This window comes from Halichoeres trimaculatus, unplaced genomic scaffold (assembly GCF_033239565.1).
Source record: "Halichoeres trimaculatus isolate MK-OKI-2021-1 unplaced genomic scaffold, fHalTri1.1 fHalTri1_scaffold_14, whole genome shotgun sequence".
Lineage (NCBI taxonomy): Eukaryota > Metazoa > Chordata > Actinopteri > Labriformes > Labridae > Halichoeres > Halichoeres trimaculatus.
Genome location: NW_027437192.1, coordinates 31,668,348 through 31,735,296, shown reverse-complemented (window position 1 = coordinate 31,735,296; position 66,949 = coordinate 31,668,348). Strand labels below are relative to the sequence as shown.

Genomic DNA, 66,949 nt, shown 5'->3' with positions numbered 1-66,949 from the left:
TATGAACGCAAGGACGACCTGCCATTCACTTTGAATAAAGCGTGAATGCAGACTGATATCAGATTTTTTCGGTGGGAGTCCGTTTATTTGTGTTTTTGGTCATGTAAAATATGGCCCCGTCTGAGTGCAGAGGAAAGCGGCAGACCGGAGTATCACTTTAAGAAAGTTGGCCCCAAACACAACATGTTTTTAAGTGTGGTGTCTTTGGACATTATTATCTTTCAGCACTGCCACACTCGGTGCAGCGCAAACACTTTGGTTTGGTTTTTGGACTTTGGGGTACATTAAATAAATACTTTCCAGTCCACGCAGAAGTAAACTGATAATTATCCTTGCTAATTTTTTTTGTTTTAGGGTAGAAAGACATGCTATTTTCTCACCTGTGTAGAACTGCTGATGTTACCTTTTCAAACACACCTGCTCAATGACACAATGCATGGTGGGTTAGCTGCTAGGTTATGATAGGATATGCAGTCAATATTTGTAATAATGTTGGAATTTTTGAAAGAACTTGTCAGTGTTAGTAAAAGATGTTTTTCTCATCAGACCTGAATCCCAATCACTTGGCAGCTACTAACTGAATAACACTCGATTAGAGTCTTTTTGACACCACAGAAACGCTTTGGCTTGGCTTCGATCATATCTTTTGGATCAACATCAGTTTGTTCATGTGAACAATGTATATTCTTTGCACACCAGGGTGCAGTGTGGAGTTCCTCAAGGTTCAGTGCTCTGATTCTTTTCTTTTTGTATTTGCTTCCTTTTGGCACTATAATGAGGAAACACTCCATAAACTATCATTGCTATGCAGATGACACTCAGCTTTACATGTCAGTGAAGCCAGAAGAAACCAAATTGTTATCTAAACTTGAAGCATGCCTCAAAGTCGTACAGTCCTGGATGAGCAGAAACTTCTTACTGCTGAACTCAGAGAAAACTGAAGTCATTGTTCTTGGACCTAAACATCTCAGAGAGACTTTCTTGAACAACATTGTCACCTTGGACAACATCAGCTTGGCTTCCAGCACCACTGTCGGGTACCTGGGAGTTCTTTTTGGTCAGGATCTGTCCTCTAACTCTCACATCCAACAGGTCTCAAGGATGGCATTCTTACATCTTTGTAATGTCAGGAAGCCTGATCCTGTTTTTGTACACACAGCCAACCATGCCCCGTTTTGGTAGGTGGTGTGTAAGTCGGATGCAAATAGCCATGTCAGTTCCATGATGGAGTGACACCAAAGCAGTGCGACACAGTGTACACCGCTAATACATACAATGAGGAAGAAAATTGTGACACGGTAGAGAAAGTGCAACTATGGATGACATCCAGCAAATTGCTTCCTTTGTGTTTGGCATGTGGCAGGAGGAATGTTGAAATGCCGCTGTCGCACAGGAAGTGACAATTCTTTCAACCAATCAACAGTCTGCAGTGTTGTAGCTCCACCTTCAAAGATCAGATCGGTTTAGTCTGGCACCTCTACAGAAGGGTCCCCAAAAGTGGGACCGTTCATCTCGGTTATTTGGGGAACCGGCTCCCAGGATTAGTCAGTGCTGGGGAAAGATACATCCTCAGATGCGCTTGGACACATCATCAGTGGTATGCCCCAGATCATCAGATGTTTCGGGTCTTTCAACATCAGACGTCCTCCCTCAGGTGACCCAGCCAGGGTTGATCAGACCCTGGCTTGTGTCCCAGCAGCACTGGTCCACTGATCTCCCCACCTGACCCAAAGCCATCTGGAGGCTCTCTCTGCTGCCTCCATGGTTTTCTTTATGGCTCTCCTTTTTGCAGCCCCTGTGATGCCCAGCAGAGAGTAAACTTTGCACAGAGATTGACCAGTGAAGCCTCTGCACCTCACTTCAATGGGCTTGCATCGTGCTCTCCAGCCCCTTGCCTAGCACTGCTCCACCAGCTCCTGGTACTTGGAACGCTTTCTATGGTTCGCCTCCTCGATGCGGTCCTCCCAGGGCACTGTCTGCTCTATCAGTACGACTTTTCCTGAAGAGACCAATGAGAGCACGATGGCCTCAAGGATGTTGTCGTTATGTGGGCTGGGAACTTCAGCTGCTTGCCCAAGTCTACCATCAGGTCCCTGTCTGATGCTGACTGGAGGAGGCTGGTTGCTGCTTTGGGCTGTGGTTTGGGCTGCACTCCTGCCTTGACGAAGGTGATGCTCCTGTTGTTGTGGTGTTGGTTGGAGTTCAAGTGGGTTACTGAGGTGGAGATGGCTTCAGCAGCTGCCAGCATGCTGGCGAGTCGCTCTTGCCTCAGAAGTGGAGATTTGCAGGGCTGGGTAGGACGTTTTACACAGCCAGGACCTTGAACTCAATGTATTGGGGTTCTGCCTTCCAGATTTCTGCCTAGGACACTCTCCTCTCCAGTGTTAGCGTCTTAACACATGGTTACCTATAAAATCTAGAGTGGAGCTTAAAATTCTTCTTCTAACTTACAAAACTCTTAATGGCATCGGGTAATCCTATCTTAAAGAGTTCATTGTTCTGGATTATCCGTCTAGGTCACTGTGTTATATAGTACAGTCCATACACCTCTCTGGGAGGCTCTGAGTTTGTCTCAAAGGTTCCTCTAGATCGGTGATGTGGACGGCCTGCTACTGTGCTCCTGTCAGACTCCAGCTGGTACAGCTTTTTACAGTTTCATCATAATCACCACTACAATGCTGAACATGAACTATATCTATGCCTCTTTTTATGTGGGTCTTTCTCTCCGGCTACATCCCTCTTTCTCTTTTACTCTGTCAACATCTGCCTCTCTCCCTGTCCCTCCTTACAACCCCATCCCCTTTCTCTAACCAGATCCAAGTCCCCTCAGATGTCTGTCTAACATGAGTCTGGTTGTGTCTGAGGTTTCTGCCTGTTAAAGGGAAGTTGTTCCTCTCCATTGTAACTTGCTAAATGCTGCAAAGTCTTGTACTCATGGTGGGTTAAGATGATATCAGACCCCTTATCTTGTCTTTATGTTGGCTGTCTGTTAATGTCTTTGGAAAGTGTCTTGAGATATATATATATATATATATATATATATATATATATATATATATATATATATATATATATATATATATATATAATATTTTATGAGTTGGCGCTATATAAATATAGATAGATCAATTAACTAAAAATCAGACCACCCATGTCCACAACATTTCTGTGTGTCCTAAAGAATCTGCCTCCACTGGCACGGTCTTTACACTGGTGCCGTCACCTCAGGAGGTCTTCAACAGAGACATGTGAAAAACACATCAGACATGTTCTGTTTGCATGCAAAATAATCTCTGTTTCCATTCAGATTATACTACAGTGGATGGAATATGCAGCTGTAAGTCATTTTTCACAGAGAAAGGCATTTGGCCACCCCCCACTTTGCGTGCCGTTGCCTTACGGGACCCCAGAATCAGCTTATCTCATTCCTGTACTGACACACTGCTGACCAACAGCAAGAGCACTTTGGGTTTTAGTGTCTTGTCACTTCAGGATGGAACTGCAGCAGGAGACGACCGACCACCACTGAGCAACAGCCCCCCTCTCGTGCTGCTCAACAAAAATAAATCTTGAATAAAACTCAGCAGCAGTTTGCTCAGCTCAGCTCAGCTGCAAAGTATTTCACATTTACCAAGAATTGAATTTTTACATTCAGACACCTTTGGTAAATAAACTTGTTTTAAAGGGTGTTTACTTTGTACTTTGTTTTCGATCTTTGACTTTCTGAATCTTAATCTTAAATTGAGTGTCAACATGTCTTTATTGTCAAAGGATCTTAAAGTTCAGTAAAAAACTATTGAAACAAGGACAAATGGTTAAACTGACCAATGGCTAAGTCCCACCCTCAGGCCTGATCAGCCAATCACAGTGTGTGGAGCCATTCCCATACACTCTGCATCACAGAAAGGCAGTTTTTGTCTAAAATTTTCAGTTTAAAAATGGTCGAACTGTGTTCATGGAGTACATGCGACTCTGACTCAAAGTATCCAGAGAGTCTGGGTGATGGGGTGTATTTTAACCGTTTCCTCAGACACATCTGAACGGAGAAAAGTTTCTTCTTTGGATAAAGTTGAGCAGTAGACCAACATCAGCTCTGTGTGGATCAAATGATGATGTCTCCATCTGCTCTAAGGTCAGCTGACATCGTATCTGAGGCAGCAGATTGTGACTTTCCTGTAAATAAATATAAAGTTATCTTTAACACTAGAACCACTACTGCAGTCTAACAGACACTCTGGGATTTTCTCTAACGTTAGCTAAAGTTAGCCTAATGTTAGCTCCTAGCTGTGTTGTTCATCATGTCTTTTTGTTTGTTGGGAGTTCATTGGCCTGTTTTGTTCTAGTTTTTGTTCTTTGGTGATTGTACATCACTGTTAGCTGTTGTCCAAAGGGCTCTAATTTCATCAAAACCAACCTTTTCTTTTATTCGGTTGCTAGGCGCTACCCGGGTAGCTGCCTGTTGCAGCAGCTCTCTCGTCTTTGTCCGTTTCTTGTGTTTTTTTTCGTCTCTTTTTCTTCGTCTTTGTGTTTGGAGTGGATCATCACTTTGTATGGTTCATTGTTGGTCATGGACACCAAACTTTTTGTGGCTTCGGCGATATTTTTTACTACTTTTCTCCTGTGTTTGTCTGGAGATCCTACATGTAACCATGGCTGCATTGTTTACATGCGAAATTAGCTGTTAGCAGCCTGTAGCATGTCAATGCTAACTAGTGTAAGGCTTGATGATTTCCCTCGAGCTGAGGAGGAGGAGGTGAGGACGACGTGCTGGTTCTCGGATGTGAGCTGGGAGGTGACGACGTGGACCTGTCCTTCCATTCATCGTTGTTGGGAACGTGGGATCTCGCTCCGGGGGATGGACGAGCTAGCTGTGCTAACCCAGCGGCATCGTGCTGTTCACGGACGTGGCTGACGGAGCAGACATCGGACGCCGCGACACATCGGAGGAGCTTCACCTGCTGTGAGCAGACAGGATCCAGGAGACAGAGACTGAACAGACTGCTGGGGAGGCTCAGTCCTGGACCCTGTGGAGGTGGAGGCTGGCTGGACTGGAGAGTGGTGGACGGGATGTCGTCATCTAATTTCTTATGGACATTTTTGCACTTTCTATACTCTTTCTTACTTTTGTTTTCTTAAATGCTGCGGTGACTCCTGAATTTCCCCCCGGGGATAAATAAAGTATTTTCTATTTCTATTTCTATTTCTATTTCTTCTGTGATGTATTTCAACGGACGTCCTGGTAGAGAATATCCGAGTGTATTGGAAGGCAATAAGCACTGTGATTGGCTCATGGTGTTTGTGAGTGGGACTTAGCCATAGATCAATTGGCCTCCAGAGGGCTGGTCCATCAGAGAGAAGGGGGTTTGTGGAGCAGGGAATCTAAAAGACATAACAGCTGAAACTAGGGGGGAGCATTTCAAAATGACCTGTGCTAGTAATTTCATTTTAAAGTGTGGATTAGGATCAGGCATATATCTTGAAGAGAGACTTTTTCAAGATCACTTAAAGAGTCCTCTCAGCTTCATTTAACAACTTATTGATTAACCCATTTTCTGGATCATTTATCCTTTCTGCAGTCAGGTTAACTTTATCTATTTTTAAGAAAATCTCCTTTTTATCATTGTCAACCTAAAAGTGGAATTCCTATTTATTTTATCTCATATTCCAGCTCCTCTCATCAATGTATGATTGTGTGTCTATAGAACAGTAAGAGGACTTCCTGTAGTTTCTGTCCTGTAGCTTTCACAGGATGATGATGATGATGATGATGATGATGATGATGATGATGATGATGATGAGCCATTAACTGCTTCAAGTCGGGTCAGTACCCTTATCGAGGACAAAAGCCACACAGCTTCACTATACTTGCTTCCTGTTTGTCTATTGTCAAGAAATTAATGGACGCCCTGCAGCCAATCAGAACCAGCTATCCAACAAGACCCTGTCACACATCCTGTTAATGGCGTTAGTCGCCTGTTTTTATTGACATCAGGGTCAAAGGCCGCAGGGTCAGGCTGTGTGTGAGATGTGAGTGGGTCATGAAGCTTGAAGTTCCTCTCTCACCAGGCCAACATTAGTCCACCGCCATCGATCTGTAACGCCAAGATTCCCCTGACACTCTGTCACTGTCACTTAACAGCACAGAGAGCTGAAGCTGCACACAGTTTATTCTGGATTTGACTCTAAATGATGTAACTGTAGCTGTGCCAAATGGCAAAAAAAATAAAAATAAAAAAAATTGATTGAAAATACTAAGAAAGAACCATCAAATGAGGACAACACCGGTGCAAAGGATTATGAGAAATTAAACCAGAAAACATCTTTATTAGAAGTCCAAGATTGACAGTTAAATGAGAATTATTCACACACATTTTCACATTTGATTCCATCTCTGAATGCACATTTTCAAGATTTTTACACATAATTCAGGACTGAGCAAGTGTTTTTATTCTCAGGAGAGATGTCTTTTTAGACTGAACATGAGCCACGTGCAGATACTGAGAAACTACATCCAGAAATAACTAACTTTGGCACTGATGATGTATTTTTTTAATAAAAGACAATGAAAAGGCAAGTGTTTAAAGATGCTATGAGGTGGGTCTGCTTAAACTGGTCTGCATCGCCACCTTCTGGCCTGGAGTCTCACGCACACTGTCGCACAGGCAGGTGTTTGTTTTGGAACAAATTTTCTTTGTTCAAGCCAATTTTCTATTGGATACAACACAACAAGGTGAGGTATTTATCAGTTAGTTATAGATCTGTTGTTTAAAATGTGATGTCAAGAAAAGGCAAGTTCATACTGTAGGTTAGTAGCCAGCTATATGTAGTGCTGCCCGGTGCTCCGAGGTATCTCTAGCCTTACGTGACAACAAGTAAACACTGCCAGCTTGTATATAGTTCAGTGGCTGTATATATTTAGCACAGCTGGCAGCCCGGTGTGCTAAGACATGTCCGCAATATGTAAATAGTGAATCCTGGTTATGTCCTGCCAGTCATCTACCAATCAGAGCTAACATAACCTCACTCTTCATTTTATTGATAGACTCTCAAGTTTGAACAGACCACTGCAGAATAACTGCTCATCAACATTAGCACAAACAGATTAGCTCCTGTGTTAGCCTTTAGCTCGTACTCTAGCTATCTCCTGTTTAGCTATCTTTCCAATCTTGCTTGACCCAATCAGGATGCTAAGAAGCATTTTGAAATAACCTATTCTGGGGCTAATCTCATAATCTCATTTTAAAGTGGGATTAGGATTAGGTATATATCTAGAAGGGAGACTTTTTCAAGATCACTTTCAAACTCCTCACAGGGACTTCAATTAGGAAAGATTTGAACACCATATTAAAATCTAAAAGCTTAAAATGTTTAGTAAATCTAATTTTAAAGGACTATCTATGATGATTTATTTATTTATTTATTAAAATCAGGACATCACTGGAACATGATATTGGTAATCCTATCACCATCTAAATGGTAATACAGTACGCCAGTTGTTCAGTGTCTGCACAATGCAATGCATGTTTTTCAGGATGATTGCATTTTTCACAGTAATAGACATCAGTCAAGGACCCAGCAAAGCAGAGCCGGAAACAAATTCAATTGCTCAAAAGTGGAAAAAATGCCACTCATTATTTTCCCTCACTGGATCGTTGTTACATTGCATGTCGATGGTGATCTGTTGTCATAACCTTATTGAATAAAAAATAATAATGAACATCATATATTCCAAATATGGCTCTGTTCTTTGAGGTTTTTTTCCAGGTTTCTTTTTTTGTCTTTGAATATTTCTCAGGTGAATGTGGCTCATATTCAGTTTAATAAGACATTTAAAAATAAGAACCAAACACTTGCTGAGGGTTTTTGTTTATGCAGTGTACACAAGTCACTGACTCTTGGGAACAAACTAGAATTAATGTCTTTAAAAAACAGGAATGTACAACCTCCTGGTTATTTTTTTCTGTGTAAAACTAATTCTTTCTGACATTCTTTTCTCAAATAACGTAGGGTTTTAAAAACAACAGTAGCTATAGGTAACCTGTTCACTCAGCAGACTCAGCACTTGTTCAAAGCGAAGCATCAGTACAATATAAAGAGATATGCAAGAATGTCCCATGCTGCAGAAATGCAGATTTCTCACCGCACAGAGAAGAGTCAATGCATGTTTTCTTTACGCCTGCGTCTGCAGACAAATTGCTGAAAATGTGACCAGAGCACAAATCCATGTTGTATGTGTTCATACCTGCCAACATTAGACTTTGACAAAGCAGGAGATGCCCCTGAACCTAAAACCTTTCCCCCCTAAACATTTTCATACCGTTCATTTACAACTTGTGATCAGAATTCTTTTTTTTTTAAATGTATTTTTTCAAATGTAAACCCTTGATTTTACTCTTCGTTTATGAGTCTGGTTAGAAAACTGTTACTGCAGAGGGTGAAATGTTTTCTTGGACTTTCTAGTATCGTGATGTCAGACCCCTGACTCATGTGATGTGCAGTTTGGTGAAAATATGGCTCCTGGGTATGGTCTGTAGACATCATCATAGTTCAAGTTTTCCATATTGTCTGGTTTTTAAAAAAATGGAACTAAAAATAGCTAAAATCGGAAATATTGACGAGTAAAAAAACCCCACTTCAAATCAAATTGGCAGCTCGTTAACTGTAAAAATTCTTCTGCAAAAACTGGGAGAAAAGCATATCGCCCCAGCCCCACTGAGGCTTGTAATCCTCAAACATCAAATTACTCATCTTAACACTAACATGTTTGCATTTTCTACCATGAACAACCCACCTGGTCGGTTACAGCAGTGTTTCCCAACCCTGTCCTGGAGGACCCCTGCCCTGCATGTTTTAGATGTTACCTCACTCCAGCACACCTGATTCAAATAAATGGCTCATTATCAGGCTCGAGCAGAGCTTGATGACGAGCTGATGATTTGAATCAGGTGTTTTGGAGTCAGAACATAAACAACATGCAGGGCAGGGGTCCTCCAGGACCAGGATTGGGAAACACTGAGTTGCAGTATTATGTGAAAAGTCCAGAGAAAATAGAAGTTACAAATCGAGAGCTTAGCAGGAGAACAGGTTAACCCTCAATCTCATTGCCTCCAGGATTCATACCCATTTTTGACCTTTTACACACACACAATACATCCCAGTTGTCGTGAAATACTTTTAAAGGAGATAAAAGTATGGTGGCTCAAGGCGCTGCAACTAAAGAAAACACATGTAAAAACACAAGCAAATAAAGAAAACATCTTCATCAATTTGACAACACGTGTGCAGCAATTGGGAAAATACACTAGAAAAGACCACAACACAACACATTAGAAAAACACACTGCAAATACACTACTACACAAAATAAGTGTTTCCAGAGGACACTTTAAGTGATGCACATCTGTCGACACGTTTGTTGTTGCTGGGGATTTTCAGTCACAGCTAAATGTTTGTCGTCAAATCATCCAAAACGGTGCATTTTGTGGTTGCTGTGTGGTTAATTTTAATAGTTATGTTGATGTTTTTAAGTATGGCTTTGTTTTTTTAAGATTACGTGTGATCGTACATAATGTCCTTTTTAAGATGGAATGACAGCTCTTTCAGCCTTCTCCACACACTGTTGTGTGGTGTAGGAGAGATATAACATGCTGAATGGATGAATGAAAATGAATCTCTTGTGAGGAAGTTATGAACATTTATTTGTTCAGTGATGAAAGTTGATATTTTGCTGGAAAAACAACGTTGCATCGATGTATGCTAACTGCTAGCATATTTCAGATTTACGTTAGCATCAAGCTAGCGCCAAGTGCTCCATAGCGTTTTGGTAGATTAAGAGCTATTTAATATGTGAATGGATTAAAAATGAATCTCATGTGAGAGACTATTTGACTTGTCTGTGTTCAGTGATGAAACTTGATGTTTTGCTGGTGAAATGGCATTGTATTGATGTATGCTAACCGCTAGAATTTCAATGCAATTTCCAATGTACGTTAGCATCAAGCTAGTGTCAAGTGCTCTATAGCGTTTTGGTAGATTAAGAGCTATATAACATGTTTAATGTATATAATAGGAATCTTTTTTTGTATTAGGCCATTATGGGTCTTAAGGGAGATATCTAGTAGCCCCATTTCTACACTTGACTTTTAAAAAAGTACAAACACATTACGTGAGAGTTATTTACACATTATTTAACTTACTTTAAACTATGATTGACCTGAAATCAAGTCTTCTAGCTCAGGCAAGGTAGTATTAGAAAATTACCTTCAACGCTCTAAAGAAATATAAACACGTACATTTTAAAGCCAACGACTTCCTACATGGTGTTGTACTTGATACCTTTACAGTTCTCTGTATATCATTGTCAGACACTTTAGCTCAGTGTTTCCCAATCCTGGTCCTGGGGTACCCCAACCCTGTATGTTTTTTTATGTTCCCGACTCCAACACACCTGATTCAAATGATCAGCTCGTCATCAAGCTCTGCTTGAGCCTGATAACGAGCTGATCATTTGAATCAGGTGTGCTGGAGTGGGGTAAAACATGCAGGGCAGGGGGTCCTCCAGGAACAGGATTGGGAAACACTGCTTTAGGTAACTCCAGCAAACACCTTTTTTAAATTTATTTATTCATTTCTACCACCATAACACTGTCTACTGTCACTTTCTACTCCTTCTTTTGGTGACTGGTAATGCCGAAGCCACCTCGGGGTAATGCAGAGCCACCTGTGCATATACTGTAATACAATGTTAAATAAATCAAAAACAAGCACTTTTCACCTCATTTCCCAATACAACTGACAGAAAGATAGAAAAAATCCCCGGGAACAACAAGCATGTCGACAGATGTGCATCACTTTAAAGTGTCCTCTGGAAACACTTCCATTGTGTTGTAGTGTATTAACAGCTCGTTTTTCTAATGTGTAGTGTTGTGGTCTTTGCAGCCTGTTCTCTGAATGCTGCACACGTTGTCAAATTGATGAAGATGTTTTCTTTATTTGCTTATGTTTTGTGTTTTTATGTGTGCCTTCTTAAGTTGCAGCGCTGTAAGCTTTCAGGGCCACCATAGAAAAAAACTTAAGGAACAAATTGCAGTGTTTGAATTTGTCATGTGACCCTCTGGAGGTCAGGTAGAATCCCTATTTTTCTTTCTTGCAAGGACCAACTCAGCCCATACTCTCCAAGAAACTTTTCTACCAGGCCTTTGTCAGTCCAGAAAAAAATATGTTCAGATTAAAAGACAAATACATCTCTAATAGTTAGTTAGTCTATGGTTTTTTGGACCTCTCCAGTTTTCACCTGGATAAATTTGATGTTAATTTTAGTCAAGTTCAGACTCACACCGTCGGCTCATACCTTCCTCACATTTTTTCCCACAATGAAAAGTCTCTTGAAAGCCTCTGAAGTGAAGTATTTCGTTAAATAGTACATGTAAAGTTGGATAACACAAGTTTTGACTTCTTGACCCATTCGTTTCAATGGGATGTTCCTCAGCAGTACAGTGTCGCCTGCAGGCAACAATGAGACATGAAATCTTATTTTTTTTAAAAGTTGTTTTTATGGCATGCTTTGTAACTGTTGAGGCCATCAAGTTTTATCCATGTGTTTTGGGGGGGAAAAAAGTGTTAAAATATGAATAAAAAATTGCTTTTTTCATTGCTGATCATTATGGTCCAGTGTTAACCCAAGGCAACAAACCCTCAAAATAGCTATAAAAAATATTTTTTGAAATTTTCTTTCCACTATGTTTATTTGGTATATTTCAGGACAAAAAACTCTCAACATTTTTTTTCTTACTGTCATCACTGTGGGTACCATAGAGGGTTAAAAAAGAGGGAGGCTCCCTCAGAAAATCTGGAGTGTTGGCAGGTATGAGTCGTGGATTTTTGTAAATTCTCAAAAGTCATACAGAGCAATGTGATCAGCTGTTGAGATCTAGGACGTATAAAGACAGCGTAAAGAAGAGCAGGCACACCTTCAAGACTTTGTAGCCAAATTGTTAAAATGCAAAAGCTATATTATCTACAAATTCACATTTACTGATGTTTTTTCACCCCACATTTTCATGTTTTGATTTATGTAGCAGAGACTAGCTCAACAAACTGTACAGCTTACCCTTTATCCTTACACCCTCATCTTTAAATCAGACTCATCAAGTTCATCAAAACCCTCATTTTTTCAGCATTAATCAAAGCTACAGCGACAAGTCATCACATACAAAAGAGTATTTCCACATGAGGGTGAGTCCTGATTCCCTCCTCCATCATTACCTCCGGCACACTTCATCTGGTATTCAGAGCTGAAACGTTCATTAACGTCCCAGCATCCGTTGATTGATGTCCCCAATTTGATTGGTTTGATGATTTGTTGGAGTGAATAAATCACCCAGGACGAATTCGGCTTCTGAGTGTGTTTTAAAATGTGCGTGACTGAATCCACAGAAACAGATGGCGGACTCTCTGCTTGTTCAACATGCAGATCAATACTCTCCTCCGAGCAGTTTGTTGACATCAGGATGGACGTCTCCAGGCTGCACGGTAATGACGCCGCTCTTAGCCCCCTCTTCCCAAAATGTGTTTCACCTTATGTGTGTTTTGAACAGTGGAGCGATAAGGCGAGTGTTGTGGCTGCAGACAGTGGCAGGTTTATCTCTTTGTGATTCTGCTCAGAGGCCTTCTGCAGGCGTCACGCAACCCCATGAAAGTCAAGTGGGTGAGCAGAAAGACGTCTGTACGGAAAAACAGAAAATGCATTCTAGATTCTTCCATCTGGCACAAAAAAAAGGTTAATTAAGATTTTACAGATAAAGCCTTACACTCCACATTTCTTCCAACACCCCCGGCGAAGGCAAAAACAGAGGAATTCAATTCATTTGAGGTGAAACAGAGAAAGGTTAGATGAGTCATTCTGCTACATGAGTCTGACCTCGGTTTAAAAACCTGCGTCACAATTCATCATCCAGCTGTCGGTGGAGATAAGTCGTGGGACTCTGCTCTAAGAGGTTTGTATTGATACTGAAGGAAAAAGAAAGTCTCTGATGTTGATTTTATGTTGTCGTTCTGTACTTCAAAATAGCGAGCTCTCATTTGTTGCTCTGAATGTACCGGCAAGTTTGCTTTGAAGAAGTTCTGAGAGCCTGTTTCTTTTACACTTCTGTCCTTTTTTTCATGTTTTTTTTTTTTTTTTTCACCAGGATCTAAAGGTGTCTGAAGAACGCATTCTTCACTTGACAAGATGTTTCTTTGTCCGCTTGCATCATCAAAACGTCCAGAACTTTGTCTTCATACAGACAAAAAGATTCATGTTCCCTCCTTAAGCGTTTGATTCCTCTCTTGGGGCTTTCACTTCATCTACAGTCAGTCTTTTAAAAGGCGTCACATCAGAGTTAGATAAGAAGAAGAGTGAAACCCGTTCCTTTGAATGTCCCACACATCTGCAAATACTAAAGAGCTCTCATGACTCACATTACTCAAACTTTTCTCATGAAGAGCTTTCAAAACTCAGTTGTGGAGATCTGGGTAACCTCTGATTGCAGATCTTGCTGGATCCTCCTGGAGCGGGAGCCGTGGGGGACCCGGTCCATGCCTAGTCATGCTGGCTTCTTCCCAGCCTCCGACGGAGCGCAGATGGACACCGGTTCCCTTGTGGTGTTGCGGCCTCGAGACAGGGTGTGCTGCTCCACGCGGGTCCGACAGGGGAGGCAGAAATCCCTGAAGCACCTCTTGAAGTTTTCATCCAGGAAGGCGTAGAGGACGGGGTTGAGGCTGCTGTTGGTGTAGCCCAAGGCGATGCACAGGTGCCAGCTGGCGATCACAAAGGGGTTCCTGCTGTCGATCTCCACCATCGTCTTCACGATGATGAAGATGTGGATGGGGGTCCAGCAGATGATGAAAGCTGCGACCACCACCAGGACCATGCGGGTGATGCGGCGCATGTTGCGGTCTTTCTCCTTGGAGCCTGAGAGCAGGCGAACACTCCTGAGGCGCAGGATCATGAGGCCGTAACAGATGGTGATGACCAGCACGGGAACCACAAAGGCAAAGATGAAGACACAGATCTTGGTCACAGTGTCCCAGTACCAGTCAGGGTCAGGGAACTTCAGCATGCACACGGTTTTACCTGGAAAGAGGGCAGGTAGAAAAAAAAAAGTTTAGGTATTAGGCTTGAATGCAGATGCAGAGAAACAATTTACCTCACAAGAAAACAAATCTTACATAACAACCTTTGTTGCTCCTCTGCAAACTAAAAGCCTGTGTGTTTCAATGTTTCAATGTTCTCCTCTCCACAAAAAAGGTACTCAACAATCATTCTATGAAGATTAACATACAGGGCATCTGGAAAGTATTCAAAGCACTTGACTTTTTCCACATTTTGCCATTTTCAGATCACTCCAGAGATGTCGGATCAGATTCAAGTCTCGGCTCTGGCTGGGCCCCTCAAGGACCTTCACAGAGCCCACTCCTTTGATATCTTGGCTGTGGTCTTAGGGTCGTTGTCCTGTTAAAAGATGAACTGTCCTCCCAGTCTTACACTGAAAAAAATGTTTTGTTGAATTTACCTAATTTTATTAATTTTAGCAGTTGCACGCAATATCTTTATCTAGATCTAGAAAATGTATTTAATCTTAATGTACATGTTATCTTTAAGTTATTTCAAATTAATAACATTCGTTGTTGTAACTCAAATACACATAGTAGATTTTACTCAAATTTCTTAAGAGATCACAACTAAACCCATGTTCATCAAACTAAATTATATTGAGTTATTGTATTGACTCATTTCAAACCGTGAGTGAGGAGGGAGTGCAGTGGATATTAGACTCAGCTGTACAGTCTGATGTTAACCGGCCAAGGGAACTGGTTTTCCGTGCTCCACATGGCATGGATTTGCTATCTGTGCCCTGTGGCATGGACCGTCTACCTTGAAGCATGTTTAATATTTTATATGTTAATAAATGAGATGTGTTGATGGGCTAAAATTATGATCAGAAATGACAAACTGGGTTTTGTCTTCGGTTATGTTCAAATTACCATTACTGAGAGACTATTTTAATTGGAGCCCTCACTGTAGTGGAGCACAGAGGCCGTGCAGCCAGGACAAGCAGCCCATGTCATGGAGCACAGATGGCCAGGCAGCCAGGACAAGCAGCCTATGCGGTGGAGCACAGCCAGGTAGCCTTTGCCATGGGGCACAGCCAAGCAGCCTGTACTGTGGAGCACAGACAGCCAGCCAGACAGACAGCTAGCCAGCACAGTGGACCACAGACAGGCAGCTGGTCCATGCAATGGAGCACAGACACACTGTCCCTGCGTGGTATCTTAATGTGCATCAGGGTCTCATATCCACAGTGTTCCCTCCTCATCCATGGTTTTTCCTTTTGGGTTTCGCAGATTAATGAGTTGAATCAACTTAAAATTTTATGTTGGATTAATGCAAAATATTGATTTGAGAAGAATTAAAATATTTAGTTTATTTGACTTATTAAGTTGTGTTAATTGAACTTGTTAATTTCATTTCAAAGAGCTTAATTAATTTAGGTGTTACAGATTGAAGCAATTAATTTAAGTTGGTCCAACTACTTCTTTTTATTAGTTCACTATAAAAAATGTTTTGTTGAATTTACCCAATTTTATTAATTTTAGCAGTTGCACGCAATATCTTTATCTAGATCTAGATCATTTATTTAATCTTAATGTACATGTTATCTTTAAGTTATTTCAAATTAATAACATTCGTTGTTGTAACTCAAATACACATAGTAGATTTTACTCAAATTTCTTAAGAGATCACAACTAAACCCATGTTAAATTATTTAAGTTGGTCCAACTACTTCTTTTATTAGTTGTAGCAATACAGAATTTCATGTTGATATGGTCCACAAAAATACATTGGAAACCTTAACTTAAATATTGAGTTGGATTGATTTAAAAAATTACATCACTTCAACTGATTGACAGACTTTTTTACAGTGTTATCCTCTGGCTCTCCTCTCTGATGAATAAGGCCTATTGCACATTACTGCCACCTCCTGCTCTGGAGAGGTTTTGCAGATGGGATTCCTACTTAAACCAATTAGGTTGAGTTAACATAAAGTGATCTTGTTGTTTTAACAATTTTGCACATCATGCTGAAACAACATGATTTAATCATGTTTAACCACTGAACATGAAATAATCTAGTAGAAGCTACATGTTTTATTTATGCTGATTGAACAAACGCCAATGTTCCTTTTTTGAGTGTAGGTGAAAAGTTTTCTGTCAAAAGTCAAAAGTTCCTGCTTCTGAAAAACATCCCCACAGCATGATGCTGACACCACCATGCTTCACTGTAGGGATGGTATGGTCCAGGTGATGTCTTTGTGTCATCGTGCCTGGATTATTGCGACTTTCTATTTCTGTGTCCCAGCAAAAGCTCAATTGATTGGCCCTTAACTAAAACAGAAAATGACTATTATATTACTCCTGTAGAGGCACCCCAACGCTGGCTTCCGGTAAGCTACAGGCTCCAGCTTAAACTTTCATAGCTCTCTGAACTGCTTCAGGTGTGTTCTCCTGGCAGGAAACTCAGGTCTGTGGGTCACAACCTGCTAACACTTCCTCCCACAATACCAAGCCTTTAGCCCCACCAAGCAGTCTGATTTTGATCAGTACAGTTTGGTATGGATAGATAAAGCCTGATCCTGATACATAACACCATGACAGCATAGCAGCGCAATTCAGTGTGCCCTGCTTATAAATCGAACAAAGAAGAAAAAGGCAACACAGTAAACAAAGAGCAACGATGAAAGATACTAAGTTATCTTCACAAAGTCGACTGAGGATTTTAACATGGCAGCTATGTGTTGTTCTTTATTACAGCTGTTGCACATGAAGTGACGATCCTCTGGACCAATCAACAGACTGCAGGGTTTCTAGCTCCGCAGATGAACTGAACTGAACCACTTGGTGGAAACAGGCCTTAAAGGATCAGGAAGCCAGACTCAGTTGCACTGAAACACTCCTCTCCAGTCTTTGTGACCTCTACATCTGTCAAAGCATCTTAAAACCTATTTGTTCAGGCAAGTGTTCCACTAACCCTGTCACCTCACTTGCTTCTAATGTGTTTTTTTAAAACTGTTTGCTTGTTTGTATGCAATTATAACCACTGTTTTACTCCTGTAAAGCACTTTGTGAGCTTTCTCTGTCAAAGGTGCTATACAATTAAATGTTTCTTACTAACTTCTCTGTATGTTTAATGAAGCAATGTTTCGTGAATTTGTCAATTAAATAACTACATAAACTAATGATTATGACACCAGAGATGCAAAAAAATAAAAATAAAAAAATAAAAGACAAGGAAAGTGGAGGAAAGGAAGTGCAGCTCCTGAGAAAAGAATCACCTTGAACTCCAAATTAAAATGTAGATTACACAGTTAAGAAAATGTAAATTTACAAGATACGGTCAGTAATTTTCAAAAGATTTGTCCTGGTTTCTTATAAAACAACGAATTTCTAGTAGATTTACAGATATTTTCAGTAATTTTACACAGTCGAAAAATAAATTCACTGCAATTCACTGTTAAAAAAAAAAAAGAAAAAGAACTGTAAAAATCAGTAAAAACACTGTCAGCAAAGTTTCCAGACAAATACTGTAAAATTACAGTCAAACACTGTAAAAACATGGAACTAAATGAAATAACTGTAAAAAATATAGGATTCAGACAAAAATCTGTAAAAGAAAAAAAAAAAGTTTAAGCAGCAAAGTTTCCAGACACATACCATAAAATTACAGTCAAACCCTGTAACAAAAAACTATGTCAAAAAAAAAAAAAAAAAAAAAAAAAAAACTTAAAAAACAGGAATGTATTGTTTTTTAATTAGAGACAGATTTTAAAAACAAAAAACAAATAACCTCCAAACAGAACACACTGCCCTTCTCTTCAAAACATGCATCATTGGTCATTTTGTCCTCCATCAGTTTTTTGTTCTTATTTTACTATTATCCTTTAATTTCACAGCAAAGTCATTTTAATTGTGACAGTGCTTGTAACCATGAGTGAGGAGGACACACTGTGGATAAGAGACCCTGATATACAGGGGGCACAGCATGTTTGTGCTCCCCGGCACAAACCAGCTATCTGTGCTCCAAGGAGCAGATCAGCTGTTTGTGCTCCAGGGGGTCGGACTGGCTGTCTGTGCTCCATTGAGTGGACCCTGTGCGGAATGATGTTTTTAATAAATGAATAAATGAGATGTGTTGATGGTCTTTGCTATGTTGGTAAATTTTGAATAACAATGTTATTTGAATTACACAGCCGGTCCATGCTGTGTTGCACAAGCAGCATGTTCCTCTAATGTAATACTTGAATGTTCAGCAGAGTCTTATATCCTCTGTGTGCCCTCCTCACTCACGGTTACAAACACCATGACAACAAAAAGTATTTTGCTGTAAAATAACATTATTTTTCAGCAGAACTCTTTGCATTGTCACTATAATGAAGGTGTTTGACTGTGATCATTTTGGAAAAATGTGTTAAATAATGGTATTTTTCTGTAACATTAACACATTTACCTTAAAGAAATCTGGTTTGTATGTGTTTTGACTGAATTTATATGTTATTTTACACTATAATGGACAGTCATAAACGATGAAATATTGTTTTTTGATTGATTTTGACTGTAAAATCTAGTCCTGTGTTTTTACAGTTTTTTCATGTATTTCCATGTTTTACAGTGTCTGTAATTTTATGGTATTTGTCTGGAAACTTTGCTGCCAGTGCTTTTACCAATCTTTTCCAGATTTTCATTTTTACAGTGTATCAGCGGTTACAAAGAAGGGTTTTGGGATAAGTAGTCTAAGTGTTTCAAAGGCTTTCCCTCTCCTCTGTGGATCCACAATGGTTCACTTGGGAGATTGGGTGGGACTCAATTCATAACCATCGTCATTCTTGATTTTCCTTTATGTGCCCTGAAAACTCCGGAGGATTAAAAGCTTGGCATAATAGAGGCTAATTATGGAGATCAAAGCATGTTGAAGGCCTTTGCTACGAGGAAGTGGGTCATTCTAGTTCAACTCTTCCTGTCCTGGAAAAGCAACATGCTGTTGGACTGATATCAGAGGTTGTATGAAAGCTTTGTCTCACCACTTTCTGACACTTTGGTCACAGCCATGACCATGATGGGCACCCCGATGGCAGAGGACAGCACCCAGATCAGCACGTTGATCATCTTAGCCTTGACCGGCGTCCTGAACTCCAGCGCCCTGACCGGGTGGCACACGGCGATGTAGCGGTCCACGCTCATCATAGTGAGCGTGAAGATGCTTGTGAACATGTTGTAGTAGTCGATGGCGATAATGAGCTTGCACAGGATCTCCCCGAACGGCCAGGTGTTCATGAGGTACTTGGCGCTCTGAAACGGCAGTGTGCTGGTGGCCAGGGCGTCAGCCAGAGCCAGGTTGAAGATGTAGATGTTAGTGGCCGTCTTCATCTTGGTGTATCTGGAGGGGATCAGAGGGGAGAGTGTTAGCAATAAGCAGCAGCTGTAATGAGAGCAGCTGGTTATGGAAGTCTCTGCAGTGGGCTGATGGGACTTGGAAGTGTGTGCAGTGTGGTTTTATGGCTTACATAAAGAGTGGGGTCCCTGGTGCGTTTGGATGTACAGCATGGAGCAGGGAGTGTCTCATGCTAATTCCTCACAGCTTAGTCTTTTATAAATGGCTGATTTGAGATAATGGTTACAATTGGCTTGTTGGCCTCTGATCAAGCAGCCTACTTACACAGAAAGCACCAGAGACTTCTGGAGAGAAGATACTACTGCTATTAAACTGAGCTGCATATATTTTTCATGTGCTGGACTCGGCTTCTATCCTGAGATGGAGCTTTTCTCTGAATAAAAACAAGAATCAGCACTGATCTTTGTTTAATGTGGCACAATATTGACTTATTGGGGTCAGAATTTCTCCTCCAGGGCGTAAAGCTTGGTTTCTCTTATCAGGAGATGTTTTTTGTACTGCGTGGAAAACTCAGCTGCGTTAACTTAGAGATAATGTGAATTTGTGATCATTGGGCTCTCATACAAAGTGGACAGCCTGAAGGCACAAAGGGACAAGCTCAAGATCTCATTCTTTACTGCAACAGAGCATGAATACATTAAGCTGATACTCTATGTGTAATTGGATGAAATTATTTTTAGTAATATTCTCGATGCCCTGGTTATGTATGCCACAGGGATGGAATGGTTCCCAAAATACATGGTTCGTATCTTATCGGGTTTTCTTGGTCATGGTGTTTAGTTTGGTTTGGTTTCTTTTTATTTTTAACAGTCCAGAATACTAAACATCCCAATAATCCACTGTAAAACATTTTCTTTTAATCAATTTTCCTACATGCAGTCATCTACTTGAAGAATGAGGCAGTTGTCCATTTGAAACATCATCAAGGAAAGTCGCCATTGGCTGTCCCAGAAGTCACTAAGGCCTCGTTTCCACCAAGCGGTTCAGCTCGATTCATCTCAGCACGGCACGTATTCTGTGGCGTTTCCACCAACTAATTCTGGGACAGATCCCCAAATAAGTGAGACGAGCCGTCCCACTTTTTGGGTCCTTTCGTTGGAGTGCCAAACCAAACCGATCTGATGCCAGAAGGTGGAGCTATGACACTGCAGACTGTTGATTGGTCTGAAGAATGGTCACTTCCTGTTAAACAGCAGCTGCTGTATTTCTCGTTACTCTTTGTTTACTGTGTCACGTTTTTCTTCTTTGTTGAATTTATTAGCAGGGTACACTGTGTCACACTGCTATGGCGTCAAGCCATTATGTAACTGACACAGCTACTGGCATCCAGCTTATACGCCCCCCCTTCTACGAGGGGGCACAGTTGGCTTTGGAAATGCAAACAGGATCAAGCTCAACTGCACCAAACCGTACTGATCTAAACCGGCCTGCTTGGTGGAAACTGGGCTATGAAGTCACAAAAAAATAATAAATGAGGCCATCACCCAATTTGCATAATAAGTCATTTGCATGTACTTTTCCTGGACGCTGTAGAAGAGAGGAATGAAGTGGAAGAGACATAAAGCAGGTAAAAAAAAAAAACACCATTAATATGTTTAGAACTATAAATGAACTTCAGGTGAGTCTTGTTTTTTTGATGTTAAAATATCAACCCTCCTCCTTTATCAGGACTTGGGACCGGCAGAAGTGACCCAGATAATCATGCAGTTGCCTGGTCCATTTGAATGTAGTTTTCTGCTCTAGTAGGAGGAGACTGCTGCGGGCGATGAGGACTTGTCTGCCTGTGAGTGTTTTGGATAGTAGAGGGGCTATTGGCAGCACTTGCTGCTCGCTGAGGAGAGTAAGGTAAAAACATTCTTTCATGTCAGAGACTACAAACTCCAGGAAAGTTGCTAGATTTGCCACTAGTCACTATTAAAACAAATAAAAAAAACCTCACAAGAAGGGTCTGGAAATTCATTAAATGTAGTAACAAAGTCTCTAAGTTGGCAGCAATCAGTCAGGGTTTTATCCTCCACTTTCTTACTGCTGATCTAAAGAGCTCTGTGACAGCAGAATGCCACAACGCCACACTCCAAACTGAGTGGTACAGCAAAGTAAAAAAAGAAAAACATGAACCAAACGGTTCATAAACCCTTCCATCCTCAGTATGCAGCTTGTTCCAGTTGCTCCTGATTGTTATTCTATTATTTCTGCTGTCTCCAGTTTATTTTTTCCAAAACTTGTCAGATTTCTCCTTTGCATTTTCAAACTGCTTTCTGTGAGTGATGCGTCACAAAAATTAGGAGCCTTGTGTATCTGCTGCAACCTGCTGGAGCAGGGACGCAGCCTGGAGTGGACCCAGTGTGAGCTGAAAAGTTGAATAAAAACCCGATCCAGGGAAATGATAGAGTGGAGCTGAACCATAGACTGATCTGGTGTATTTTTGATGTAACTTCAACACGGTGTGAGTTTGAGGTGACGCTCTGTTTTTGATGGGCCGTGGTCAGAAAATCCAGATGGATGAGGATAAGGAAGGAAAAGCAGAGGAGAGTTGCGTGAGTCACAAGAGACAAGGGCTGCAGAACGCACTGTTTATGTCTGTATTATTTTATATCCTAATGTGTTTCTGCCTTTGGTTTGTAGTTTTCTTTGATCCACCTGGAGTAGCAAGTGTAATGTTAAATGAAAATAAAATAAAACAGTTCTTGTATTTTCACTTTATTTCCTATCAGAGCTACTGTGATAAAAGTTCCCCTCTGGGAAATAAAATACCTCTGATTGTGACCGACATACAGAGCTGGATTTATACAAAGAAGTCTCTGAATCAAGTTATTTCAGTGAGGGGGAGTGTAAGAAAAGCTGTTACAATCACTGGTTCACTACTTGTTCTGTTCTGTGAAGATTCAGCCTGATTGGTATGGATTTTCCTGCAGCTTATAACTCACACTGCAAGTGAAGACTGGAACTGAAGGGTCTCTGTGGTGCTGCTCCTCGTAGGGGGCTGCATATTTTCAATCACATCACACACACACACATGCCCAGGCTCACACGTTTCATCACATGCTATCAATAACCTTTCAGTGTGATTTTTTTTTGTTTCATAATGACTTTTAACTTAGTATCTGCTTAAAGTAAAGCCATTCAACCAAAGATAGAGCAGGGAGTGTGTGTGTGTGCATTTGAGGTAGTTCAGAAAGGAGAGTAGGCTAAGGGCGCATCCAAACCGTACTCAATTACAACTGAGTACAGTATTAAACTGTGCTGAAACCTACCTCTCTGAAGCGTGCCAAAACAGAAAAGTGAATCGTGCTCAAGCACGGCACACGTGCGGTCACACTGGCCAAACAAGCTGGACCTCAGGGTTGAAGTGTGGTTGAGCACAGTACAGTTTGCCAGTGTGGCCCTCAGTCGGTTGGATGTGTGGGCCACAATCAACAGAAAGTAAAAAAAATCATTATCATTGTACTTCTTCTCGGCTGTTTTTTACTTAGAGAGACAACAGATTGTGATAATGGTGTGGTATTTTTGGTTATGATCAAAGAAGACAAACAACATGTTTGCTATCTCATAGGCCACTGTGAGGAAACACCTTAAACCAGGGTTGAGAAGCAACCTTTAGTTTTGGCAGATTACGCCAATGCAAAATTTGCTTAATTTGCAAAATAAACTTGAGGCTGCTTCCTAAAAAGGGGAAGCCAACAGCACATTAGACATTGTTCAGTCTATGATGAAATCTGTGAACATGCTGCCCAGTGGGATTTGAAGTCAGTGGTCATTGAGTTGAGACAGAGGATCTGTTTTTTTTGTTTCAGGTACTGGTCAATCTGTCAATCTGGGATGAAAACAGTGTTTTTTTGTTTTGTTTGTTTTGTTTTGTTTCCTTTTTTTTTTTTTCCAATCTCAGTGAAGTTCTTTGGATTGATTCATTCATAAATAATCAGGGATGGGTACCTTTCACATTTGAAATGATACAGTACTGATGCCCAGTACCTGGCAATTGGTATCGATACTCAATGTTACCAATTTTCTGTACTTTTGAAGTTATTGAATCTCATAGTTTTTCAATTTTACTTATTTATTCCTCAGAATATAAACTTGCAATGCTGTGTTCATGTCCAGTGTGGAAAATTGCCTTCTCTTCCTCTCCCTCACAATCACAATCATCAAAGATGTGTTTAGGTACCTAAACATGGTACCTTTTGATCTTAGAAGAATCAGTACTTGGTACTACAGACTGAATTAAGTTAGGTAAAAGTACCTAAATCGGTGCCTAGCCTGATAAATAATTCTGTGTAGATCATCTCTCCTCTCCTGGCTGCCTTTCCATCAGTATTCCCACTACTCAATGCAGGTAACATAGCAGCACACTGTTGTCTTCCCTTGGTAGGATGTAAAAGAAAACACTGCGCTTACTGTGCTCACATGTTGAATTGTCTTCATGGTGCATTAAAGCCTCGGTTCTTCAAGCATTTTCAACAATGCCAACACAAAGGCAGAAAACACTGTTTTCTGTATTATCTGGTGTAGAGCAGTGGGGAACCCTCAGGGACTTCTAGGCCTTCAGAGAAGGCCTTAAAAAATCTGGACCAAAAAATATACGTATCATATATCTATATAAATATATATAATTTCTCATTTAGTTGAATAAAATACATTAAATACACCATGTAAGTTTTGAATTTAAGTGTACTGCAAAGTTCACTTCAGCAATGAAAGGGTTACTGTCTTGAAACATGTTATCTCTATCGGAGCCCAGTTTGCTGGCTCATTAAGTGGTTAGGACTTCATGAAGGCCAGGCTGTGTTTTGGTTTGGAGAGAGACAGGAAAATTGACCAATCACGATTTGATTTTTGGGGGGGCGGGACAAAAACAGAAGAGCATAGGCCTTCGTGAAGTCCGAACAGTGGGCAGAGTGGTTAGAGCGGTGAAAGGAATGGCAGAAGATGAGAGCGAAGTTGTGGCTAGCTTGTTAGCATTTTTTCAGCGTGTGTGAGTAAAAATTTCATCTGGTCGTGCGAGTGCTTATGTCTTAATACTTCATCTATCACAGGCACTGTGTAAGACATTGTGGTTTGAATTCTTCCTCTCTTCCACTGGCTCAGTCAGTCTCCTCCATCTGAACTCTCCCCTGTTCTAAAGAGAGAGCGCTGTCGCGTACATGTGCATCACACACCGAAGACAGACAGAACTTCACAACGACACAAGTTTCACTATTTTAGAGTCAGCCTTCTAACTATATGATTCCCGCTGCTCTAGACTCTCCTGATTGAAGAGGATGCTACGTTAGAGCAGAGCTACGTTAGTTTAACTCACGACATGTCAACACCAAAAAAGAAAGATAGAAAACAGCTAAGGCTCTGATAAACTCTTCATCAAGTGCAGCACAGTTATCGGTCTCTGTCTCTGAGGTCTCCTGCAGCGTCTTTGGATCAAACCAACTAAGAGAGAGGGGGTGGATGGTTTTTGAGTTTTCGATATAACGAAGGGGGGGGGATAATCAGGAGAAATCACAAGCCAGGAGAACAGCCAGAGAAGGGGTTTAAAAAATGGGAGAGTCCCTCCATATTCAGGAGTGTTGGCAGCCTGCCAGTACTCTCGATGGGTATAAGTAACGAGTTTATATATGACACAGATTGACAAAGATAAAAACTAAAGACATTCTCTTCATCATTTTAGGTTATTTTAGTAAGTTTTGTAAACTCACTTAATAATGTTAGTCACTGATTTATGTAAAGCCTCTTTTTTATTTTTATTTATTTATTCAATGAAAATGTTTTTGTTAACTACTTTTTCCGCAATGATTTCTTTTCTGGGCTGTGAGGGCTGAGGTGAAGGCCCAGCTGTAGTACTCACGGTTCGCCACTGGTGTAGAGTGTAGTCAAGGTTGCAGTACGTATGTCTGATCTCTGATAATAAAGACTCTAATTCAACATTACAAATGTGTTTATTCTCATTTAAGATTTAACAAAAAGGAAATACATAAAAAATCTTGGGGTCATGTTGGACCCTATCCAATCCCCTTTTTGACTGAGCTGGTGCTAGTGCCAGTTCCAGGCCAGTGCCTGACTTAGCAGAACGACCTCACATGCAGTGATGTTCTGATGTTTTACAGTAATGCAATGACATGGCTCTAACTTGGCTCTTTGCTGATGGAAAACCAAACCAGGTCTTAGGAAGAACATAACTAGAAACAAGCACTAGCACTAACAAAGAACACTCACAGGTTGAAAAGGGGTGTTTGCCTCTTTTTCTTCATCCATTCTTTCCGTTGCTAGGCGCTATCTAAGTAGCTGCCTGTTGCAGCAGCTCTCTCGTCTTTGTCCGTTTCTTGTAATTTTTTTGTCTCTTTTTTGTCATCTTTGTATTTGGAGTGGATCATCACTTTGTATGGTTCATTGTCGGTCACGGACACCAAACTTTTTGTGGCTTCGGCGATATTTTTTACTACTTTTCTCCTGTGTCTGTCTGGAGATCCTACATGTAACCATGGCTGCATTGTTTACATGCAAAATTAGCTGTTAGCAGCCTGTAGCATGTCAATGCTAACTAGTGTAGGGCTTGATGATTTCCCTCGAGCTGAGGAGGAGGAGGTGAGGACGACGTGCTGGTTCTCGGATGTGAGCTGGGAGGTGACGACATGGACCTGTCCTTCCATCCATCGTTGTTGGAACGTGGGATCTCGCTCCGGGGGATGGACGAGCTAGCTGTGCTAACCCAGCAGCATCATGCTGTTCACGGATGTGGCTGCTGGAGCTGACATCGGACGCCGGCCCCACATTGGAGGAGCTTCGCCTGCTGTGAGCAGACAGGATCCAGGAGACAGAGACTGAACAGACTGCTGGGGAGGCTCAGTCCTTGACCCTGTGGAGGTGGAGACTGGCTGGGCTGGAGAGTGGTGGACGAGTGGTGGACGGGATGTCGTCATCTAATTTCTTATGGACTTTTTTTTGCACTTTCTATACTCTTTCTTACTTTTCTTAAATGCTGCGGTGACTCCTGAATTTCCCCTCGGGGATAAATAAAGTATTTTCTATTCTATTCTATTCTATTTTATTCTATTCTATTCTATTCTATTCTATTCTAGTCTTTCCAGATGCAGATCACTCCAGGATCAGAATAATAATTTCAGGTTTCCCATGGTGTGTTATACTACTTTAAGTCACAAACACAGCAGTGTACTATTGTTCTAAATGACTTGTTGAGGATGTTAAGGGGAAAAAAAAGTAATTTTTTACCATTGTTCTGGTTTGATAGGTTTCTGAATAATACTTAACCTGTTTGTCATATCATTAAAGAGGGGCTATTGTTTTAGTCTCAATTCTGTTCATCTGGTTGCACCTTGGTGTCTTTACATGATTTATAGCTCAACACAATCCCTATTTTTCTCACAAGGTTGTTTTAGAAAACATTTTTTTCAGCCTCTGCATGACAGGCTTTGTTTCTTCTGCTGTCTCTTTAAGGCTCCACACTCCACGAAACCCCCTTCCCTCTGATTGGCTAGTCATCTGGGGGCTTGTTGGGGGACATGTTATGGGTAGACCTTAGTATTTGAGGCCCGCTTTTTCAACTTGTGATGAACCAGCTATAGGAGATGTGGTGACCTCATGTTTTCATCTTGTGCAATTTTTTATAGAAGAGCGTTTTGATCAGTTTACAGGGATTTCTACACCATACTTATATTCAGAGGTTTGAAAATCTGCACACGATGAGTCTGAACATCCAGCATTGAAATTTTATAACCATGTTAAAATATAGAAAAAGACCCCCTCTTTAAGTTCTCATCTACAAGTACCTGCTTTGCTGAAGTGACTAAATAAAGACTGGGTTTGCATAAGTGAGATGTCACATGTGGTGTATGTCACTCTTCACAATCACCAGACAAACGTATCCAGTGGCCTTTTAAAGCTGCAACATGCACTGACTCCTCTCTGCTCCTTTGTTGACATCGCTGCCTTGCATCATACACATCCCCACCACCTCCTCAGTATCCACTCTTTAAAATTTCTGCGTATTAACAAATCTGCAGAGTCCAGAGGCTTGAATACAAACAATGTCCAACTGTCGCAGTAAACATGTGAAATCATGAAAACGTGAGCTGAATGGCTGAGACAGCTTTCCTGTTTGTTGTAATTCATCGGCTCACTCGAGGAAAATCCAGCTTCTTGTGAAAAAAAGCTTCACTCATGAAATCCAGCGATGGATTTACAGAAACCAGGTTAGGTCTGTGAAGCTGTTTCCTCTTCCTCTCTCTGGCTTTGTCTGATAAGCATGTGTGTGTATCTGTGTGTGTGTGTGAGCTCCTCACTTAGAGATGAGATTAGTATCTAAGCAGGAGATCCGCTCATCAAGAGCTTCAGTGATGGCTGAGTTGGGAGTCGTCTTCTGATGATACATTTGTGACTTATCCATGTGGGCTGAAAAATAGCAGGGTGCGATAATTCAGTTTGATGTAAATGTTCAAAGCCTGCTGTGTGAGAGTCCTGTCGGTCCTTCCATTATTCACCATCAGCTCCATTGTCTGTGTGTTACTGTTTGGATGAATCTGGGTCGAATATAAAGGATCAGAATAAAATGCACAGAAAACATGTTAAAGGGAGCTGAACTGTAGCGAACAAAGTCATCTTCCCCCCTCGTAGTAAAGCTGAATAATTAATCCTCTGCATAACGACCAGTTACTCCATTTGGGTGTGGGACTGCTCCAGTGTGTGCCGGATCAATGGCGAGGCTTACTGGGACACAGGAAGCCACATTCTCACAGCCCTTATTTCTCCAGGGGGGGAAGACATAATGCTCCTTTTGAGCTCCAATATGGCACCAGAAAAATAAAAAGGAGATGGAGAGCACAGAAGTGTCGGAGCTGATGTAAAGAAAAACTTGAAGCAAGGCTGAAAAACTGTCTCAATATTTCATCAACGCTCCACATTTGATCGTCTTCTTCAGGGTTTGGAGTCATTCCCCAAAGACGCCACAATGCGCTGAGGAAGACAGTCACGGCGAAGCTCGGTGAATTATTAAAGATCTCCTGTACCTTGGCTGTGATTGTGCAACTTTTTCCCACAACAGGAAATAAACAGCATGAGGAGAGAGAAAGCCTTGCACAGCAGTGTTCTTTTCATCAGCGATGATGAAATTACTGTGTTAAGCCCCTTTTTTTCATGACCATAACATGACGATGACAAGCTTAACATGACTCTTTGATGACTGAAATATGAAGAGAGGTTTGTGAGGTTTTGTTGACGAGACGAGACTTTGATAAAAATGTTGGTGGCTGGTCTTTCAGACGTTCAAAACGTGACATTTCTGCCTTTCCTGTGTGTAATCTGTCACACCCACCTCCTGACATGCATCACCACAAAGGTGCATTTGGGCAACAGAAGCATCATTTAGCTCCATTTATTCAGACAAGCTATCGTTATTTAAACGCTAAATTAAAACTGTTAGTAGCATAAAAATGTCTAAATGTTCTGTGGTCAGCTGTCAGAAATGATACTACACCATAATACCATAAATTTTACCATTACAGAGCTTTCAGTGTTTTGGAACAAAGAGTGATTGCGCTAACTGGAGACCCTCAGCCCACTGTATCAGTGATGACTGGCCAAGAGTCACCAGTTAACAGGGTCACACTTTACACTGAAACACCAGAGACGTCTGCGGCTGTTACAAAATGTGTGTTTTTCATCCAACCTCAGTTAATTATGCTTAGCCACATGCAAATAATTTTAACTGCTGATATTCTAAATCCAGTTTTTACTTTTAAATGAAAAAGTTGGTTTTGAGCAAACATGAACTCACTTTGGTGAGTAAACAATAAGTGAAGCTATAAATGATGATTCACAGAAACTGATTTTATGAACTGTTCTTTCATTAATTGCAACATTTGCTACAACCTGTCATTCCTAATTCTAATTCCCAATACTTGTTGGCCTAAATTGATGTGTTGAATGCTAATACTTTTTCAAATTTAGTTAAAGTAGACTAAAACCTTTTTGAGTTTTCATCAACCAAAACTATCACATGTAGAAATGACTAAAATACCCCATATTCAACAGGTCTCAAGGACGGCATTCTTTCATTTTCGTATTATCAGGAACATCAGACACATCTTGTCTCAGAGTGATGTAGAGAAACTGGTCCAGGCTTTGGTTTTCACCAGGTCAGACTACTGCAGCTCTCTTTTATCCATCTATAAGGACTCTTCAGCTGGTTCAGAGCGCTGCAGCTCGGGTACTGACTTGGACCAGGAGGAGAGAGCACATCTCTCCAGAGTTAGCGTTTCTACACTGGTTACCTATAAAATCTAGGGTAGAGTTTAAAATTCTTCTTACAAAGCTTGATGGCATCGGGCCATCCTATCTTAAAGACTTAATCGTTCTGTGTTATCCGTCTAGGTCTTTGCGTTCTCAACATGCAGGTCTGCTCGTTGTTCCTAGGGTCTCTAAAAGTAGTATGGGAGGTCGAGCCTTTAGTTATCAGGCTTCTCTTCTTTGGAATAACTTAGCAGTTGAGGTCCGGGGGCAGACACGGTCTCAACCTTTAAGAATAGACTTAAAACTTTCCATTTTGATAAAGCTTACAGTTAGAGCTGGATCAGGTCTGAACCAGCTCTGAGTTTGTCTCAAGGGTTCCTCTGGATCAGTGATGTGGACGGTCTGCTGCTGTGGATCCAGTTTCACTTTAACCATCACCACAACGCCCTATATCAGACTGTGTCTGTGTGTGTTTGCCTGAGTGTGTGTGCTCCCTCTTCTTCTCTCTTAGCCCATCCAAGTCTCCTCAGATGTCTGTCTAACATGAGTCTGGTTCTGTCCGAGGTTTCTGCCTGTTAAAGGGAAGTTGTTCCTCCCCGTTGTTACTTGCTAAATGCTGCAAAGCTCTGTACTCATGGTGGATTAAAATGACATCAGACCCTTTATCTTGTCTTGATGTTGGGTTTCTGTTAACAAAATGTTATCAACATTAACGAGTCTAGACCTGTTCATGTTTTGGAGAAGTGCCTTGAGACATTGTTTGTTATGATTTGGCACAAATAATAAAGATTAATTGTTTAAAAATGTGACTAAAACTAAGACAGCTGCCAAAACAACACTGCCACATAGGTAATGAGTGATGTTTGTCTAAGTCTCCTTTCACAGCCGAACTTTGTTCCCTGTTAGAAAAGAAAAACAAATATTTGCTAAATCACTTCTCACCTGTTTGTTTTTTAATTCTCAGGTTTCTCAGATTCTTTTTTCAAACAGATGCTGTAATTCTCTCCTGGAGCTCTCTCTGAAAGACTGATAGTGAAATTCATAGTGTTTGACATTACAAAAGGAAATCCCTCCAGTGATTCAGCTTTTGTGTAGAGGTAAGATTTGTTTTCTAAGGACAGACAGGAGTTACATTGTTTGTTTTAAAGAATGCATGACTATTGGGGGAAAACAGAAAGAAATACAGTAATTTCCTACTGCCTCAGAGTTCCTTTCTGTTCATTTGTTTACCTCCTTTGTTAGTTGTTGTAAGATTTTCTTATTGTGACAGAGTTGCAGTGAAAGGGAAATGGCCTGAGGGGGGGTTATATAGGATGCTTTATGTTAAAGATAATGTTTTCTGACAAAAGGTGTGTCCTTCAAGGGTTGCTTTCTTTGTTGGAATGTAAAAAGAGGAATCTGAGCTTTTTACACCTTTGTTCAAGAACACTGTAGAGAATAACACTGCAGTGTTTCCTCACTGCTGACTGAGGCTTTATTTCCGTACCCAAACAAGTGTAAATTAACAACAACAACAAACGATTTATCATCTTATGGACTTTGAACATAAACTTATCAGCCACTTTACTAGGCACACCTGCTTAACTGCTCATTAACACATATTTCTAATCAGCCAATCACATGGCAGCAATTCTGAAGCATTTCGTAGAATGGAGAAGGAAGGTGGTTTGAGAGATTTTGGATGTGCCATGGTTGTTGGTCTGAGTATTTCGGAAACTTCTGATCTACTGGGATTTTAACCCACAACCATCTCTAGGGTTTACAGAGAATGGTCCCAAAGACAGAAAATGTCCAGTGAGCAGCAGTTCTGTGGGACAAATTGCCTTGTTGATGCCAGAGGTCAGAGGAGAATGGACAGACTGGTTGGAGCTGATAGAAAGACAACAGTAACTCAAATAACCACTGGTTACAACCGAGGTCTGCAGAAGAGCATCTCTGAACACACAACACGTCCAACCTTGAGGCAGATGGGCTACAGCAGCAGAAGACCACACCGGGTGACCCTCCTGTCAGCGAATAACAGGAAACTGAGGCTACAATTCACACAGCAACACCAAAACTGGACAATAGAAGATTGGAGAAACGTTGCCTGGTCTGGTGAGTCTGGATTTCTGCTCCACATTCAGATGGTAGAGTCAGAATTTGGCGTCAACAACATGAAAGCATGGATCCAGCCTGCCTTGTATCAACGGTTCAGGCTGCTGGTGGTGTAATGGTGTTGGGGATATCTCATATTCAGCATTTGGTCAAAAGTTGAAGCTGAAACTGGGTTTTTATTTTAGAAACAAGGCCTGTTTTTCCTTTGATTCCAAAAAGAGGCTTGCTGAATCAACTTTTATGTCTGTACTTGACTATGGCGATGTCCTTTATTTACATTCATCTGCTCATTGTCTTCATGCGTTGGATACTGTCTACCATGGAGCACTGAGATTTATCACAAACCTTACTAATCTCTTACTCACCACTGCTCTTTGTATGCCAGGGTTGGATGGTCTGCTCTGTCTACCCGTAGATTTATTCATTGGCATGTCTTTGTTTATAAGGCCATTCTTGGCCTGCTTCCATCACACTTGGGGAACTATCTCTCTCAAAATAGCACTGGGAGTCGGAACCTTTGGTCCCAGGACTTGTTTCTAATGACTGTACCGAGGGTCCGCACCGCACTAGGTAGCAGGGCTTTCAGCTATGCTGCCCCTTCTGAATGGAATTAGCTGCAAAAAATCTTAAAGTTACAGGATCTGGTGTCACTTGATGCTTTCAAGGCTCTTCTGAAAGACTTAGAGGCAAGTACATTTAGCTGTAGATGTTTTGACCGCTGATTTTGTTTCTATTTTGTGAACTTGTTCTTTCTGCTTTGATTTTAGCTGTGTTGTGTGGTTTTTGCAACTCTGTGTTTGTGCTGCTGCCTGTCTTAGCCAGGACTCTCTTGTAAAAGAGATTTTTAATCTCAACGAGACTTTTTCCTGGTTAAATAAAGGTAAATAAATAAATATTTTCTTGGCTCAGGCTTAGTTAGGGATGGGAACTGAATTAGGTACTTTCAAGGTACTGAACGAATTCAGTCAAAAGTTCCGTGTACCGATTCAAGTGAAATCAAATAATACCATGTTAAAATGATATTCCGGGATGGAACAAGTTGGCTCCTATCACAAGGTTTAGGGCAGAAATTACCCCTACAGCAGTGTTTTTGTTCAGCAGAAGCCCAGGGCGCACACACCAAACACCCCCTCCCTGCTCCTCTGCCGGTTTCCTCTGCACTCAGACGGGGCCATATTTTACTTGACCAAAAATACATATTAACGGACTCCCACCGAAAAAATCTGATATGGGTCTGCATTCACGCTTTATTTAGAGAATTTTCAGCACGTTACTTTGACACAAAACACCACTAAATAAGGCTCTAGTTCTCATCGTGTCTCTTCGTCCTGGCAGACTACCTGCATTTGTTTACATCTGGCACGCCGCGTGCACAGACTGATACACTAAGCGGCGAGCGCCACGTAGCCAGCTGTGGCTCTGCAGCGGCGGTAGCGCCGTTTTATGGCACGATGAGAACTACAGCCTTATTTAGTGGTGTTTTTGTGTGAAAGTTACGCGCTGAAAATTCTCTAAATAAAGCCTGAATGCAGACCCATATCAGATTTTTTTGGTGGGAGTCCGTTTATTTGTGTTTTTGGTCAAGTAAAATATGGCCCCGTCTGAGTGCAGAGGAAACCAGCAGAGGAGCAGGGAGGGGGTGTTTGGTGCGAGCGCTCTGTGCTTCTGCTGCACAAAAACACTGCTGTAGGGGTAATTTCTGCCCTAAACCTTTTGATAGGACCCAACTTGTTCCATCCCGGAGGATCACTTTAAGGTACCTGATTGCATCCTTGTGACTGTGAGGGAGTGGAAAAGTAGGTGATTTTCCATGCTGGACATAAACACAGCATTGCAAGATTATATATTGAAGAATAAATATGTTAAATGGAAAAAAAGAGATTTTATAATGAAACAAATTTATATTTTTAAATTAGTACCGTTGAGTACCAATACCAGTAGCCAGGTACAGGGCATCGGTACCGTATTTTTTCAAACGTGAAAGGTACCCATCCCAACCCTTGGTACCACCTGAGCATGGTTTAAAATAGGGAGGGCGATAATTTAAGAATATTTTGAGTAGTTATTGGCCCCAAAAAATATTTTTTTATGAGAGAAAAAAAAAGTTTTCCAGCATTTTGCGGGCAAATACTCCAGACTCTGGTCCAGATCTGCCCCATCATGGCACCAGCACAGATAGATTTATACTTAGGCCAATGTGTCAACATACACTGGATCCACTCATACCTGTCCAGCTGCAGCAGGTTGTGGCATACAGCAACAACTCTATCTTTGCAGGATGCCTGACCTGAGATGCATCGAATTAACAAAAAAGTAGAACAAGATTCTGTGAAGTTGTGCATGGACACCACCTGAAATCACCCAGTGACTTTCAAAATAAAACAAACCGTACCAAAATCAGATGGTACTGAACTTAACACCAATAACAAATGGACATAATGAGCAGAGCCAGACCAGGAGGTTCTCTAGATGTAATAGCTGGGGCCATGAGCCTCATCAGATGGTCCTCATCAGTGATTCAATAACTCGCTCCCAACATCTGGCACCACAGGTTCGCCCCCCACTGCCCTTAGCCGACTGCACCATGCCCTGTCTGATGGCATGGTGCAATGTGGCAGTGAGTTAAAGAAGGGAATCACTTTACTGAGTGGCCCCCACCCCCATCTGAGGCTGGGTTTAAATCTGGTTCAGGTAGACGGTGCTGGAGACCTCTAGCAGGATAACGCTTGATGTCACAAAGCTCAGATCTTCTTAAACGGCTTTTTTCAACATGACTATGAGTTCCCTGGACTCTAAATAAAGGCCTTCACAGTCCCCAGATCTCAATCCAATAGAGCACCTTTGGGATGTGGAGGAACAGGAGATTCTCATCATGGATGTTAAGACCACAGATCTGTAGCAGCCGTGTGATGATATCATGTCAATATGGAGAAAAATCTCTGAGGAAGGTTTTTAGCTCCTTGGTGAATCTCTGACACCAAAAAGTAAAGTGGTTCTGAATAAAATAGGGGATCCAACTCAGAAGCAGTAAACCAGCAGTACTGAATCAAGTCTGAATACAGCAGCAGATGGCTGGTTTTAAAAATTCATTCCTATCTTTTTTCTTGATTCATTTTTACCCAGAGAGCTCGGAGCTTACAAGTCTAAGCTTGCGTAAGGGCTGACTGTGAGGCAAGTACAATATTTGTTCAATGCTTGTAACTCTGAGGGAGAAAACACATTGCCTTCAGCAAAGACAGGAGTGTAAGCAGAACAACATCAGCCTTCAATAAGAAATGAACATAAACACTGCTCTGTGTTTACTTTGCATCACTTTCTGACTTTGAGCTGCTGGAGCAAAGCTCAGCTTTCGTCATAGAAAAAGAAAAACGGTTATGGGCAGAAATCCCTACCCCCTGTTTCTAATCGGAGCCGACAGAGCAGGATGGCGATGTGTGCATCCTGCTACGAGCCGTCACTTCACTCCCCTTCAGTAAACAAAAGAAAGGGTGAAAGTGTCTGCTTGCTTTTTCCATACAGCCTGTTACACTGTGGAGATGAAATGATGGAGGGTGTGGGGGAGAAGATGATGCAAGTCTGCAGTCTTTCACTGGAAGGGTTGCTTGTTTATGCGAGATGGATAAATCAGGGGCAAAATAATTGGAAAGGAAAAAGCTGCTGTGGCTCATGAGCCCTGAGATATAAAGAAACATCCACACAGGCGCAGAGCAGCTCGGCTGGATTAAGGGAGACCTGTAAGAACACCGGCCGCGTGGCGTGGAGGTGAAACAGCTGCAGGGGAAGCTTTTTCATGCTATTACTGCAGGAGTCTGGACGGCGATGAGCCCCTTTTTTTCCAGAGGCTGCAAGAACATGACAAGACTTCAATTTCACACGAAGCATGCTGGGTATAAAACAGAGAGATTAGAGACGTATCCATTTCTGGTCCTGAGGTTATGTAACCGTTAATTCCAACAACAATTCAGAGGAAAGCACAGAGGAGCAATTATGCATCAAAAATCTATATGAAATGTTTCTTTTCAAGTCACAATAAAGATTTTTTTTCTATTTCACAGTCTCTTTCTGTAAAGCCTCAATGCCCTTTTCTCTTACTGTTTGTTTCCTTTCATCCGGCTTCCTCCTACAGGGCCGTCACAGCTGTCCAATCACATCTTCGTACTCCTCTACCGATTCAGCTCAGAAGATTTAATGTTTCAGACGTGGGAGGCACAGTCTTCTCTGACACAAGAAAGTATTGACCCACTGTGCGTCTGTGGAGCATGTAAACGATTTCTGCCTGTTCACTTAGATACCACTGATCACAGTCGATCACTGCTGCTTTATTATTCAGTTCTTCATTAGTCAAGTGCTGCCAGCTCCACACTGCATGTACCATCTGTTAGAGCAGCTTCACAGTGCACCAGCAAAACATGGTCCAGTATCTCACAGCAGGGCAGAAAATAACAAAGTGAGCTGTTTAAGAGTGTAAGAGAGCTTCACAAGACTTGTTGAAATGATGAGGTCATCTCATCCTGGGTCATGAGGTGTTGGAGGGGTGGACCTCAATCACCAAGGTCTTCCCATAGCTCTGCCTAAGACAGGATACCAGAGGGAATCTCAGTGATCCTAAAAAAAATCTCACTTGTTGATATATGCCTGACTGTAATCCACAACTGAAAATGAGATGATCAGAATTAAAAAGGTTGTTCCTGCTATTCTTCTGCTCCCTGACCTGGTTGGACAGGTTTAACGGCACATCTAAGTCTCTTTGACAACACCACGCCGGCTGATGAAGTTTAGTAGTGAGAAGAGAGATCTGTGTTTGTCTCTGCTGAAAACGATTTCTGTGATTAATTTTGTAGTGATGGTGGACACTGGAGCCTGACTGTCAGACAGAAAAAGGACAGAAGAGCAGAAGAAAGATAAACAGGAGAGAGATAGAGCATGAGCTAAAGGCTAACACAGGAGCTAATCTGTTTGTGACAATGTTCATACCAACCCACAGTCAGCAGTTATTCTGCAGTGGTCTGTTCAAACTTTAGAGTCTATCAATAAAATGAAGAGTGAGGTTACGTTAGCTCTGATTGGTAGATGACCGGCAGGACAGAACCAGGATTCACTAACATCACACATTACAGACAAGGGTGGACTGGCGTACGGGGATACCGGGGATTTCCCCGGTGGGCCATGGCCGCAACATGAGAGAGGCTGATCACACTGGCAGAGTCGCCTGTCAATCACGCTGCTTGAATGGGGGACAGTGCCAGACAGCGTTGTTGGAGGATTGAAGATTGCGTAATGTGCAGGGGTGGGCTGGCCATCTGGAAATTTGGGACGTTTCCCGAACGACCGGTCTTTTCCAGACCCTAATTAGCCGGTGGTCAGAGCATTTTTTTAATTAATTAATTTATTTTTTTTAAATTAATGACGTCAGGGGCGGTCTGGTCATCTTGTCATCCAGTCCACCACTGATTACAGACATGTCTTAGAGCAGTCATTCCCAAAGTCTGGGTCCTGACCCACAGGTGGGTTGCCGGAGTTTTTTATGGGTCATCAAATTATTTTTCAGAATGTTAACATGAAATTCATGCTTTCCCTAACCAGAAGAAGTCTCCCCTTGCCGATTTGTTCACTGATGAATGGCTCCTCACATTGTCATAGCTAGTTGTATTTTCATTGTGAAGGGTCATCGCCACAATGTTTACTGTAACTGGAAACATGTAACTGCTTTTCCAAAGTCTGAAGCCATGAGCTGATGCGACTCAAACAACCAAAGCCAAACCGCCGTATGTTTCCTACTGTTTTACAGCACTCAGAGGAAAACGCTGTCACTGTGTCACCATCACACAGGTGAAAGAGCTGACCCATTGATACTGTGATCGTTAGTTTACAAAAGAAAAAATTGAAGTCAGGTTCAAAACCCCTTTCAGTTTGAAAGTCCAAAGTCCCTGCTGGATCTTGGACGGGTACCAGGTGCAGAAATGGGGCTGTTACGGCTTGTTACAGTTTTATTCTGGATGAACATCACATTTTAAAATCTTGTCTTAATATCTTGCCTTGAATATCACATGACTGGGATACAATTCTGAAAAGCAAGCAGGCTAACCCGTATAGTAAAAATGCATGTTTTTGCAGAGTGTAAGCCTAACAAAGCTGTGATGCATTTGTAAAATACGTTAGGCCTTTTGGCTGGTATAAAAGATGTAAGATGATGCAGAAACATGATTAAAGAAACTTTTTTTTATCTTTGCAAGTTCAATTCTGTCAATTGGTTTACAGATTGGACATATTTTGGTTTGGATCGTCCTGGCTTGTTCCCTCAAAAAGTAGGTACCTAAAAAAAATTTGGGAAACACTGTCTTAGAGGAACACTAAACAGATAGTCCGCTAACCTTCTTGACCCTAAACTACAAAGTGAGTTTACAGAGTTTCATTGTTGTCACCTGTAAAACAACAGTTCTATGTAACTATTAATTAATACATTACCTCGTCACTTTGTATCCAGTTGTCTTGAACAAAGCAAAGTAGAGTTAAAAAGATCTGCTCTCCATTCAAAGGAAACACACCTCTGCAGGAGTTATATCTTAGCAACTAGGAACGAAAGTGCTCATGGGAAACAGAGTCTTGACCCTGAAAAAACACCAACTTTTTTGAAATAGTCCTCACAGTGCTTTTAAAGAGACAGCTGCCAAAATGAAGCTAATAAAGACTGAGTCGTACCTGAGTGAGTGTTTGAAACTCCATTCAGAGCTCTCCGGTCAACACATCAGGTCCTTCTTGATGTCCCATGAGCAAAGTTTTTTTTTTTTTTTTTTTTTTTTTTTTTTCCCTATCTGTTTTTTTTTTTTTCTTTAATTATTAACTTTTGTTTGTATTAATTGTGTTTTTATTAATCTTGTTTATAAGCCTGTACAGCACTTTGATGAACTGCATTTGTTTTAAAAAGTGCTATATAAATAAAGTTTGACTTGACTCGAAAAAAGCGCAGTACCCCCGCTTTAATATTTTTCGTAACCTCATTTAACTTAGAAGAAAAAAAAAAAAACTCTTTCACTAATCTACTGCACAGAATGATATCACTGTGTTTGACTTGGTAACATCAGCTCTTACAAAAAATAAATTTAAAAAAAAATAGCTGGCTAAGGTAACTCATTAGCTAAAATGCTTACATTGAAATCAAGCATAACGATAAACATAAGATGTTAATCTTCAGCCTGACGGGGAATATTTATTCACATTTATGTCAAATATTCTTGATGAAGAAATAAAAACAACTCTTTGTCTATAGTCTGGATTTCTTGGGTACGCTAGCAAAAAACACTTGGGTTGAGGAATGAATCTATAAATCAAAGATGTTTTGACTTGAGGTGAAAAAAAAAAAACTCATGACAAAAATCAGATGCAGTGAAAATGTAATAGTGGTTTCATGACAGTGTCCTTTAGTTGAACTGCTCAGATGTAAGACATCTCTCATCCTTTGTGTCTGCTGAGAGCTGTGCGTGTGATTTGGAAACCAGGAAGCAACAGGCAAACCAAACACAGAAAAGACTGAGGAGTGAAACATCTCCTGCCTTTACTATCTGTGCTGAGTGCAGCACATCAAGGAAAGCGACCAAGACGTGACCAGAGGAAAACATCGGACAACGAGGTGACCACTAATATGACAGCATCAAACTGTAGGAGCACTTCACTCACAACGCTGTATGGAAAAAGACCACCGACGAGTTCTGTGAACTGTACTTGGCTTATCAGGGGAGCGTGTCAGTGATGTTGGAGTCCCTCTTTCAATCATCAACTTGACATTCAAATGTTTCCACAGCACAGAGAGAAGATTTCCTGTCTGTTAAACTCTGACCGTACAACACTTAATCTTTCAAACCTTCTCTCCGAACACTTCACAGTGAAGCAAACACTCAGGATGTTATTATACTGACCAGACCGCCTTGTAAAGAATTAATCTGCCTGAGCTGGCGCCATGCCATATGATTTCAGGCCTGACCAAGGGCCTGTCTAGACACCCCGAATAATCAGAGGGGCGTGATGTCATTTGGGGCTCGTTGCAGCTGATTATTTGTCCAATTAATCCTGGAGTGTGTCGTGACAGAGGGACTATATCAGTGCTCCCTAAAACCATTCAGCCTCTCTGACCTGAGATCATAAATACGAAACATGTTTATGATTTCAGATCACAATCAGTGGCCAATGACAGAAGCAGGCTGGGAGTGGTGGAAACACCACCGTGGGTCTCACAGGGCTCAGGGTGTTATCCGCTAGTCTTGTGGAATAGTTTTTAAGCAGCCTTAGCTTGTTTACTGTCTTGTTGCTGTCGTGGCAGACTTGTGAGTTTGAATTCCCGGGGATCAGTTATCTATGGTCAGCCTGACTGAGATATTTGGAAGGATTCACAAGGTTGATGCATGTTTGTTGATAAATGTTTTGATAGGATTCAAGAAGTCAAGGATTGCTGAAGAGGACTTTGGCTATGGTTCCTTTTCCATGATGGTGGTTGGAATAAACAGAAAACAACAATGTTGTTGAAAGGCTGCAAAAGCAGAGGGGTCTGTCCGTCTACAGCCCTGTTTCCACCAAGTGGTTCAGTTCAGTTCAGTTCATCTTGGGATGGCATGTATTTTGTGGCGATTCCTTTGACTAAAACCAGAATAGGTCCCCCATTTACCCGACGCGTACAATCCCACTTTTTGGTACCCTTCTGTTGGGGTGTCAGACATGCTGATCCGGCCCCAGAAGATGGAGCTAGAAACACTGCAGTTTGTTGATTGGTTGATTGGTTCTCTGAAAAAAAATAAATAATTGTTCTTTGTAACAAAGAGCCAAATGCCAATCACAAAGAGGACAAATTGCTGGATGTCTTCCATTTTTGCTCTTTGTGTACTGCTTTATGTGTTTCTTCTTCATTGGATTTATTAGCGGGATACACTGTGTCGCGCTGCTGACGTGGCTATCAGCATCTGGCTTACATGCCACCTACCACCTACCACAAGGGGACACAATTGGCAGCGGAAACACATGACAAGATCAGGCTCCACAGATCCAACCCGCACCAAGTGTGTACTGATCCAAACCAGACCGCTGGGTGGAAATAGGGCCCATGTGTGTTCAGATGTGTGAACTGTGTAGTGTCTTGAATAAAACCAGCAGCAGGCTGCAAACTGGATCCTGGGTCAAGACATGTTTTTGGTTTTTCAAAGTACACCCTCTTCTTGTTGTCTTTTTCAGAAAAAATGTCCTAAAAAGTGGCGAGCCAGCCAGGAGCCAGGCTTCCTCTGCAGTTACACCTTGGTTGAATTGATGGTGAGGAAAGCTTGGTTTATGTTGCCGATGAAAGACACCATTTTGGCAGCAAGGACCTTTTCGTACAAAAAAAAAAAAAAAAAAACGCTTTGCACACCTTTGAATTTCTTACTTCCCCATGGTAATGCAAGGACTAACAGGAACGCCAAGTGTCAGAAGTACGCAAAATACTGGTGTTTGATTCATCACACTGAGATCACCGTTAAGCCATGTGATGAACAATTCCTGGCGTGAAATTGTGGCAAAACCTGTCATGGAAGAGGAATCAGCAAAAATGTTTTGGACAGGGTAAGCAACTTCTTCAGCTCTATTTTAATACTGTGGCAGACATGCGCTTGCATCGCTCTGACCAGCTGTATAGGAATGGACAACACAAGAAGTGTTATAGAGTGTGGACGTGGGATTTGCCTTGTATGATTGTTTTGGTGATCTTTGCCGCTCACCCTGTCTTGGTACACTGCTAAAACTGAGACCTTATCAAGTGTTCTTGTCTTGTTTTTAGTAAAAATAAAATGTCTTATTACACTTATTATGAGCCACATTCACCTGACCAGTCCAGAAAAATGTCTTGTTTCAATTAAAGACAAAACGAGGTCAGAATTGCTTGTAACAAGTATAATGGGATAACAAAAATGTGCTCATCATTTTTCTAGAAGTAGACTAATGTCTTAATACAGGTAACTTTTCTCTTGTTCCATTGGCTGGTTTTTGTCCAACAAGCTATTCAGACCTCATTGGATTAGTCAGGTGAATGTGGCCCATATTAAGTCTAAAAAGATTTTTTCTACTGAAAATAAGACAAAAACACCTGACAAGATTTTTTCCCCCTCATGGAAGAGAGGGGAAGTGAGCTCTTCACACCAGACTTTGACATCCTTCATAAGCACATAGACGGGCAGGGAGCTCCCAGACCAGAGCCATTCCATCAAAATGAACTCAGAGCAAACAAATAACAAATTCTATGAAAGAGAGTGAAAACCTCTAACACCGAAGAAGAGGAAGATATTTGAAGTCCTGGTTGGTTTAAACTAATTCTATTCCAACACAGTCACACACCGCTGGCCGGCTGTGCCTGCAACAATTTCCTGGTTTGGTGTCTCAACAAGGAGCTGTATTAAACCACCAAACCTCATTCTGAGAATCCACTCCACCACTCAGCCACAGGTGCCCACAATTTGTGAGAAATAGCTCCCATCCTGGGGGTACAAAGTGTGTGATTAAGGCTGAATGGTGCAATTTTGCAACTGAAATGTATTCAAGCTAGATGGCTGGGGGGAGTGTGTCAAACTGCCCTCCTCTGCTGTTATTTCACAGGTATTATCACTTTTTGGGACTAAACCCAGATTTAGAACATAATCCTGCTGGGGTTAAGCTTTAAATCAGTTCTGATGTTTGGTATGACAAAGAACAAAAGTCTCCTGAATAATAAATCTGTTTGACCCAAAAATACTGACTTTATGTTTAATCAATCCTTTTCTCTTTTCTCTTCAGTGTCCTCATTTGTTCCCACATTCAGCCTCAGAGAACAACATTTTGTTTATCCCTTTCCTCCACGTACCATCAAGGAACTGACTCTTTTTCTTAGTCCTTTCTCTGCTGATACAGTTAAGCTGCCCTCTCCCGTGTACGGACCCTGAGGGCCATGCAGACCCAGCTCAGACTCTCTGTTGGACATGAATGCTGCTGGAAGAAAAGAAGGACGAGCAGCGAGACACAGCGGACGCAGTGAGTCAGCCCAGGAAGTTGGCAGACAAACACTTCAGCTCCTGCAGGCTGCAGGCTGTTCTCAGGTACATTTCCCCTCGCCGTTATGGTTTGAGGGTGCTGGTTGGGCTCGGGCACGCCATTTCATCATCATCATAAATCCTTCAGCTACTTAAGACCTCCAATGGAAGCTTCCTCTCTGTTTTATACCAGGCTGAGTCGATAGAAACAGGTCATTGAAGACTCTGTAAAACAGGGATCGATCAGATCAGCCAGTGGTGCAGGGTGAGAGTTCACAGTAGCTTAGCCGCTCTGATCGAGCTGCTCTGATGTGCGCAGGGTTTATTATTGTGTGTTGTTTACATGATGATGATGATGATCAATATTGGTCTTCTGTTTTAAACATGAAAACGTGTCATTACAACGGTAATAAGTGCAAATATTCATCATGCATCTGTCTCCTACCTTTCAGCATCAGCCCCATCTGTTTGTTGGTGTGTATGTGTGTGTGCGTGTGTGTGTGTGTGTGTGTGTTCGGCTTGTCCTGATTATGAATATCTATTGTCTGCTCTGTACAGTAATTGCTGTTGTGTGACACATGTTCTCAGTCCAGAGGGCGGTGGAAAGGCAATTACAGGCGGGCTGCCAGCTGTCATTAAGACTCAGAAGAACAAGACAGATCTGATGTGGTAACCAGGCAGCACAGTCCTGCACTGGGTCGGGTACCCGCAAAAACAGCTGATTTGTGGGTGGTTTTTAAAAACGTTTATTTTCCCGGGTTCTGATCTGGGTGGAAAAAATAACAAGCAGGTCGGGTTTTAGTTTGGCACATCAAAATTAGAATAAAATAATAATAAATAGAATAAAATAAAAACGTAAGTTGTAAGCTGGTTGTAAGGCTGTGGCCATATAGACTGTAAAAGAAGATGGACCTCATGTGGCTGGGCTCAATGAAGCCGCGTGACATGATCACGGCTCGTACCTGCTGAGCGTCGCTTTAGTCTGGACAGAAAGTAAGTCTACTATTACACATGTAAAGGTCCTTTTAAGAGATTAAAAGTTTAAAAGCATTTAACGTAAAAAACGAGTGATTTTACAGTTGTATGTGAGAAGATCACAGAGGGTTGATGATGGAGCTGAAGTCTGGCTTTTACTGGAAGAGTTGCTTCATTCAGGTGCGTTGTTTACTCACTGGCATCTGAACTATGGCGATATACCGTTCAATTTTCAGACAATATGACCCAAAATGACTACTTTAAATAAGGTTAAGGGTCGGGCTGTGGGTCGGGTTTCAACGGGTCGGATCAGGTTGAGGTACTAATTGGGCTGATGCGTGGGTTTGAGGTTCAGGTGCAGATTTGTATGTCCCCGGGGCGGGGCGGATCTTTAAAATTGGACCCGTGCAGGACTTTGCCAGGCAGTAACTTCTGCTGTGATAGGATGAAGACAGGTCAGTGGTTACTGTCTACTGAGGACTCTAAAGACAAAGGGCTCTAATTTCGTGGCGCAGCGCAGGGGGCGCAAGCCTGGCGCAGCCTGCACAGTGCTAATTTCGTGCGGTGCACCGCCGTGCGCTGCCAATTCGACAATTTGGTAGACTGTCTGTGCAGAGATGGGTGTGACGGCGCACCAGGGGGAGGTGTCAGCAGATTCATGTTGGCGCATTGACAATTTGGTGCCAAAAAAGTGCGCTGAAAGCTCGCCAGCTCCAACCTGGTCTATCCTCGACACAAGGCGGAGCGCACCCCACGCAGCTGTAATTTGGTGACAGGCGCACATGTCATCAAAGCCTCAGAGGCAGGTTTCCAGAGTGTCAGGTACATTTTAATGCAATAAACAATCACAGCAATCACTGTTTAATGTAACTGTCTGAACCAGCATATACATTTATATATATATTAACTGTCCCATCACATCCGATGTCAGATTTGAGATGGAGTACACTATTGTGAGGAGGATGAGGCGGAGACACTGGGAGAGTTTACAGTATATCACCAAAGGTTCTGCTATTTGGCGATGACAAACCAGGAGTGCAGGTGGATCAAAAGTATTCTGAATGGATAAGCCAGCTGTGTAACTGCCTCTTCATTTTTTACTCTGAATAAAGACAAAGGAACAGATTAAATCTGTTCTGGCCTACACGGTCACGCAGTGATGTGTCCTCCGATGCGCCCCGCTGTCCATCGACCTGCTGCAGGCACAGCAGCTCTGACCGTCTCCGCTACCAGCACTCTCTCCGCGGTGCTGGAGATCACTCAGACCAATCAGACGCTGCGCCTCAGTCGCAGGGCATTTAAAGGCGAGGAGAGGCGCTCATTTGATTGGTGAAAACGGCGCTCGGCTGTGTTGAACCCACTCACGGCTTTTCTCCTCCCTCTCTGCCATTTGCGCGGAGGGAGGCGTGGACGCGCAGCTCTGCGCCTGGACTGCGCCTCTCTTGGCACTGCAGGAAACTTGCAAAGTGCGCCGGTCACGCCCTGTGCACACGGCGAAGGCCACCGCAGGGCAGGTGCGCCTGCGCCTGGTCTACGAAATCAGAGCCCAAAAACTCCAAGAAGCCATGTCTGAAACGACTTTTTTTCAGTTGAGTGCTTGACACTTAAGCATTGGAAAAGCTTTAAAAACAAAGCCTTTAATACACTTCCACCAGTTCTCATTGGTCCTAATAACGTTCCTCCAAAAAAAAACAGTTTGATTTCCCATCGACAAAGAGCCAAGATGGAGCGACGCCGCTGAGTCATGGTAAAACGTCCATATGTCCTTACATATGTAGTGGTTCCAGCTGCCCCAGCGTTGGCTGTAGACACTCAGGGTGGCTGGACGGCAACAAAGTTGTGGTGAAAGCACTTGAAGATAGGCAGAAGTTTGTTTCACTTTATCCTTCCTGATAATTTGCAACACAAAGTGTGCTTCTCTGTGTGTGCACACGTGTTTGTGTGTAAACACATGATGGTGGAACTCTACTGTGTGCAATACAGGGAGCAGAGGAGAAATGTGAACGTGAAAAGATAAATAACATAAGGTTATTTGGTCTGATAAAAGAAGAAGGTACAGACCTGATCTATAAGAGACAAAGCATTGCTGCCTAAATTTCTCCTCTAGTTAAAGTTATTAGTAAACGCCAACAAAACAACAGATGACTCACTCTGGCACTTTCCTTTTAATCAAGTACTGTTTTTCACCACTGATTATTGGTCACGACTCCTGATGTAGCTGTTGCTTAGCTCTGGCCCAGTGAAGAGTTGATGCTTGCTAAGCACCAGTTCTTAGCACCTGGAGCCAGTTCTCTGTCTGTGGAAACAAAAAGAACCAGTACTAAGCCAGGCACTGGCCTTGAACTGGCATCAGCACCTGTTCAGTTTAAAAAGGGGGTAATATATGTACCAAAAGACTGCTACCAACCCAAACACAGAGTATTTAGATTCACACTGTTTACTAGTGAATACTCTGGTTGGTTTCCTACTTTTTCAGCTGAAATGTGTTCATCATTTCAAGCAAAAAGTTGAGTTTGTGTCAAAGCATCGTACAAAGCCCTTGTGCCTGTGGCTGCAGTACCAGACTTTCCACAGCGGTAATAATCAAACTTAAACTTGGGCCAAACAGTTTCACAGTTTTGGGTCTAAGGTATCTAAGGCGCTTAAGGCGTTTTCACACTGAGTCCATTCTTTTTTAAATTTGATTGTGTTATGTCAATCATGTTTGAACACTCATGCCAAAACTTAAGTCCGTCTTAATTTTTTTGACTTTTTTCACATTTTCCCAGCTCATTTCCTGGGTTGTTCTACTGTTTAGAGACACCATAGGCTGCTTGTGACGTCACACTTTCACATTTTCCAACACATTTTCTCTAGTTCAGGCTGTATTTACATGATGAAGAAAGATTTGTCCATGTGTGTGTTTGTCAACCTCAAATTTACTGCCACCTGCTGCTCAGCTCCTTTACCTGCAGGTGAAACTCTCCTTGCTCTTCATTTGTTTTGTTCTTTTTTTTTTTTTTTTTTTTTTTTTTTTTATTTGATTACAGATCTAAACACATCCTAAAATAATGGACTCAGTGTGCAAAGTGTTTCGCCAGTGGCAATGAAGACTGCGGTAAATCCTCTTTGGACAGGTGCACCTGCTCAAAGTGCACCCTCTAAAAGTTCTTGTTTTTCTGTCTCTGTTAGATAAAGTGTCAAACCTTAAAGCAATGCGAAGAGTGCTTGTGATGCTTGATGAGTGTGATCTGCCCTTCAAAACTCAAAACCATTTATCAAAACAAGGTCTTTGTAGCACAGCAACAGTCTGTCCTCCTATTCTTCTCTCACCTACAGCTGGTTCCTGGTCTCTGCAGAGTTTGGCCATAATTTCACGCCAGAAATTGTTCATCACACAGTTATCACATGATCTCTGAGTGATGAATCAGAGAAATGCCAGGATTTTTTGTACTTTGGACCCTTGAAGTTAGAAATTTTAGGATGTGTGCAACAAGGAAGTGATACCTGTGTAAAGGACCAGGTGGCCAAGATGACGTAAATCTTATTATTGGTTTGATTAAGTAAGCAGCTACATTCATTTCTTTTGTACCATAACACCGTACTTTTTGTACCTGATTTTTAACCAATGATGCCTGGAAGAGTAAGGGTCAATCCAAATTTTACTCCCTAGCCCTCAGTTTTACATGTACATGCGTAGTGGTTTCCCAATTCTCCATAAGATGAAGGGAAAGGTCTTCACAGCCCTTGAAACAAAGACAAACTGAGACCTCACTTGAAACCAAAGGGTATGACAAGTTTCCCCATTTTTTAAAAATCAGATATCCAAACCATTGCTACATCATGTTTGCATTAGACATGTTATGAACTGTTGGTGGCATTTTGATACCACTTGTTATAATGCTCTAGCTGACACTGCTATAGCAACAGCTACAGCTAACAATAGCAACACTGATGTCAGAACAAGGTGACAGGTTCGCAGCAGTCGGCCTTCACTGCGTTGGGCTGCGTTTCATGATTGATTGGACACATAAACTGCATTCAGGAGCTGAAACAGCTTCATAAGCTATGAAAAGGGAACATTAGGGTATTCAGAAGCTACATAATATAGCCTCTGAATCCTGTAGCGTTAGCTTAACGTTCGCTCTCATAGCTTAGCTGTCTCGGTACTCATGTGATGCACTGCATTGTGGTTTTGTCTGTTAGCTGTGAATGTGTCGCCCTAATCTGACATCAGTTTATCATTATTTTTGTAAAAATGTGTTCACCATGAAAGTGAATAAACAGTGGCTCTGCCTATGACAGTCAGCGAGCATTTAGGGGTGATAACATAGAGGGGATTAAGTGTTTCCAAAGCTATGAAGCTAAGTGAGGAAAAATGTGTTCTTTGGTTTATCTAGTTGATACACTATGACAGTGAATAAGGACTGGTCAGAGCTTAAAGGTCCCATATTGTGCAAAAATCACTTTATTAAGTCTTTTAGTGAAATTTGTGGGTCTTTGTCTTTCCTCCCAGCCCACAAAATGTGATATTAAATGACAAAACCTGTACTTAGTAGTGCTTGTGAATACAAAATCTGACCTAAAATCTCTGACCTAAAACTAGCTGTTTGGAATTCCCGGGGTTTGACGTCAGCGATTCCCTTTTTTGAATATTCAGGAGCGAGTCTGACCTGATTGGTCCACCGGAGTAATTCTCCCCGAACCCCCTCCCTGCCCACTCCTCTCCCCGCATCTGGAGAGAAATCTCTCCAGATGAGGGGAGAGCAGTGTGGCTGTTTTTGGCTGTAAACAACCACATAGTTCCATGCACAAGCTTCCCATCTCAGAAGAAGACAAGACTAAAGCCTGGCTCACACTACAGGATTTTAAAAATCTTAAAAGATTCTCAAACTGGGTTGTATCTCACACATCAGGAGAATCTTCACAGATCCTCTTCTCTTAAATCTTAAGCACACTCTAACAACAAGATTTGAAAATACTGACCAGCACACACTACAGGATTTCACCAAGATTATTTGACCAGAGAGAGTGATGCACCACATGAGCTCAGTTGTTTGATCTGAGTTTTTAGCACACTGGTGGGACAGGAGGAGAGAGAAGCGGAGCTGTCTGCAGCGGTGCCTTTCATCCATTACGCGCACGCAGAGGGACAGAGGTGAAACTGTTGCTGTATCAGCCAATAATGGCATGATCTCACACCCATCACTGATAAAACAACAGTTTGCTACTGTATGACAATGGCGTGGTTATGTGTTATTTTTAAAGACATTATTGAACTGGCTCCAGTGGGCCAGTGGAGCTGACCCGGAGTCTTTCAGTTGCACTTTGAGCCTGCGTTTGTTGTCTGTTGTCTGGTCTCTTGTACAGGGTCTCTCTCTCTCTCTCTCTCTCTCTCTCTCTCTCTCTCGCGACGATCGCGGGGCTAAAGATTCATCTGTCCACCGCTCACACTAGAAGATAATCTTGGCCGAACGTCGGGGCGTTCATTTATGAAGGAAATGTGCCAGCTACACTCAGTAAAACTGTGCATGTGTGTGCTAGTCACTTCATGGCTGACTGCTTTTCCAACTTTGGACAGTACAACAGAGGGCTAGCCAATAGACTGGTCCTGAATACAGGCCCATTACCAACCATCCGCCAACAAATCTGGGACCCTGGAAATGTGAGTATTTTAAATAGAGGTCGACCGATATGGGTTTTTTGGGGGCCGATGCCGATGCCGATGCTTTCCAAATTTGGGCAGCCGATGCCAATATGCATAGCCGATTTTTCCAATTTGATATTCAGGCCGATTGTTAAATAAATATATATTTATCACATTTTTGTGAAACGCAGCAATTTCTGAGCAACTAAAAGAAATCGATTACAACAAGTCGTGTCCAGTCCTCTGAACATTTATTCAGCTTTTAAAACAATGAAATGTTTTGTCTGAGTAAACACACAATGTAACAAGCAGTAGTTAACATTCACACTCTTCTTAAAATGTCAAAAAAGAAATTTAAACTTATTAATGTAATTTGAACAAAAGTATGTAATGTATCCAAGTGGTTCCACAAGTTTGAGGTGCTCATCTTTTTTGTGCCTGATCAAAAATTGCGTCATTTTATACAACGGTTCAAAACTCGGCTTTTTAAAAGAAAATATGGCCGATGGCCGATAGAGACAAATGTCCAAATATCGGCCCGATATATCGGTCTACCTCTAATTTTAAATGCTGTGTGCTGTGGAGCAGATCTAAGAGCTTTTCCTCAGTGTGCCCCCTGTCTCTGTGTTAGCTTCAGGATGCTAACTTTAGCTGCAGTTAGCCTGTTGTTTTAGCCTGTAATGTTACGGTACACGAGCTTGGCTGTTTCTAAACATTGTGCACTCGAAGCTTGTGGCGCCGCTCTCAGTGACGCTGAAGAGCGGGGCGGCATCAGCGGTGGCTCATTTACATATGAAGGTCCCGCCCACTAAATCAGAGCGTTCTGAACAGAGGGGCTATGAGAGCCTGGAAACAATGCTGCTGTGCTTGATTTATTGGCTTTTTGGACCAAAACATGTTACTACCATTTCATGAAGACATCAATGATCCATATTAAACTGCAGAAAAGAAGCAGGATATGGGACCTTTAAACCATGGTGAATATTCATGATGTTACTCCTGGAAAGAGAGCAAAGAATGGACGCTGCATACAGGAAAACTTAAACTGCATTGTAATGAGAGCTTAACGGACACTCCAGGGATTCCTCTCCCGAAAAGGTCAGACCTGGACTGAAAGCCAGTTGTCTTCTGTGTAACAGCTCGTCTCTTCTGTAAAATGACAGTCTCCATTCTGCTCTGTGTTGATAAAAACTGGATTACGTCCTCACGGATTCTGCGTTGACTTACAGACACGGCCGTTGATTCTGCTACTCATACAACATGTGCTGCTGCTGTCAGGAAACGTGTGTCCTGGAAATGGAAACTGATGCAAAAACTTGTCCTGGAGTGTAACCACATTTTAAAGACCATCTGTCTCACTCCAAGCTCCAACCTGTCTTTTTTTCCTAAAGAATCCCTCCTGTGTTATCTTTAATCACACTGAAGCTTTATCTTCTTTCTCCACCAAAGTAAGACCAATGTGTTGCTCAGGCTGCGTGCTGAAGACCCCCTCTCATCCATCCTTCCACCTCCTGCACATTCGCCTCCTTCATAATGAATTGCTGGAGCACTGAGTCGCTTCCTATCAAACAGGTGGTGACAGCTCTGGACTGAAGCGGACTAAGAGGAGAGCTGGAACATAAGAGGAGAGCTCTGACCCGACCTGCACGGCCCATTGCCAGCAGTGTCAGTAAAAAGCGCCTCCATCTGCAGTCAGAGCGAGCGCTCTCCACGCCACACTAACCCCAAACCCCAATCCACACTGACACGAGCATCCATGCAGACAGCGCAGTAAATGGGCTTTGTGTGCATCTGAGGGTCTCTATCCAGGAATCAGAGTTGATGGCGACATCTAAAATTAATGACTTATACCAAATTTATGAGCTGTCTGATCCTCAGAGTGAATCAAGCACAGAGGGGCGAGTCCAAATGAGTTCTCGAAGCTGTTAAACCTGCAGAAAAGTTCAGAGTATCCCGGCTCTGACATAACTTCTTAAAAAACAAAGGTAAAGGATGATAATCTCACGGGAAATAAGCTCTGGTTTCATTCCACTGCCCTCCAGCTGCTCTGTCTCATCTCGTCCTGCCTGTTGTACAAGCCCTCAGCTGTGCTCACTTCACACACTCACTCCTCAAAACTCTACAAAATGTTTTGAGTGAGCTGTATGTGTGAGCTCAAACGGCTGATTCTGACTATTTCCCTTCAAACTCTGAACGCTGAAGGTGACAGACTGAAAGCAGAGTAATGTGAATAAGACCTTCACAAACACAATGACACTTTCTACCCCTTTGTTTCTACCATCGGCATGTCTTTTCCCAGTAAGTTGATGACGATCGAATAAATCTGTCTTCATTCAGTCAGTGTAAAGACCATGAGCTGTTATTGTAACGTCAGTATTAAAGAGGGGGTATTGTGCTTTTCTAAGCTTTGTTCTGTCCCTCTGGTGCCCCTGTAATGCCTTTACATGATTTATACTGTTAAAAAAAACATCTGTTTTTCTCTCACTGATGTTTTATTATTTCAAACCATGGACCTCTTGTCCCTATCTACAAAAGAAAACTCACAAACCACCAAGCCAAATAGCCCTGGAACAAAAGTCCAGATAGCAAACTGATGTACTGAAAACTTGCATAATACATGCAACAGTCCAAATCCAATAGATGAGTTACGTCTCTGGTCCAATTCCACCCCCCCACCCCCCCACCCCTTCCAATTGCCATCCAAGGCAGTGTGTCAACTCACACTGCATCTGCTCTGTTGTGTTTGGCTGCATCCCTGCTCTGGTAGGTTGCAGCAGATACACAACTCTCCCATTTTTTCACCCAACGCCAGAGCTGTGACCTGTAAAATCACTGTGGTAGATCAAGCCGGACAGGGAGTACCTAAAAAACAGCCAGTGTCAAAACCAGATCCTATTTAGTTTAACTACAACAACAAACCAACATAATGAGCAGAGTCAGACCAGGAGTCAACAGGTTTGAGGTTTTACAGCCAAACATGAATAAAGAGAGACTTATCAATGGAGAGGGAAGCAGGAACTCTTCAGTCTGTGGCTACAGGTGTCTGGAAGTCCCGCAAAGAGCTGGACTGAACACACAGCCAATGTGAGTCAACGTACAATGGAGCGGAGTCAGACCAGAGACGCATCTGGAACATTCCTGGTGTTACACTCACATCATACATGTGACAATGTTTTTTAGATAATTCTTCACACCTCTCTTTCCAACTCCATCTCCCTCTGTCCCCACACCCCTCAACAGCATCAAAAACGCTGGAGCCGGTATCATACATAGCACTGTTCATGTAGATAGGCCTACTTACCATCATCATCCAAGTCAATGGAAAGATCTTGTCCTGCAGCCATGTAAACAGTATGTGTCTTTTTTTCTCCTTGAAAATTTTCCACAAAAAAACAAAACAAACAAAAAAAAAAAAAAAAACTCACTGGTGGCAGACCACTAGGGGTCACTGGCAGATCACTAGTGGTTTTCTGACCACAATTTGAGAAATACTGTACGTTTACATAAAGCCTAAGAAATCAGACTATGACCTTGGTCAGACTACGATCAGACTGAACATAGCTTGATTGACAGATGTAGATAATGCAACGGCGATTGAATTCAACTGGACTCAGCCAGACCCGGTAGGCCTCTGCTTTCCACAAGAGCAAATTTCACCTAGTAGTAGTAGTACTTGTAAAAAGATGACCACGACAAATCAGGTGGCTGTGCTCCAACCAAATGAACAAACACCATATGTCTTTCAGAATTATCCATCTCGGCCATTGCCGTTAGAATGTTGTTGTTTTTTCAGCTGAACTAGAGAACTTGTACCATACACAGACAGCTTCACTTATCCAAAAAAGAGATAGCGCCCCCTATCGAAATGAAGTAAGATGTTCTGGGCCAGAAGTCTGATCCTCTTTTCCGCATGTATACCCAGACAAGACTAGCTCCCTGAAGTAGCCATATAATGAAACCTTAGTCAGACCACTGAGTGTGTGAAAATGTACTGTTTTAGAAAACTCTTATTTCAAGGGCCTGTAGGATGACACACTAAGGTATTGTTGTGCATCAGCCGTTTGTACATGGAAACAGGGTCTTAGCTGACCTAAAACGCAAAATTTTGAGAAAGGCCTCTGGAGTGGATTTTTTCTGAAATGCTGCCACCACCATTGTTGTGTAAACAGTAAGCCGGGGTTTTCAGTGGAAATTCACACATGTCTCGTTGTTACGATCGTCGCAGACTACCATGTTGTGCTTGTGCTGCTCAATCTGTCTTTAACAAAATGAGCATCTGTTGCTCCACTTCTGCTCTTAGCATTCACCAATATATCAGATGATCAGCTCAACTCTACTTCAGTGGAGATCTACCAAAAGCTGCTTCTAGACAAGACAGTTATAGCGCCTACTATAGGCCTGGAATACTTACTACAGCGTTTTCAGTCCCTCAGTGTAAATGCAGATTATTTTTCCTCTGCATTTTTGGGTGAAACGTTGTCCTGTAAATGGGACCTAAGCCTTGGTTTGAAAAGCTCCATTTTAGCTGCTGTCTCTTTAAGGCTCCCTGCTCCACAAACCCCCTTCCTTCTGATTGGCCAGCCCTCTGGAGGCCTGTTGGAAAGCAGAGTTATGTGAAGATTTTGGTGTTTGAGGCTAGCAAGGAGAGCCTCATATGATGATGCCACCATTTCTCAAGTCTCATGAAGTTCCCATGCTATTTTCTTTTCTTTTCCTTTGTTTGTTTTTAGTTTTTGTTTTATTGATTTGATTATTTTTTTTGTCAGAATGGGCTGTTTTGATCAGTGAAGAGACAGATACAGTGATTTCTACAACATATGAATTTGAGAGGTTTGAAAATCTGCACATATTTGCATTGTCCAGCATTGTTACTTCTTTTCCATGATTTGAAGGTTGAAACGCAGAAATCCCCCTCTTTAAATCACTTAAGTTCTGTACTTATCCATAGACCAGGGAGAGGTGCCAAATCAGGTAATGCTTATTCACATAACATTTAGTCACTTTGTCAAGGATCCCAGGATAATCTCTTGAAATACCAACACATGCTTCAACACTGAGCTTCTTTAGCATGAGATAAAAAGATATCCTGCACTCAGTTAAAGCTTAAGAGATGAGAGAGAAGTTTATTTCAAGCATTGCTGCCTCTTTTGAAGGAAGGTACAGAAGGAGGACAGCCTGTCGCTTTGCTTCACCCAGCTTTTGATTTTCTCTGAGTTTTGCAGCCTCCTCTAAGTTTGCTCTTGGTAGAGTTTACAGATGTTCCCCAGGAGAAAATATATTCTGACGGGGGATGGTTAATGTGCTGCGCTCCTCTCGGCTGTGGTCTCAGGGGGGCGTCGCTCCACTGATGAGTCTCCTCGCTCACGCAAATGCAAACGCCAGACAAATGGCTGCACATGGTTTGATTCACTGGCTTCTCGGCGCACTCATCCATCTCCTCTTTGTCTCCTTCGCACCTCATCCACGCCTTCTCCTTCTCTTTTTTTTTTTAGCTTTTGTGACTTTTTCTTCCCCATTATTCTGCCTGTGGATAAAGAACCTTGAAAAGTTCATAAATATTTACCACCCTGGCCCTCGTATGCATTCAGGAGTCAGTTGGAGCTTGCACAAACAGCCCTGCTTGTGGCTTTTTTTTCTAAATTCATCATCATCCCGTCCTCTGCTTCTCCCTCTACCTGTGCACAGAACAGAACCTGGCTGTAATTTAACATTCCAGCTTTACGCGTCACGTTTGCAGGGCTGACAAATGACCACAGGGGGATACACGCTTCACACTGAGCCTGACTGAGCTATCCATCTCTGCTAAAAACTGGAGCCTATTACCTCCACACAAGCTGCTGGTTTGACTCCTGCCTCACAGGAGTCATTACAGTTTTGACGGCGCGGGGCTGAACACATGCAGCGATTGTGGCGTAATTAACACGACGAGGGAGGGAAGGAGAGCTGCTGTGAGAGATAGAGGTGAGGACAGGGGAGGGATAGGGTGAAAGCACGCATCAGCAGGGTGAGAGGATTACTGTGGGTTGCATTAGGAGCTGAGGGAGGAAGGGAAACTGTGACTGCAGACTGACGGGCTTCAGCGGGATGTCGAGCAGTTGACAGAAGCAGCTCACTCTCAGAAAAAGACTAACTATGGAGTTCTCTTTCAAAAAGGAGAGCTAATTTCATTAAATGATGGAAATTACTTGTTTTACATGTTTTTAAGGATGATTCTTCATCCAAAGAAGGATGCGAAGTGTGCCTATACAGAGGATTTTCTCCAACTGCTGGATATCTCTCCCTTTTCCCTTCATACACATTAAACTGGAGTGAACAGGTGATGGTTGACACAGATCTCTGTAAGCTAATACAGCTGGTTTTCATCCCACACAGTTTGGTTTTAAAAGCAAAAAAAAAAAATGACAAGGCTGAATGATTCCTCAAGTATTACAAGAGCCTTGATTACAAAAAAAGTGATCAAAGAATTTCCTCTGCCTTGAGGGATCATTACATTTCTAAAAACTCAGGGCACAGTATTTCGCTTCGACTGCTTTCCATGTGTCACATGGTGCTAACGTTACGCATGTAAGCATTGTTTCCAACTTAGCAACTTTGTCACTACGTCTAGACACTTTCCAGACCCCTCGAGTGACTAGATCCACAAAACTACATTGAAAACCTTATTTTGAAAATATTGAGTTGGATTGAATAAAAAAATTACATCACTTCAATTGATTTAAGATTCAATTTTTAGAGTGTATTCAACAAAGCAACCAGCGATGAATCTCATGACTTTTCCAGAGTCTGGAGACTGATGTTAAGGCATGAATTGATGTCGCTGCTTCTCAACAAGTAGCGCGTGCTGAGCCCTTCCTCTATCTAAAACACACACACACACTCCTCACTCACAGCAGTCTCTCAGCTGCAGCGAGAGCAGGAGATAAGTAACACATAAATAAAGAAAATCAAGAATCAACTAAAAAAATCATTTGTAGTTCTAAACACATTCACAGAGTGTTATTTTTTCTTACATGCAAATGACTTTTTATGCAAATTAGACAATGACATAATTTAGCAACTTACTTAATCTCTAAAAATGCAGCGCTGTAGAGAGAAGAAGATGAAAAATAAAAAGGTAACAGAGCTAGCTGAGCAGTTGTCACATCTAGCTCACAGTCATTAATGGATAGAATATGAAGTAGTGCTGGAGCCTAATGTGCCCGAGTCATTTTAGTCTGAACATGTCTTATTTCTAGTTAAAATGTCCATTTCTAGTCAGACCTCATTGAACTTATAATATATCATCTGAAGTCACTTTTTTCACTTATTTCAAACAAATTCACATTTGAAAAATAATTTTCTCTGACAGAACAAAAATATGTTTTCTCCAATTATTCCACTAATCGAAAGAATTTCCAGTAGAATACTCAAAGACTACTCAAGACTAAAGCATGCACATGTTGCACATCGCATCTCGTGCTTGATATAAGGAGCCTTAGATCAGGGGTTAAATAATGTTTAAGCCCCGACTTGCTGAGGACCAGCAAAACCCCCGGGACGGGAATACAAGAATTCATCAACTGATAAAAAAATTACATGAACTGATGAGTTTAAAATCAGACACCATGAGATTGTTCAACAGAGAAAAGTGGAGAAAAAAAATTAAAGTTGCTTTTACATAAAATTTCATTGTAGTGTATATTTTTGCAATAATAGATGAAAAGTCATCTGTAAATAGTTGGATTTGGAAAGCATTTTCTGACTCCCCCAGGGGCACCAGACCCCCACTTTGGGAACCACTGCCTTAGAACACACAAAGGTTTTAACCTCTAGAGAATTCTATTCATGAAAACAAGACATTGGTGATAATAATTGGGCTTTTGTGTAGATTTTAAAGAGAAATACCTCATTAAAGAGTCTAAAAGTTACTTTTTTCTTCTCTCAAACCCAATCCAACTTTCATCAAATGGATGAAAAGATTATTCTTCCTCCCTTTCAGAGTTCAGTGTGTAAGTTGCTTCTCTATTTATGGCAAGTTTCGGTGAGAGAAAACTGGAGATCAGTGCATTTTCTCTCACATATGTGGTAGAACTGTGACAAAAAGACAGACAGAAAAAAGACAGAGATCATCTCTGTTTGCCCTTCTCCTCTTCCTTTGTTTCCTCTTAAACCCCAGACTCGCTGAAGTGAATCACTAAAATGAGAAAAGAAAAGCACGAGCGCTTACCTGACCACTCCGTACATCACGAGGACGTTGCCCAGGAGTCCCACCACGCAGATCACAGAGTAGAGAGCCGTGATGGAGATGGCGATGATGATCCCTCCGGTGCTCCTCACCGGACCCTGCTTGTCCGTGTAGTTCTGCAGCCGGCCGCCCATCGGGCCGCCCTCCTCATCGGGAGAGAAGGTGACATTGAAGGGAATGACGGAGTAGAGGTCTGACAGGGAGAGCTCAGCTCCCGGGACTGTGTACGGCTCCATGCTGAGGCGCTGCCCCTCTCTGTCCACAATTTGTAAAGAAACTTCACAATCAGGGAGCAAAGACAGAGAGCGAGTGAGGCAGAAGTGGATAGAGAGCGAAAGAGTTCCTGGAGATGACTTCTGGATGCAGCGAGCCCGTGCGTAAAAGAGCCGAGGGTGCTCCTGGGTATCCAGATAGAGAGGGAAGAGGTGACGCGCCAGCAGCGGTCAGCTGTCTGTGTCAGGCTCCGGCTGTGTGAACAACTCTTATACTCTCCGGGAACTCCACCTCACAGCCCGCGCGCTCTTATAGCTGCGCGTCGACGTCAAAGACTGCGCATCGAGGCGGTCACGAGCGTCAAAGAGGAGCGGTGGGGGGCTCGGTGCGCAAATCCTTGAACCCAAGCCTGAGCTTCAAACTGTAACACAAGGGGGGGGGGGGGGGGGGTGTATGAACGTATGTTAATGACAGCAGAGGAAAAATTAGACTGGAGCAGAATCAAGGTTTTGTCATTATTATTATTATTATTATTATTATTATTATTATTATTATTATTATTATTGTTATTATCTTGTCATTTTTGTATAATCTTGTGAAGGGAGATCAAATTGAGTGTTCCAGATTTATAGATTACAATTAAAGTGAACATTTTAATATTAGTTTAAATCAAGAGTATGAAGATGATTCATAAAGAAATTTAGAATGTGGAGGATTAACAGATTAATATTTAAATATAATGGAGACAAGCTTTCAGTGTAACTAGCAGCTGAAATGCAAAAATAATCTTAATGAAAAATAAATGTATATTAATATGTATCACTCATTTAATGTAATGACCCGCCATTTGGACTTTTTCAGAGAGCAGCAAGCATGGGACACTGAAAGGTGAAGAAAGAAAAAACTGAACCTTGACGTCCTGATGGCTTCAACGTCACTGACATGACCAGGAGATCCCACTGGAGATGTTTACACGGCGGCACAGTGGAGGGGGCGCCATCATGATCTGGGGCGTTTTCCTTCAATGGACCAATGGAGCTTCAAGTTGGTCAGGGGCGTCAAACGGCGGCTGACTCTGTGGAGATGTTGCAGGGGGCCTCCTTCATGACTGAGGGCCCTGGTCTGTGTGGGAATGACTGGGAAGTTTTTTCTACCTCACATGGGAAGTAGACTTAGGCAGACTGTCAACAGGGCAGAAACCATAAACAGTACACCAGATGGTCCATACACCCTGCTAACTGATTTAATATGTATGATGTGATCTGGTCAGCCTGAAAGTCGCTTTTGCTTAGCTCAGAACCAAATATTTAACAAAGCAGGTGATTAAAAAGAAAGTCATGTAATTTAATTTAAAAAAAAAACAACTCCCATCAAACTTTGTCATATTCTACCAGGGGACTCAGAGAAGCAGTTTTCATCAGGTGTCCTGTCAGTCACGGTCTCAGGTTCAGCCAGGGAACCAGGTGGGCTGAACATTTTTAGCAGCTCATTCAAAATTCAAGGACGGTTCACATGCAAGGCAAACTGATGCGTCTGCTTAGGAGCTGTGAAAATAATCACACAGCTGCCAAAAACAATCTCACCCAAAATCAATAAATTTCCCACTGAAGCACTTCAGGGTCGTGCAGAAAAACAAGAGCACTTAGAGATAAAAACAGAAAATAAATCTTTATCTTTCTAATGTGCAGACAATAAACAAGATGATGATGTAGACACAGGAGGGTCCACTGAGCAGTTTCTATCAACTCACATAATCTTCATCAGCAGATGATGATATCAAAGTGACTGAGCGTGTCAAATGTTAACACACTCATTAACCTCTGTGCTAATGAAACAATGAAGTCACACAAGTCATTCAGTCTGGACCAAAATTAAAACAGTCCAAACTTTTGTTGAACAGCTTCCTGTTCATTCTTAAACTCTCACACTGTGAGAGAAACTCAAGTTTGCTCTGAATTCTTCCAAATATACAAACACTTCACCCCCTGATGCAGATCGGCCTTTACTATGTTTGAATGTAAGAAATATAACCTGGATTCACTGAAGCCCTGTTTCCACCAAGCGGTTCAGTTTGGTGTGTCTCAGTATGGCAGGTATTTTACGGCGTTTCCGCTGACTAATACCAAGACACATCCCCAAATAACTAGAACATTGCAGGCCGTCGATTGGTTAAAAGAATCATCACTTCCTGTGTGACAGCGGCTGCTGTATTTCTTCTGGCAGCACACAGTCTTCTCTGAAACAAAACTTGATTGTTCTTTGTGACAAAGAGCCTCATGCCAATCACAAAGACGAATTGCTCGATGTTTTCCATTGTTGCTCTTTGCTTATTGTGTCACATTTTTCTTCTTTGTTGGATTTATTAGCTGGGTACACTGTATTGCACTGTTATGGCATCACCCTGTTATTTAACTGACGTGGCTATCAGCATCTGGCTTACATACCGCCTACCACAAGGGGGCATGGTTGGCTGTGGAAACGCAAATAGGTCCAGGCTTAAGTTGTACCAAAGACTATTAGGCCAGTTGTTCAGAGAATTAAATCCAGGTCAAAATGATCTGGATTTGAAAATCCCATTTTCTGCTATCCAGGTTCAGGTCCACCTTCTAAAAGCAGAGCTTAAAAAATGGTAATCTGTCTCAGTTTTATGCCGGTTTTGCAAAGCAACATTGGATTGGATCACCCTGATGTGGATACACAGTTTTCAAGATTACCAAATCCGGATTACCAGTGCCCCAAACGGGACAACATATCATAAAGTGGGCCACCAGCTCTGTAAAGAACAACAGGTAGAAAAGCCAACATGAGGTCAGTGTAGGTGGGTTTTTTTTGGTTTGTTTTGTTTTTTTGTTTTTTGTTTGGTAATATTAGAATAAATAAATAAATAAACAGCCACTTTCATTTCTAATTTCCTTTATGACCTCTAATCTGAGCCACAACAACTAAATAACAAATATGCAGTAAAAAAAAAAAAATAGACATTATTTATATATATATTATATATATATTATATATTATTTATATATTATATTTTCAAAACATCTGAAATGTTAAAAAAGGGCTAAATGTCCAACAGCTAGCAAAAAAAAAAAAAAAAAAAAAAAGAATGATCTGGGTTCTTCTTCATCTGTGAAGGAGAGTCCATCATTTTTAAGCCCTGCTTTCAGAAGGTGGATCTGAAGTTTTTCTCTGGTTTGCTGCAGTTTGTTCAGCTTGATTTGTCCCTGTGCCAGGAGTATCTGTGCTTCTGCTTGTTTAGTTTCTCTTTGTTTTTACTTTACTAAACTGAAAGGCTTCTTTGGTAGCTTAGGTTAACTTTATCTACTTTATTACTGTAATGGTTACACAAGTCAAGTGCAAAATACAAATAAAAGTATCAACACTAAATTGTACAGATGTATTATTTGAACAATTTTAAAGTTTTACTATATCTTCTTCCTGGAATCCACCTTGAAATCCTGCCCCCTGTTGAGATCAAGATAATCCTATTTATTATGGATCAAAGTGATCCAGATCCTACTGAAAAGTTCTGAACACCACAAACTAAACTTTTGATCCAGATTAAAAGTATGATTGGATTATGTAATCTAATCCGATTTTGAAATCCTTTTTTTCCTTTTAAACAACCCATTCTCAGGATTTAATCCAATCTAATAACAAAATCCGATTGGATTACCTTTGAATAACTGGCCCATTGAGCCAAACTGGACTGCTTGGTGGAAACAGGGCTTAACATGACAGGTTTGACTTGTCTCAGAGCACCTAACTGTGAGGAACACGGGTCAGATAGTCTTCTCATCTTCTGGGCACTAAATTAGGCTAAAACCAGCAGTCTTTAAAAAAAACACAAACCAGTCTGGAGGCGTCTTCAACTGAAGGCAGATTAAATCAGTTCCTAGAGCATCAAGGGTCAGGTTTGTGGATTGACTGTGGATTTCCATCTTCATATCATCATTAACATCCCACAAGAATTTGGACATCATGGGGCGCAAGTGGTCAAGAAGTCTAGACCCTGTCCCTTGAGGTTCACCCTTGAGCTGGTGGCCTGGGTTCAAATCCACCCAACATGTCATTCCCCACTCTCACCCTGTTTCCAAATCTATCCATTGCCCTTTCCTCTCTCTGAGAGAAAAGGCGTGAAAAAGCCTGAAGTAATAACTTTAAAAAACTGTTGAGCATGTGAAGCACATTTCACTACCAAATCTCCAGAAATCTGTCTCTTTGGTTTCCAAATGTTGAAAGAAGAGCTGATGCAGCAGAATGGTAAACACTCCCCAGAACAGTCTTATCACAGATCATCACAAATCCTCTAAAACTGCTCACCTCAGTATTACCACAAACCCACTGAGGCTTTCAGCTCTTTATAAACTGAGAGGAGTGTTTTAAAACCCATCCTCTGACAAACTGGGAGCCAGCGTAAAGACCTGAGGCCTGCAGCTGTCGGACTGATTTTTTATGAGACACCTGTAAGGACTCTGTTAGACTAATAAAGTCAGCTGAAATCAAATATTCTAAAAACTTTACTAAAGTCTTCCTTACACATAGTTCTTGAAGTATGTTTTAGAGATTCAGGGAAGATTCGTGTCTGGGTCCAGATTTCTGGATTCTCAGCTGTGAAATTTGAAGCTGGTTACTGGTTACTCCTTGACTCCAGAAATGTCTAGTTTCCTCTTTGCTTATCTGATAGAAATTTACACAGCTGTTACACAGCCAGGAGCATGGGGACCTCACTCCTCTTTTGTTTTTTTTCTAGGTAATCACTCAAACCACACCCACCTGCACTTAAAAAAATAAAAATAAAAAATAAAAATCTATTAGAATTAAAAAAAAAAAAAAAAAAAAACGGTGAAAGCACGGGCAGCAAAGTTTCCAGACAAATACCACAAAATTACGGTCAAATACTGTAACAAGGAACTACGTAAATAAAAATTAAAAAAAAAACAGGAATGAATTGTTTTTTGATCAGACACAAACTAAAGTATGAAAAAAAAAACTCCAAACAGAACCCACTGCCCTCCACCCAAAAACACTTTCCTCTCTTTTTTTTTTTATTTTTTTTTCCAGATTTTTATTTTTGACTGTATTTTCAAAGTTTTAATTTACCATTTTTACAGTGTTTGGCAGTAATTCTATATTATCTGCCTGGAAGCTTTGCTGCCAGTGCTTTTACAATTTTTTATTTATTTTTATTTTTATTTATTTATTTTTTACCATGAATTGCAACCGTGAGTGAGGAGGGTACAGGGTTCAGCTGGCATAATGCCTAAAAAAAACAAAAACAAAAAAAACATCCAGGTTGTCATTTTACGGATAATTTCTGTAATTTTACAGCTTTGTTTAATGTTTTTGAAAAACAGAAGAAAAACTTTAAAACTTAAGGGTTGATACCAGTTACATTCAGATTTCTTTTTCTTTTTTTTGACTTTGTAAAATCAACAAAAATATATGTAAATCTACTAGTATTTTGTTTTTTTATAAGAAAACTGGAAAAAAATCTGTTAAAAGTTAAAGACCATTTCTTGTAAAATTGGATTTTTTTTTTTATTTTTTATTTTTTCAACAGTGTGCTTTGCCTAGGAATCAGATGGCCAGCAGCTTGAATCCTCTAAAACTGCTCACCCCAGTATAATCCACATGAAATTTCGATTCATCCCCTCATTGGTGGTTTGATAGACAGTAACTCAGGGCTTGTATGGCTCAGTAGCGTCCTGACAATTCTGAGATTTGTGTGTTTGTCAGCTTAGTTATGGTGGCTACTTTTGTTGTTTCGAGACAGTGGGTGCATATCGATCTGCCGTTTTTCCTTGACAACAGCTAGCCAAAATACTTAACCGATGATGAAAACTCTGATAAACATCAATCCATTCATTCAGCTTCTACCCCTTCTCCTGTTGAGGGTCACAGGTGGCTGGAGTCCATCCCAGCTGTCTTTGGGCGAGAGGTGGAGTACACCCTGAACTTTCAGTCACAGGGCCATTAGTTTTTATTCATCTTTTATAGTTTACATCTTTCTGACTTCACCATGTCTGTCTTATTACAACTGCTGTGTATTACTTAATGACATGTGGTCCCTGTAATCCACCTTGATGATCACCTCTTTAGGAAACCTTACCTGAATAAACCCTATGTGAGATTATCTCAGTGATACACTTATTACTCCAAGCTGAGCTCATGCAGCTGTTTGTTGAAGCATGTGTTTATTCAATGAGTCATTTCATTACCACATTTATTAATCTGAACAGCAACAGGGTTCAGCACTGCTTGAAGCTCCACATCTCCTCCCTCTGTAGCCAGATAGCAGCAGCACTAGACTGTGTACTCTCCTCTTCTTTCTGCCTCGTCATGAATGCTTTGGATTCTGTGTTGTGCTTTAACCTGAGGTGTTTAACCAGGTTTGTTGTGTCATCTCAGCTGTTTGTGGAGCTGAAACAACTCCACACACATTTCCATTTACACTCTGTCATTGGCTACATTTCCATGCAGTCAATATTGGGGTTAAGGTCAAAACTCCAGTTTCTGAAACACTCAGAATAACTTATTTACATGTGCAAAATAACAGGGTTTTTCCTTTTTACATGGGATCCTGATCAAAACAGCAACTCACTATGAATGTCATGATGCAATGCACATCATTTCTGCTTCTTCTTCCTGTATCTATAGCAACGGCAGCAACAACATCAACAACAACAGCAGCAGCAGCACCACAGACTTCCTGTATTCAAAAGACCAAGATTCCTTGCGGACAGAGCATGCTCAGAACACAGATGAATGCTCCTTTAGATGGAGATATCCTGATAGGCGTATACATGACCAAATATTCAGGTTGGAAAAGGGGGAACCCAGGGGGGATTTTCAGAATTTAAAAAAACGAAACATGAGCATTGGTGTTTACATGGCCATGTGCAGCCAGGTTATAGCTAATATTTAGAATATGAAAGGGTTACTGACAACATGTAAACGTTACCACCAACCACGTTTCATTTAGACAAAATCTCAATTGTTAAGTTACTCTCACTGTGTTCCTGATAATGATATACATCAGTCATTTTCAAAGTGGTGTCCCGGGCCCCCAGGTGTCTTGAAACCTTACCTTAGAGGCATGCAAAGGACTTAAAAAGGGTTGTCAAAGAGTACTATCAACAAACTGGGATCTCTTGCACCATAAAATCAGCAATTTTTTACCATCCTCCCGCCCAATTAAGTTTTGTGCCATGAGATCAATTCTGATAGGAACATGAAATGTCCATCACTTCAAAGTGGAAAAAAACAACAACCTTGGAGCTAACATGTTCTCAAAGTCAACAATCTAAATTGCTTGGAAAGTATAAATTTAGCCTAACTTGATTGTTCTAAAGCACTTCATAGTACATTATTAAATAGTATTCATGTTATGCTTATCAAAGTTATGGCAATGAGAGGGTCTTTGGACAAATTTCTCACCTGAAAGGGGACCATGGCAAAAAAGAAAAGAAAAAAAGACTGAGAAACCCTGATAAACATTATCTCAAACGACTGATGTATCAACATTTTGATTGATTTTTCAGAGCACAAAGATCTGGTATCAGAAGTGTGGATATTTAAGTATATATCTGCACATTACTACTGGTGAGGCCATAGTGCTAAAGGTATCTTTTGTTTTCATGAACGAGATAAAAATGTTTGAGGTAAAGTATCAGACACTGGCTCATTCCTGCAACAGGCTAATGAGTTAACAGTATTAGCTTGGTCTCTAACATCTCAACTACACCAGATACGTCTGCAGTCCAACTCCGTTCTGTTGTGTCTTGACTGCGTTCATCAACTACACCGACTGTGTTCAGTCCATCAAGCTGTATGACTGACAGACAGCTGGAGTCACAGAACAAGGAGTTCCTGCTCTTCCCTCTGCATTGATAAGTCTCTCTTCATTTATGTTGGGCTGTTAAACCTTAAACCTGTTGACTCTTGGTCTGACTCCGCTCATTATGTCCGTTTATGTTCTAGTCAAGATAAATACAAACTGACTTTGACGCAGTTTGTTTTATTTTGAAAGTCTCTAGGTTTTAGTTTCAGGTCAGAACTTCCCATCCTGCTCGATCTTTCCTACGCTGAATTTATGTGTCACAGCCCTGCATCTGTCAAAAATAGGATGGCTGCTTATTACCTGTGATATGATGGACATGATGAACTGTTGGCGGAAGGAGCGGAAATAGACTGGATCTGGTGTATTCCAACCGGTACCTGTAACAGGTGTGCTGTGGGTACAAGTTCTCACCTCCTGAATGCATCTTTAACTATTTTAATCCTCAGCCAGCTCCCGGGCTGATGTCTGCTTCTTGTTTTTAACATTTAAACTGTTTTGTTGTTGTTAGCTCAGTGCCTTTAGCTTCAATTATCAATGTTTGGCATAGACTGCATAAAACATGGACGTAGCATCCATGATGTCACCCGTCTGTTTCTGAAACTGTGAAATGAAGCCAATCCATGGACCCAGCCACATTCACTATAATGTCAGCTGTTAGTTTTTCTTCGAGGAGCTACATGGCACCCAGCAGTCATGTGACCTGAGCTGTGCTTCTGATTGGGAAATCAAATGATCCTAATATATTCTAAACTGCCAAGTCAGAAAAAAAATCACCCACCATACAGTGTTTGCAGATAGTGAAATCAGTGTTTTAGACCCAATCTGTTTTTGAACCAAGCTGTAAATATGCTTTATCAATGCTGTAAGAGTTTGTTTTTATGGCTGGGTGTGTACGTGACTTTCAGTCTTTCTTCAGCCAGACTCAAGAGGATTCTCAAAGAACAGCGACTTTAAGCAATTCCGCACAGGCTTTATTTTTACCAACAGGATGTTGCCCCTCAGTGTTTGGTGTTATGTGTCTATAGCACTTTATTTCAAAGCAGGGATTAAAAATACTGTGTAAGACTCTGGCTAAAACTATAAAGGTAAAAAAAAAAAGAAAGATTAAGATGTCAAAGAATTGAAACTAAGAATTAGTCCGATATCTTCTAGCCCTTCTTTGCACCTCAACTTCATTGGACTTCTACAATGTGTGTAGCTTTTCAGCTACAGATATCAGTTCTCACTCTTCTGTGCTT

General features: G+C 41.5%; 1 protein-coding gene across 2 annotated transcripts; it reads right to left on the bottom strand.

Annotated features, from left to right (window-relative positions):
- Window positions 1–10,917: 10,917 nt before the first annotated feature.
- Window positions 10,918–58,120, bottom strand: oprd1a (opioid receptor, delta 1a). 2 transcript variants are annotated; one of them, XR_012599561.1, is made up of 4 exons: window positions 57,638–58,120; window positions 19,115–19,470; window positions 12,809–14,112; window positions 10,918–12,721 (listed from the first exon to the last, which is right to left on the bottom strand). XR_012599561.1 is itself a non-coding variant. In XM_074687413.1 (3 exons), the coding sequence occupies exons 1-3, from the start codon at window positions 57,889–57,891 to the stop codon at window positions 13,583–13,585; spliced, it is 1,140 nt and encodes a 379-aa protein (XP_074543514.1). In that variant the 5' UTR covers window positions 57,892–58,120; the 3' UTR covers window positions 10,919–13,582. The 2 variants fall into 2 exon arrangements, 1 of the variants encoding a protein (XP_074543514.1); XM_074687413.1 differs by having other exon boundaries at window positions 10,919–14,112.
- Between the last annotated feature and the right edge of the window lie 8,829 nt (window positions 58,121–66,949).

Coding starts and splice junctions, on each gene's coding strand:
- oprd1a (XM_074687413.1), bottom strand. CDS start 57,891: ATGGAGCCGTACACAGTCCCGGGAGCTGAGCTCTCCCTGTCAGACCTC. Junction 19,471..57,637: donor GTGATGTACGGAGTGGTCAG/GTAAGCGCTCGT, acceptor GATCCCCTCCAG/ATACACCAAGATGAAGACGG. Junction 14,113..19,114: donor GACCAAAGTGTCAGAAAGTG/GTGAGACAAAGC, acceptor CCCTCTTTCCAG/GTAAAACCGTGTGCATGCTG.